This window comes from Tinamus guttatus, unplaced genomic scaffold (assembly GCF_059628265.1).
Source record: "Tinamus guttatus ecotype Peru unplaced genomic scaffold, ASM5962826v1 Tinamus_guttatus_pri_ptg000048l, whole genome shotgun sequence".
NCBI lineage: Eukaryota > Metazoa > Chordata > Aves > Tinamiformes > Tinamidae > Tinamus > Tinamus guttatus.
The window spans coordinates 5,172,488-5,243,713 of record NW_028288582.1 but is presented as its reverse complement, the minus strand read 5'-3'; the positions used below and the strand labels follow the sequence as shown (position 1 = coordinate 5,243,713).

Here is a 71,226-nt window from a genome sequence, read left to right as displayed (position 1 = left end):
CTGACTGTAACTCTTGACCATATGCAGATATGTGGAAATGTAGCACAGGATGGGGGATTTCTGCTCCCTTTTCTGGACGGAGGATTGACTGTTTGCTCATCCGTAGCTCCTGCTGGCCCTGCGTGGAATTTTGCGAGCTGGAGAGACGTCACGGTATGGTCTGGACCTCATCCTCATGAGGATGAAGGCGTCAAACTGCCAGGAGGACTTCAGGTGTTCACCTCGGAGGGGCAGCCCCACTGCCTACGTTCCGCAGCCCTTCCCAGGCTTGGCAGGGAGCTGTGGGGAAGTCGGCAGCCGGGGAGGATTGCACAGGAGGCCACGGGCAACCTTCTACCCTCTTTGCCTGAGCAAAGTAAAACTGATCTTCAGCTTAGCCTGCATTTGGTCCTTATTCTAATGTACAAAGCACCACATCTAGATGCAAAGGGATTTAACCACAATGGCGTATTTGTGTCTCACCCCTACTGAGCCCAATGAGAATTAGGCATCTAAATGCATTTCTGGCTCTGTCCCTAACTCTGTAACGTGTCCGGTCCCCCACTAAGAAGACAAACTTATTAAATGTTGCAAAATCTCTGAAATGACGATGACTGATGTGTTGGTATATTGGAAATGCAATTCATTCCATCTTTAGTTAGAGAGCTGTGTCCTGTCTGACATTGGTTGCATTACATTAATGTTTTTCTTTTTTGGAGATCTTAGGGAATTTGAGCTGTATATAAATCAACCTAGCCTACATTTCGAGTTTTTTATTAAATTGAACAACTACTGGAAGTCAGAGTTTTAGGAGAGAGTTTTCAAATTAATGTGAAGCTTAAGTTATTCTTATACCGGATACCAGTGAGAAGGAATAAAGTTCCTACTGACTGGCAGCCAACAGCCACTTAAAATAAGGAAGAGTCGAAACTTTCTGCAGTTTCCAAAAAGTCAACACATCTGTCTGAGTTATGAATTATGACTGCAGAGCTTAGATCAATAGTATGGACAAAACCAGATTTGGATCTTCATTTTTGATGCAGAGGACTGAGCTCTGCTATATCTGCCTTTATATATTTACCAGAACAATACTGCAAAGCACCTCTGCTTACTCACTGGAATAATAACAATATGGAATCCCTTGATACTTTTTAATTTAGGCTTTCCTTTGTTAGCTTGCTTATACTAAAACTGCAGCTTGCAATTAATGGCAGTTTTGCTGTGTACTGAAAGTACCTGAAGATGCTGGACCTTCTGGGTTACTCTGAACTGTTGTGTACATTGTTTCAAGTCATGCAAAAATTAAATTTTAATGCCGATTTTAATTAAAATTTAATTATGATGAATATACAATTTATGTATATAATTTGATTTCAATTTAATTGTAATAGCCATTACCGGCCTGGTAGGTAACATTAACTATGAGTAGACTTCAAGGCATTTCACGAAGAGAATAAATATATGATTAGCACTGTTTTACAAGTGGGGAAACTGAGGCAGGAGCTGAGTTGTCCTAGTGTATTACGAATGGATGAAGAATAACAAATACAAGTGATGTAACTGCTGCGGAAACACAACGAATACACTTAGCTTTCTCTAAAAAGGCAAAATGTTAGCACCAAGCACAGCACCTGAGGCCTCTGAGTCCCACTCTGCAGACAGACCACGGGGTCATTTGGGTGCTCTCATGCCTTTCTGGACTGCATGTGCTAAGCTGCATATTTGGCATCTGCCTCCTTGTTTTCCAAACCCTTTTCTTCCTGCTTCTGCTCTGCAAAGCTCAGCCATCATCCATCCTAAAATGAAAACCATTAGGTAATGCATTTCTTGAAGTAATTCAGTTCTGCTTATTTGTCTGGTATGATGATCTGGCAAAAAAGAAAAGAAAAAAAAAAAAAAGAGCAGACCTGGATTGCTACAAGAAATGTGTGGGCGAAGAATTAATTCCTGTTTAATTTGCTACTAATAACCCACTAACTATGACTTAACTCCATACCAAGCTTTAGTATATGCCTTATCAGATCTTAGGAGAAATAGGAAGCTAACCCACAATGTGAACCAATAGGTATAAAAAGGTGAGTTATAAACATATAAAACTTCAAAAGGAAGGACATACAAGACTATATGAGGATATTAAAAACAAAATGAGAAAGCAGAGGTAAAGGATTTGACCATGGTAGTAACTAATCTGCCTGACTTGTGGGATGTTGATGATGATTTTTGCCATCAAAATTAAAAAAAGTTGAAATATGTATTTTTTCATTACTCTGTAACAAGCTCTCTGCAGTGGTGAAATTGCAGTGATTTCTCTGGAAAAGAGGAGACCAAGACATGGTTCAAACAAGTTTCTCTCCTGGGATAAACCAGGAAGCACAGTTATAGGTAGAGGGCCCGTTTTCCAGTGGTTGGCCAAGCAGGAGTCTGCTGAGGCTTCTGGAGATGGGTTGTGCCCTGAGGAGGGAGGATGGTGATAAAGAGCGAGGTTGTGGAACTGAAGGCAACATCTTGGCCTTCCCCATACAAAAACTGGTGATAACTGAGGATCTGCAGCTAAAATGAAGTAGAGAATGGAAGCTTCAGTCCTCCCTGAAGAGCACTAGGTGCAGCTCTCAGGATCAGGGCAGCAGGTCAGGAACCTTTTCCTATGGCTCAACCTCAACTTACTCTGTGACCAGGGTAAGATCCACAGACACTGTTCTGAGGAAAAGCCCCGAATGTAAGTGGCATAAATCCCCCAACTTTGAGTGTTGGAGATAATGCTTATCCGAACCAGCTGAGGATCTGACCCCATGATTTGTTTGAATCCAGAGTGCTTTGACTTGAGAATAAGATGCCACCCAGGAGTACACCAGGGTGAGCTGGAAAGCGTTAACTACCCTAATGAGCGAAGGCTGTCCTGAAAAAGCTGATGTTTCTGCAGCAGTTACATCACTTGCATTTGTTATTCTTCATCCATTCCTAACATCTCAGTTCCAGAATGTCTCTCTGCTGGTGTTAGCTAATGGGAAGCCTGTGTATCTCACTCAGATGTTATTAATTCCAAGCGAATGCACTTGTTAGCTTTCTCTCCTTACCCTCCTCATGTTCTCACATAAAAATGCCTCAAAAAAAAAAAGAAAAATGTATTTCCTGGAACAGTCTTGACAGCCTGTTTACCATCTTAAATTGATCACCCATCACAGACTCTTTCTCTGCCATAACCACTCAATATTTCAGGGCCAGGCCAAGAACTCACATTAAGAAGGGAAGATTTGCACACTGTGTCTCCAAGAAGCCCTTTGAAAGGTTAAACGCCAGGGTCTGCAGCACTCCCCGTCTTGGCTGGAGGCTGAAGCGCTGCAGGCAGAAGTGAAAGGCGAGTGCTCTGCAGCAGCACTCAGCAGGCATTGCTCTTTCCATCAGTTTGGGGCTGCCAGCCTAGCAAGAGCTTCCCTACCCGAAAGCTGATTAAAATGGGAATAATTCCAGATCTCAAGATAATTTGAACATTTATTTCCTCTTTTATTTTACTTTTTTTTTTTTCAAATCTGTAGTAAAATCATGTTTTCAGTTTGCTTCAGTTTGAGGGTTTTGGATTCCTTTATTTTTTTCTCCCCTACTTCCATTTTTATCAGATAATAGGACTGAGGGAGGAAAATCAGAGAGGAAGTAGAAACAGGCAAACAAAACCTAAATGAGTGATCAATATGAGTGAACTTGAATCACCCAGAAATGCTTCATTTTGAATCAAAACAAAGTTTTGCTTAAAAGATGAAGTGCTGAATAAGTAAATAGCCAGCACTCATGTTATTTTGTAAGTAGCCTTCACTTCAGAAGTGCCACTCACTGAATCCTACAGCTTCCACTCATCTATAATCCACATTATAATGTGGATCCTGACATCATGTAAGGTCTGAGGGTGGCTGACTCAAAGTCGGGGGACCAGGGGATGTCTGAAAACACCCACTGAATGGTTGCAGTGTTGTGCATGGCTCCGGCCCCATCTGGACACTAACTCTGGTGGCTCCAGCCAAGCCAGTGGTATCAGCAGCCAAGGTTGCACATTGGGTCTGCGTGTGGGTGCACTGGGACCCGACACGGAGACACGGATGTGTCCAGCTGGGCTGCCATGCAGTCACGCAGGGCAGGGTGAGGCTCTGGAGCTGCAGGGAACCAGTCTGAGGCTGGCGTGCAAGAGCTCACAGCTTATTATTTCATTAGAGTCACTTACTTTCATTAAAATAGGCTGGAGAGCAGCAGGGCTTTCAAAGCAGACCATTTCTGTATCGGCTTGGGAAATGCTTTGTTTCCATCAGCATTAATTAATGATGGCTAGCTGTGCCGGGGCGTTGCAGACACCCGACTTTGGAGGGGGGGATTGGTGCCGAGTCACTTTGAAGACAAGATTCGGGGCGTTGGTGTGCAGTGAGATGTAAGGGCTGGCAGCATGATACAGCACGGCACGTACTGAGCAGGGAGAGCAGCGCAGAGCCCTGACAGACCTGCCTCTAGAAGCTGTGCCTAAATAGCCCCTGTTAATAAGGAAATGTTCTACTCAATTATTACTGTGTTAGGACATAGCTTTATGGCTTCTTATTCTAGTGCTTGCAAAATGTGTGTTAATCCAGGGATTTGTTGCATGGATTAATCCCCTCTTGGTATCCCGCACCGTGCAGGTCTTGCCTGAAATATTCCTCTCCCTTGTGCTTCAGTTATTCTGTAATAAACTGCATACAGCAGGACATTTACCTCACAGAGGAGTTTTGAGGAAAAATCCACCAAAAGTCTGAGCACTGCTTAAATGAGGCCAAACAAAGCCCATCCCTAGTTCCTGAATTATGGCTAGCCCAGTTCAGACCTGGCTGAGTGACCCCTGAGATTTCATGCCATTTTTCTGCTAGATGCTCTGTACAGGAACATGGACTGGGGCTGAACTAGGCTCCCTGGTTGTTATCATTCACCTTCCTCACCTGAGAGTGAAATGACCATTTTGCCACAGTTTCCAGGTGAGCCCATCAGTGGTTTTAACCCCTTTTAGTGTGAATCCAGCATATTGGTGTCAGATTTACCTCCTGCTGGATTTGGCCTTAGATTTGCAGGATCCAGTCTCTGTGAGCATTAGCCCAGCTCCCCTAAAACTGCCCTCTCATCTTCACACAGAAAGTCAGGTTAACGCATCCCCCCCTTGAGCACTCATCTGCTCTCTGTTTTCCCACATTAATAGCTTCTGAGCAGCTGACTTTAGCATAATGCAGTGATCCAAATATAAGCAGACACAGCAGGGTTTACTGGAAGACACCGTCTCTCACAATTCATTATTTATAACACAGCATTTTACGATTAAACCTGCAGCCATTAGATTGGCCAAAGCTTAGACTCAGGCAACATCAGCTTGCTCAGAAACGTACAGGCCTGGCTGTCTCCAATTTTTTTTCCTGTGCCCTATCCACAGGCTATATAGCCAAAATTTGTGCAAGAAAAGAAGTTGAAAGTGTAAGACTGAAGAGGCTTCATCACTGATGTGTCTGGAGGGAGATCCTCACCAGACGTGCATCTGAGGAGGCTCCTGTGAGGCTGCTGGTAATTGCTGGCAATTACAGCTAATATTCAGACAACACCACAGCAATATTGAGAGCACCCAGAATGCGTGGAGGTTCTGACAGGTCTGAACACGCATCCCGCAGCTCTGTAAGCAGGCTGGGGACTGCTTGCACACTCGTGTCCCAAATGTGCTCACCAGCCTTCACAGCCGGGCCAGGTAACCTACATTGGGCATGATTACTGCTGAGAGACAGCAAGAGGAGGAGCCTTGTTCTGCCCTCAGAAGATGAAGCGCTCGTGTTTTCACAAGCATAGCCAGGCTATTGTGGTCTCCTGAAGTGTGTCCTAATGGTTGTCACCCTGCTACCCTCATGAGGCCCAGGCTTTGGCTCCCAGGTGGAGTATAGCTCTGGGCCAGCCTCAGCTTTCTTAGGTGAGAGCAGCAAAGGTCACAGAGGAGACTTAAAAAGGGTCTCTCAGCCTTTTGCTCCACATGAGGCCACACTGGCCCACCCAGCTCTGCCTGAGGCCCAGCACAAGCTCTCAGTGCAAGCTCCGTCTGGACACATATTGGAGACAAGGAGACCCCCAAAGGCGGGAGGAGGTTGGGGCTGTGGCAAGAGGAACTGCTGCTTTTTGCTCTCCCTCCTTCCCTATCCAGCACTTAATGAATGAGGAAAGACAGCCTAGGAGAATGGAAAGGAGGAGGAATAAAAGTAAAGATCCTTTTTTTTTTTTTTTTTTTTTTGAGAATACAAGGCCTTGGGTCTGTAGAGCAGAGTTATCTGTCAACTCCCTGGCATAACCCTACGTGCTATACACAGGGAACACATTTATCATCTGCTGTGATGTAGCAGAAACAATATTTCAGTGTCCTTTAAAAATGTCTGCAGTGATGCTGTCCAGAGCTATCCTTCTGAAATCCTTTCTTTTGACCCCTTTCTCACCTAGGATCTGGCTCTGAACTGTGCCATGCACAGGCAAGGCCAAAGGTCAGCAACTTCCTAAGTCAGAGAGGAAAATAAAATGTTTTCTCCTCCAAAGAAAGCACAGCAACACTCCCCCTCCCCCAAAATATAGCGCTTTTCCAGAACAGTGAAAGAAGGAAAGTCTCAATGGTGAGCGTTAACACCTCTTTCTCAGGATAGGTCAGGGGTAGGGATTGCAAGTCCATCACAGACCTCTGACAGTCACCCTGCATCATGGCTCAAGTCACAGAGTCACAGTTTTTATCTGCAGCATCACTAGTTTAGTCCTGAGCAGAGGTTATTTCAGCCATCCTTGCTTTTGTTCAATATGCTTTGTTTGACAGGCCTTTGTTCTGCTCCATTGACTTCACCAGGTACAAGCTGAGGATCAATATGCTCAGTTCCCAGAAATGAGTAGGGTCTGTTCTTGTGTTTTGGATAATCAAAGAACTTCCTGTTCCTCTGTTCAGAGCCACGGGTTAACAGTGCATAGAAACGCTCAGGGAGATGGAGAAAGTTGCAGAGATTGAAGTCGGGAAGCAGCTTGTTGCAGTCACCCTGGGGCGCCGCGAGCGTCTCCTCAGCAGCCGCGGGCTGAGCAGGAGAGGCGGGAGCCGCAGCCACGCGGCCCGCGCGTGCCCAGGCAGCTCATTGGGCGGCCTCGCGTGATCCCCTCGCTGATTGGCTGGTTGGTTGCTGGGCTTCGCGCGCTGCCGGGCAGGGCAGGGGCGGCTCCGGGCTCGGAGACTCCATGAGTTGTGTTGACCCCTAAGGAAAGGTCTTGGCTCACCATCACGGAGACCCTGCTCCACAGCGTGCCCACAGCAGCTGAGGGGAACAGTCTCACACTCATGTAGAAAAAGCAACCTAAATTCTACTCTTGGTCCCCTCTGTCACTCAATTTCCCTCTGGGGAGAAGGAAAACAAGGGATTTTAGTCTCCCCCCCCCCCCCTTTTTTTTTATTGAGATGCTCTAGTTGCCCTGTCACTGCAGGGAAATGACAGAAGATGTGCTTGGGCACCGCATTTACGTTCTGGCCCTGATGCTCAACCTCCGTCCTGGGGACCCGGGTGGTCAGGGCGCGTCTGGGCCTGTCAGCCCAGCATACACCCTCCAACCAGATAGATGAAGACCTCAATACAGGTAGACCTGGCAAAACTCACTCTATTTACACAACTACTCACTCAGCTCATGTTTGCTTTTGGTGTGTATTAGGACTAGCACCACTGTGGTCCAGTGACATAAATTTATGATGACTAATATATTAAGCTTGTATTTTATTATCACATTGCGATGACCTTGCTACTGAAGTGTAACCTCAATCCATCACTTCTGAAGAATAAATTCCTTATCAGACTTCAGGCCTGGAGTCTTTCAATCCCTGGTCATTGGGGTCAGGAGATTACTTTATGCTACCAGACTTCAGGCACAATTTTAAAGGCTCCTCTACAGCTGTTGGTATATGCTTGTTTTTGATATTTTCATAATGTTATACTTGTATACTTGCACCTTCATCTGCATAGCTATAATATTAATAGCTCTTAAAAAAAAAAAAACAGCTTTACTTAAATGACTGTAGGGATATCTCATATGTGAAACTCCAGGCCTGCTCACAGCCAACGCATTGCTTACTGGTTTTGCTCATGTAATGGCTACATGCAACCAACAGCTGCACAATTACTGATGCTGGGCCAATATCAAACAGATTTTGAGACCTACAAAATGCCTAAAACTCCATCTTTCTTTCTTTCCCCATTATTTTGAGAACACCTAGTTCACTTCTTTGTACTATCATACATGTGAGTCCATGTCTAGTCACATAGTTGTACCCTAGACAGCAAAACTCAGCCTCGGGGAATGAGCGTTACCACACAAGCATACCCTGAACCAACATAATAAAATGGTGGCAGGCCTTAGTGCCCAGGACAGGTTCCAACCTTCTGGATGGAACTTATTTTCTTCTACATGATTAAACCAAATTAAGCCATGTGCCCTAATGAGCCAACCCTTGGAGCACCATTTAAAAAAAAAGGCTATCCAGACTGAAGGTTGGATGCAAAGCTCAGTCATATTCCATCATATTAGACAAGTTACTGGAACAGGCTGCCCAGAGAGGTTGTGGAGTCTCCTTCTCTGGAGATCTTCAAAACCGGCTTGGACGCAGTCCTGTGCCACGTGCTCTAGGTGACCCTGCGTGTGCAGGGGGTTGGACTAGATCTCTAGAGGTCCCTTCCAACCTTAAGCGTTCTATGTTTCTATGACAAGAATGAAGAGGGCAGTACCTGCTGCATCCCAGATGTTTGTCACTCTTGACACTGGCATTGCTGATTGCTCAGGCATGGGAGCTTCTGCTTCACTCTTTTTGAGGTTCTATAGAGGGAGAGTACACTGACTTCATACAGAGTGTACATCTATGGACAGTGCAAATGGGCAGCAGAATGTCTCTTAACATGAATTCAGTCTCTTCTTTGTCTTCTTTTTTCTACACTTCTGTCATATTCTTTTAGTATTACCCTGATGGGGTCAAACCCATGACTCAAACTCATTTCAATTTGTGTTGTCAATGTGTTTTGGAAAAAAAAAATTTACAGCTTGTTAACCAGTCATGGGATACAAACAAACATGGCACTCATTTGCCTTTTTAATGAGGAAATCACCGTTCCATTTTGGATAGTTGGCTCATTATCTGTAGCCCTCAACAGTTTCTGGTATTGTTCGAGTTTTATTCTTTTCTTTTAGCAAAACCCTGAGTCAAAGAATGCTCCAGTTACAGCTCAAAGGGACGTGTGGTTTCAGTTGCATTTCCGCTTCTTAAAATTCCAAAATCATCTTCTTATGCAACCAAAAGAAATTTAAGTAGACTCATTTTTGTGATAAGAGTACAGTTGAATTCTATAGAGCTGTACTTTGGCCTAATTTATCTAAGAATTCATTGCTGAACAAAACAAAATCAAACCTGATACTGTTTTTTAACCAGGAGACAGTTCTGTCCACAGGGTTTAGATGGTTAGCTCTGCTGAGTTCAGTTCTGCTGTGGTTAAATGCCTTTTAGCAAAGCAGAGTACAAGAGCTGGTGAGTTTGCAGTTAGATGAGGCATGTCTGTGTGTTTCATCACACTGAACTAGCGTGCTTGGGGTTTTAAAAATCTTTCTGCATATTTTTACATTTCGGCATAAAATGATCAATCCACTTAATAAAAATTATTACTGGTTCAGGCATCTGTATATGCCCTCGAAGAACACAAGACTAGTAAGAACAGCTTACAGGTCTGATTGCATGTGCAGTCAGAAAGCTCACAGAGCAAGGTCTATTCTTTTTGGCAGTAAAAAAAGCATTGACCTCCTAACACAAGGGCACTCTCAAAGTCAAATAAATCCTCCGTTCAACTTCTTTGTCCCTAGAACAAGCACTGAGAACAAGCTCGTGTCTCATGATGTACCAGGCTAAGATATCTGCCACTATTTAATTCCAGGTATAATGGGTGACTATTCTGCCCCTTTGGGAATGCAAAAAATATTTTCCCTAGTTTGAGGTCACTAATCTTGTTCAAGTCATGGTACCATGAGGAAAGGAATAGAAATACATAGAAAAGATATGAGAAATTATTAAAGGAGAGGATAAATGATGTTTTTATAGCCGTAAGTGATATGAAAGAGGAGGCTGAGGAGCAACTGGACATTGTTTGCCACCTGAAAACTGAGGCGTATCCATTAAAAAGAGCAGGTAGCTTATTTATTTTAAAATAAACACCAGGAAGTACTTGCTCACACAGTGAATAACTGAATCATGACTCATTGATGCAGGATGTTGTGGAGGTCAAAAATGTACTCGTGTTCAGGCAAATCCAGGGAAAGGAAGCCCAGAGAGAGCTATCAGATCAGATAGTTCAGATTATTACCTGCGGTTTACATGCCCTTAGCCACTGTTTGCTGTGAATTATGCTGGGCTGGCATAAGCAGGGATTGGGCAACTTGCTTTGCTTCTTACCTCTTTCCCTAGGAACCCACGTGGTGTCAGTGTCAGAGAGAAGGCAGCTTTCAGTCTGACCTAGTAAGCAGTTATGTTTTGCAACACAAGCTTGTTTGTGAAACTGGTGCCAAACTGTGACCATACTGTCCATATGGTCATTTTGTGCCTCACTGGGCATGTCTATGGGGAAGAAGGCTTTGAGGGCTGTGCTGTTTCCATGGGATGCTTGCACGTCTCTGGTGCTGAATAAATCAGTGGTCAGTTATATACCTGAATTTGCGTCTGGGTCTGGGTTATTCACTTGATTTGCTTCCACAATTGGTGGTAGGCTGTCGTAAGCAAATTCACAACTCAGGAGTGCTGCTCTTACTGTATGTTTAGGGTTTTATGATGAAAATGAAGGACATAGGTCCTCAGCCAAGGACCAGGGTCCAGTTAGCTTTTCTTTATGACATTCTTGAGAGGTGAATGTAAGAAAATGCCACTTAAATGAGGCATTTTTGATTGTCTGTCTAAATACAAGGTCAGCTTCTCACTGTTGGAGAGTGATGGTTTGAAGCCCCAGTAGTAGATGTTTTGTGCTGTTCCCATGCATTCATCCATCCCTGACAGGGTGGGAAGCAGCCTAGAAGCAAACCTGAAGGTTTCTGTTCTCCAGTCTGTAGCAAAATGGGTAGTTCTTGCTATGTCTCTTACCGCTGAGCTCATTCTGCCTTTCTACTGACTTCAGAAATGTCTGAACACTGGGCAGAGCCCTCACCAGCCCGCTCATGGAAGCTTTGGGTAGGCTTGTTTTCCTTTGACATATCTGTCTGCTGGCTATGCCTCTAAAACAGAGAGAGGTTAAAAAGATTAGACCTCAAATCAGCAAGGAGGTTCTTGTTCTCATCCTCTACTCAGCCTTTCATGAACATCACTTTAAATTTCATCTTTCCATCCATTTAGTATACCTAATTAAATCCACAAGCCCCTGTAAAGCTTTTATGTCTGAAGATGGCTCTGCCTTCATGGAAGGAATAGAGATGTTTGTAACTAGGCTTGAGAAATAGTGAGAATAACAAAACTGCTGCTTTTATCCTCCTAAAGCTGCTTCATCCAAGTAGGTCCAAGTCCCCATAGCAAAGTGTGAGTACATAACACCGGGGAATGGTAGCAGGGTAAGTGTGGGGAAAAGATTTATATATCCACAGATGAGAACGAGTGCGTAACACTGCACAGACCACACAAGCTCCCACTCCTGGAGAGCAGACAGCTCCTCAGCTCTGAGAAGCGTTCTACTGAACCTCAAGTAGAGGGTGAGCTGTGCAGACCTGAATGTCAAGGAACAGGTGAACAGATAAATCCCAGGGCCATCTTTGATAAGATGAGCAAATACCACAGAGAGGTGGGTCGCTTCTGTCTCAGAAGTATGATGTTGCTTCTGTACTGGAGCATTACAACATCAGCTTTTCTCTCTTTGCTTTGGCTTATGAGATTGAGATTGGCTGAGCCATCCATTTCTAAAAACATGACAAATGCATGTTTTTCCTATTTAAAAAAAAATGCTTTTATATCTATATATATACTTCACTCTCACTTGGCCTTACGTGCAGGAAGAGGATATCCTCGTGTAGGATCTGGCTTGATTCTGATGTTGTTTCTCTGAAAATTTTACAGGAATCAGAGCTGGTTGTTTTCCTCATTCCTCATATGAAAGTTCCCAGATCATTCAGATGAAAGCAGCTGTACAAATTAGCTCTCAGCTCCTCAATGTTTGACAGCCTGGATGGTGCCAGTATCAATCAAATTAACAGTTTGGGATTTTGCTCCCTCTGCTAGATTAGTGAAAATTTAATTGTTCAGCTCATAAATAAAACCACCAGAAGTCATCTCGGTTGCTCCTTGCCCAAGGAGACCTTGGTAGCACTTTGTTTGCAAGTGCTGTGTTGTGCAAGCACAGCCAACCTGCTCGTGCTATTTGAGAGGATGGTTTGTTATGTAGTGTTTTGGTGAGATGAGACGATTTTCACAAATCCAAGCTGGGATGATGCTGGGATGATGATGGGATGAACTCTGCCTGATGTTGGGTGGCATTTGCCCATACTAAACCCCACTGATTTAAATTAAGGGACCTCTTTGCTTCTTGTTCAGTTTTCCTGCTTTGAACAATAGTAATTAACTGTCCTTGATGATGGAAAGATGAAGTGGAGAAACTCCACTGGTTTGTACTTTCCCTGCCCCGCCAGAGCTGACCTTCAAAAGGGGTCAAGGCTTTTGATGTTAGCAGTCCCCTTCTCCAGGAATCACAAATTGCTGGCTTAAGTCCTATCCTGTAAGTCCCGTGTTTAAAGAAAGAAATTGAAGAAAACAAGCATCACACACAAGACTGACTGCCTGGACCACACCAAGGACACCGTGACTATCAGCTCCATCAACATGCACAGGATGAGGAGAAACTAACATCCCTTTTAATATTTGCCCTCCTGTAGACAAACAAACAAAATCCTCCCTATGCACCAGTTTTACAAGTGTCCTTTTTATGTTGTTCCAACATGCAAGTCCACCAAAAGACCGTAGCAAAATATGTACATCCACAGTTCCCATCAGTTTTGTTAGAAGAGTTCTTGTGAAAAACGCAATTCCTTATTCCACAACCAGAAAGAGGTCTGAGTTAAGCATAGCTGCCTTAAGCCATGTGCGAAACACGTATGTGCTTTGCCCTCCTGTTGATCTGGCAGCCGCACTGCTGAGATGACAGGAGGGGGAGCTGTGAACTGCTCCCATCTCCCTCTCCAGACTTGCCAGCTCCAGAGCCTGCTGATTTCAACACCCTGAGCACACAAAAACCACAGACACAATTTCAGCGACTGGAATGCTAGCCACCAGGATGTGAGAACTATGCAAACCTCAAAGGACAGCCTCTCTAGCCACCTTGCATTGCATCCAACTGTCTTGTCATAGCTTTCCCTGTCCTGAATGCCTATTTTTGAAACATTAGTCTCTATGTGTTCTGTATGTTGCTGCTGTGTAAAACTCATATACTTCTGGCCCTGGAGCCGTGGGATGTGTTTCTTTATACAGTGACAGCAACTGCTTTGTTCTTGGAACTGTACTGTGTCATGTGCATAATATTTCATCCCATGAAGTCTTCATACTTGTTTCTTTAATCTGAAATAAGAGCAGTTTAGACTGGAGCTATGTGGCTGTCCTTTCTTAATGGAAAAAAAAAGTACTACATTTTTTATATAACTGTTTTCTCCAGGTTCACAGAAAGTATAATTTGTCCTCTTCCATCATGTAAAATTTCACCAACCTGAACTGGCCTGATTGCTTATCCAATTACATAATTGTCTCAACTACAGAATGCTAAATCAAGAGTTTCCAGCTTTTTTTTTAAAAAAAAAGGGCAAAAAAAAGCCTTATACTTTGGAAGATGTTAACTTTGGCTCCTAAAAGGGATTAGCTGTAATACTAAACACATGCTATCATAACTCAGAAAAACAGACACACACAGATTCTTTTTTTTTCAGTGATTTTGGACATTGTCTCTCTGTGTAACTTTATACATAAATAGAATTCTTTCTCTCTCACCCCACCCATGTATTTTTAATATTGTCTCTGGAAAGAGCTCACTTAAACACTTTAAGGAAGTTTCTTCTTTTCCAAAGAGTTTTTTCCTGCCTCCCTCCTTAAACCAAAAACTTGGGTGGCCTCTGTTCTGATAAAGGGCGTCAGCCCTGTGAGCTTTGGGCTTTCAGCTTTTTCCCTGAGCATCTGTCCTGGCCAATATCTGTACACGTGGTAAAGGAAACAGGTGCTGTAGAAAGACTGTAGCAGAAAGTGTTTTGCCAGCAATGTTCCCGTAGCAATAATTGCAATGAAGAGAAATTTAGAACTACCTTGGCAGTAACACTCATGAGCACTTTTGATCCAGAGATGAGTGCATTTTAAAGACTGCTGTTTCAAAAATGTTTTGAGTCCCAGTAGGCCTGACGCAGGCCTCAATACTTGTTTCTCCTTGGCAGTATGGCAGTATAGTTCTTTTCAGTAGTTCAATTTCTAGCATACGATCAGATATGAAGACACAGATCCTTGACCACTGCAATGCAGACCTGAGGAAGAACCTTTGTAGTTGTGAAGAGCCCAACAAACACAGACTGCCAGTGTTGTATCTAGCCAAGGAATGCCAAGCCTTTTCTGAAAAGAAACTACACAAGATTCAGTTATCTTTTCCCTTTCAGTGGTACAAAACAGCCAAATGTTCCTATTCTCTTTTCTGCATAGAGATTTCTACTGAACACAGGATTATACATAAGCATGAATTAGCCCCATGTTTGCCAAGAACTTTGATACCCTTGGAAGACAAATCTTAGGGGTTTTAGCCATTATTAATTAACATTAGTATTGGTTCTTTTAAAAATACCTTCTGCTTGAAATAGTGTAATGTGACTCTTCAAGTGCTGCAGTATTGCAGCATGTACTTGCAGTATAACCAAGATTATGGTCTGTGTTTGTCATCTTGAGCAGATATGCACAATACAGACACATACATACATATACAGGATAAGTGCTGCATATGCACCTGTCCTTCCTACACTTAGTGCAGGGGAACAAAGCGTGTTTAGTAGCTTCAGCTGGTTTTATCCAGCTGTTAACATCTCAATAACCAACGGAGGAACTGATTGGCCAAACAAACAAAATCAGCAGTAGCGTGGTTGCTCAATCCAGTGACTAATAACACCTTTTAATGCTCATATGGTGCTTTATGAGTAAATAATAAAATGCTTAATCATATAGTGCTTAATGAGTAAACAATATAATGTTTAATTAAGGTTGCACAACACTATTTGGCTGGAGACCTGTAGTGAGTTGGCCTCATCTCTCTGTTGCAGCAGTATCTCTGGAGTTGATGGTAGTATCTTATAATCGCACAGCAATATTCTTCCAAAGCTTATAGAGAAATCCATCATCAATCCATCCTGAATACCTTTCATGAGGAAGCTGGCAGAGGGTTTCTCATTAAGACTTGCAGGTTATGGTGGTGTCCTAAGGAGTGGGAATGTGGGTCCCTCTATGCAGAAGAGAGTAATAATATATATATATATTTTTAATCCTGATGAGCACTCTGTTGATGTGATCTTCGCTTTCAGGGAGACACTCCTGCATTCACTGCTGTCAAGCAGCCGCAGATGTATGTGCTTGATGTGGAGCCCACTTCTGCTGACATCTCCTCACTGTACTCTGAGAATGGCTCCTCAGCTGAGCTCCCTAGACGTACCTGGACAAGCACCTTGCTCACAGGTCTACAGGGTCATGCCCAGAGCATGGTGGTCAAAAATCACAGGATCTTCAAGGTCAGAAAATGAAGGACCTGTGATGTTTAGATACTCTGGACCTTCATGTCTACTGAAGTTTCTTTCTCAGAGCCAGGGTTATCCATCTAAATGCCTTATCAATCCTTAGTATCGGGTGACTAAGACCCACATCCTACATCTTATGAAGGCTTCTCTGTTTCACTGGTATCTTTGGCCTAATACGTTGAGCATGTGACTGCTGCTGGTGTCTGCTCTGTGTCCCAGATGGTACCCAATAAGTAGGACAAGGACAAGTCACAGGTCTCCGTTTGAGAGCTACAGAGCTATAGGTTTCTGGTTCCATCCAAGCTAGAAGATAAATGGGCCAGGGCCTGTTCTCTGATCTTTTCATGGCATAGTTTCTATCAGGACAGCTCGTGTTTCTCACTCCCCAAGATGTGGTCTGAGGAGCTTACGGGAACAATCCTTGGCCCCAAGAACCTTGACCTGCTCCCAGGCTCAGGCCAGGAAATTTCTAGTGCTTGTGGGACAAAACTAACATGGCACTCACCAGCAGTTCAGCAATGTGGATGATCATGGAGTGTGCTCAAGCCCAGACCTCGGCCTGTTTACTAGCAGAGAATGTGTTTTCAGCTGAAATTGCAGGGACCCACACTTTTATTCATGGAAGTTTGCAATGTTCTAATGTCTCTTGGGTGATTTTTTGTTTCTACTACTTGCGGAAAGCTACACTTTGATTAACAGGTAGTGTCCTTTTCTAATTTCTTCTTGGTATTTATACTTGATGGCAAATAACAGGTATACTGGCTGGCCCAGTTATGAGCAGAGATTATCACCCACACAAATGCAATCTGCATATCAGGTTATAAAGTTTTTGATGGCAGACAGTAACTTTCTTGTGGGTAGAAAGGTACCTTCTAGCCAAACCAGTGTGAAGTCTTGCCAATTAAGTGTCATCTATTTAATCTTTTAAGTTAGGGCTGCTCAGGAATGTATTCATGCTTGTGTTTCTGCCTCCATTGGCAAAAAGTGAGTGGTTTCAACAAATCCTTTATGCTTGAAATCCTGCTAAGGTACTTCTGAGACAAGAAAACAGATGAGTCACATAGATAATATCACATTTGGAAGTGAAGAAAATAAACGTTGTCTGTGAGTTTGAATAAATACATCTTATTGCAATTGAGAAGATGAGCATGTCTAAAAATAGTATTTAATAGCTTCACCTGGTGCAGATCATTATCATTCATTGTCAAAACTAAAATCATAGCATGATATATTTCATCATATGGTGACATACGTACATATATTCCACACTAGGGATGGAAAATACATTTTGCATTCACAGATTTTATTTGTAGAATGAAGACCACTCCTTTCCTCACAGTTTTGCAGGCAGAGAACAGCTCTCCTGGCATTCCTCTCTGTCCAGCTTCATCTGTGCAAATCCTGCAAAGCAAAACCTTCAGCTCCTGATCCATTCCAGTTGCTCAGAGGACAGTCTGCCGTCTCCAGAGGGCTCTTACCTGAGCACAGAACTGCCTCTGTGGCCTTAAGGGACATCAGGGTCTTGATCAGTGAGTGCTTGGAGCACAGGTGTCATCTGGAAATGCTCAGTCTGAACATCACTATAACTGTTTGGTAAACAATGATCATTAATGACTTCATTATAAAGATACAGCTATAGAAATACACCAAAATTGACTTTTGGCAGACTCTCTTGGTAGAGTGGATCTGAAATAACAGATCTCATGCTGGCTCTGGTTTCAGTGCTCAGCATTTACCCATTGACTCCTAGGGTCTGCATGGAGCACCAGGTCACTGCTCACTGACACAGCCAGCTGGTGCAGGACAAACCTGCTGTTTAGTCTTCCTCCTCCAAAAGGATTTAAGTTTTTTGCCATCCTACACAGGGCATGAGTCTCAGAGCTTTACCTACCCTCTCATGGCTGTAGGACTCAGACCTACTACATTGCAGAATGTGGTGAGCAATCTCTTATTCTCTACCCAGCCCCAAAGCATCCAAAAATTCAGGTCCTTTGTGAAGAACTGTTTTTGCGTGCTAAATCATTGGCCTTGCTATGCAGTGTGCACCAAATTGTAGGTCTCAGGCAGCATGCCATATCATAAAAAAAAAAAGAAAAAAGAAAAAAAGGGAAAATAGATGTCTTGTGTCTAAACAAGGAAATGACACACATCCGTCTCCTTTCTCAAGCAAGCAAACAGTCCAGGAGCAATTGCTTGAGTCACAGCTGCCCGAACATGGCCTTGAGTAGTGAGCTCCAGACTTGCTCACCCGCAACACCGGATTCTGCCCTTTCTCATAAATAGCAAGCAGAGCTGAACCAACAGCCAGTGACAACCGGACCACGCAAAGATACAAATCTGTCTGTCATGTTCTGTACAAACCACTCTCAAGTAACTATATGCGAAAGCCTTTGCAGTCATAGCAACATTTTTTTTAAACAAACTGTTGCCAACATAATTTTTATAAGTTGAAGTAACCCCTTCTTAGGCAAATGTGGCAAGCAGCTCACCCGACAGTATAGAGCAAAGCGAAAGTCATAAATGAGAGCTCTCTGCTGCTGTCTGATCCTCTGGACGATGAACCAAAGTGACACCAAATTGAATATTGATCCGCCTCAGGTGATAGCTGTATGAAATGGCAGAATTGGGAGATGCCAGTGCATAACAAACTAGATTCAACAATGTGAGCACTCAGGTTAAATACTATCGCAATCCTTTTCAGAGAAGAGGCAGTCACGATCTATATGAATGGTTAAAAACAAGTATATGGAGATAGTCTAGGGACAGACAGTTTGCATGTCTCTCGTATCTAAATATGCATACATATATATGCATATATGCATGTGTATGTGTACATATTTGTATACTTAGTGTAGAATAAGAGTGTTAGAGTGCTGAGAAGATGCTCAGGAATCCAAAGAACTGTTTAACACCTTGTAGAGGAGCCTTTACTCCTTAGGTCAGAACACATCTGTGTGTGAGGCCAGAGCACTCCGTGTGCTAGTTCAGCCACCAACCCGGCAGCAAACTAACTCGATGGAAAGAAAATGGCATCATTTTTCTTGTGAGAAGCAGAGCTAGCTCAAGGGAAGATGAGCAGAGGGAGGGAAGAAGGGACATCTGTCTTCCAGCATCTTTCCATGAGGTCAGCTCCATGGACCCTGCTAATCTTCTGGAATATTATCCAGAAGATTCTCTTCTGTGACTGTAGAGAGTCTAGGGAGACCACTCTTCCCTGTGTTAGCATATCCTTCATAGTGTCTGCACTGAGATTTACAACAGCTTAACACAACAGATCACAGAACTGATTAAAGTAAATCCGTGGAATTCAAGACAAATGGATTTCCGCACTCACACCACATCTGTCAGCTTTAGCTTCTCATCTTTTCTTGTCCACTTCTGCAACATTTCTAAAGCCAAATTGTAAGATTACTGGTTCTTTAAGTTCTTTCTGCTGTTTGAAGGCAACTTGGAATGGGAATGTTTCAATGGGGAGCAGTGGAACAGCTTTGAAAGAATACTAACATACTTCAAAGTGGTATTATGTAGTTATGACAATTATAACAGCTTGGACATTTCACCCATTCCTCTCACAAGTCAAAGATAAGAGCACAATCCCCCTAAGGCAAAATATTGTCATATTTCTTGCTTAACACTCTGTATCCATGAAAGATGCCTTTGAAAATTACTCAAATAATGGGAAAATAAGTATTAAGTGTTCTTCATACAATCATTTCCTTAGAAAGATTGTTTTGTAACTTTATATATACACTGTGAAACATTTAATCTGAGTATTTAAACTGCTGTACAAGCACTGACTCTTTTAGCACTATGGTTCAACCTCAGAATTGTAAAATTCGGTAGGAATCAATTGAAAAGTTCAGCTTGCAAGTCTGTAAAGAGATCTGACTCATTTTTATGTTAGCATAGCAATATATGTTACAGAAAATAGTTGTCAGTAATTCAAGAAAGCTGATGGATCAAGTGGAACAGTTAAAGCTTGGCATGAATTTATCAAATCATGCAGTTATTTCATATACGATGTTAGGGTAAATTATTCTTTGACAAGAGAGGAATCTTCTTGTATGAATTTTGCAAATCTGTTCTTTCTTCAGCTTAATTATTATTGTGATGAGGTTAATAGAAAAGCTGGGGAAATGAAGGAACAGCTGTTAGTGCAATCTGCGGGCAGGTTTATTCCTCTCAGAGACTCAGCAGCAGCCGAGGCCTAAGCGAGAGCAATGTGGGTGCAGAGTTACCTGGTACAAACAGGGCCTCGTGGCTGGGATGGGCAGGCCAACTCACACTGGAGAGGTGTGGACAAGCAACCCGAAGCTGTTAAGGTAACAGTCTCTCATGTGTTTTCCACCTGCTTCACCTGAGGAACAAAATACGATCGCTTAAGTCAGTAGGCGGTGTGGCCAGCTATCATGGTGGATGGGAGGCAGGTCCGCAGGCCGTGATCTCCCCTTGCTCGTGGAAAAGCTCCAGTAAAACTAATGCTTTTCATCACCATCCATTGATGGTTGAAGCTGTTAAATTACAACAGCAGTGACTGGTTAGAGTTCGTATGGTTTCATTCGCAGTGGTTCCTAGAGTATGTAAAAACGAGGAAGGTATCTGGTTATGGTGATTGCTTCCCAGAAAGGACGGCATAGTTGTAAGGAAGAAAACATAGGAAAAAAAAAATCTCCAGGTGCTCCCTGACACAGAGATGGCTGTTCCAGATAGACATCCTGTGTTAAAGTTTCTTGCTGAGCTTTGTTTCTTAGTGTTGAGGGCTTTAGGTCATCTATAGAAAGCGAGGTTGTAAAATCAAAGACTTAGCATTTTGTTGAAAAAAAAAGTTTCTTCAATTCCTGGGAAGTGTAGAGGTGGAAAGAGGTGCAGTGCTGGGACTAATCTGCACTTCTACTCACGTCAGTTCTGCTAGCTGGAATTGATTCAAGATGATACTCATGCATTTGAAATCAGTAATTTGGTCTGGCTGATTGAATGTTGAGATCCTTGCAGTAAACTAAACCAAATTAGCTAAGGCTCTGCAGATTTTGGGGACATGCAGCCAAAAAAAAAAAAGTCAAACCAAGCTTGAACAGGCAACTCTTGTCACGTGAAGAGTACTCTGAATTTCAGTCTGCTTTCAAGGCTGGCTGGGGAACGAGTGGTAGCTCTTCCCTTTAGTCCTGCCATCTCACAGCTAAGCTAGAGAAGGGGAGCAGGTCAAGGCTAATCATACATTTTTTTCTTCATGAAAAGAGAAAGGGAAGAACTTCAGTGTTGCCACTCTTCATCTACCAACATGTGAGAGATACCAGATATAGCCTAGGGCACATGGTATCCTCACACCGGGCTAGATGAAACTTAGGCAGCACATTCAAGCTGTACCCGCAAGGGGTGGTCCACCAGCAGCTCCTGAGCCACGTGTTGCCTCCAAAACTCCAGGCAGATGAAGCCTGATCCTGCATGAAGCCTATGGCTCATACCTGGCCAAGGGGCTGCACTGCCAGAGTGCTGCTGTGTTGTTGGCCCCAGCTTGGAAGGGGAATCCAACATGTATCCTCAGACTGATCCGACCAGGGTACCAGTAGGCTGGAAGGATGGCTGTGAAGTTGCTATCAGCTACTGCCTGTGGCATGAAACTGTCTCTCCCCAAACGTTTACATTTCGACTTGATGATCTTGACGGTCTTTTCCAACCGTAATGATTCTATGATTCTAAAATGTGGTGTCATGGGGGCCTGTTCCTCATCCGCACTGCCAGAACAGCACCTTGCAGCCCTCCCATCCACTTCCATGGCCATGAGCCAAAGCACTCGCAGCAGAGCCCTAATGCAGCCCCAGGGCTGCTGGATGGCTCGGGCACAGCTGGCGCCAGTCAGCTGGTTCCCACCACAGTCGTTCCAGCTAAGCTGACGTTCCTCTGGCCACCACTGTGTCTTAAGATCATTTTCAACCCGAGGAACCACTGCAGCTGCCTTTTCCTGTGTTATAGGCTCTACTTTGCTGCTTTTCTTTTGCACTTAACTGACAGCCTTTCAAACACTCAGTAGTCCCCAAAATGAGATGTTCTGGGCATAATTTGCCTGATCGGGGGCATATAGAAAACAAGACAGTGTAACATGTGCCCTAATACACCAGCAGGCTCTACTGGGAGCCTAGGAAAATTACACTGCTCTCCTCCACAAGAGAAGATTTCTGTCTGGAAAAGAGCAGCTTGGACCTGCCTGTGGCTTGGAAGGATTCCTTGCAGCTGGCAGTGGTGGGATGTGCTGATCCAGATGTCCTGACCATGTGTGTTTGTCATCTGATATCATTGACTTCTGACTCTCCCTTGGGGGCGCTCTGTAAGAAGATGCTTTGTGTTGTTACAGTTCTTCATAAAAACGTTGTCAAACACATTCATAGTCCTTACTGACCTAGTCAAGTTGCATCAACCAGAACTAAATTTAGGTCAGCAGTCCTGCTGGCCCATGTTCAAAAATGCTGCAAAGAAGTGAAAAATAAATACTTTGAAAATTAAAGATGTGGATAACTAAACTTACCTCGATATATTCAATCTTTTCTGTATTCATTTTTCACCCATCACTCTTTCCATATAAATCAATTTAAACATAGAAGTCTCGGTGTCGGTACTTCAAACGAGGGGACCTGATCTTTTTTCCTGTTACAGTTCATGGCCTGGTCCCACCAACTATCGGGAGAACAACATGCGGCTGTTAGCTATAAACACAAAAATGTTTTGCTTCCAGAAGGCTTCACGTCACATTATTCTGTAAAGTTCAACTTACAAGCAGTATATAAAGCATTAATAGAGTATTAGTAGAAGACACCTGAAGAATAATTAGATGATGAAGTATATTAGAAAATGTAATTGTTCAGTAAAATTATTTTTAAAGGCAGTTTTAGTTAACAAAGTACCTTTGACATGTTTATGCACATATAACTCATGTTTGTATTTAAGCTAATAATAAATCAATGCCCTTTTACACAATATTCACAGATGGAAACTGAATATGAAGTGTGACCAGACTTCTCAACAAGAGCTTTCTTTACAATAAACTCTTGATGTGTCTGTGCATCTACTTGTGATACTTTGTGGTATTATTAATTCACATGAACTGCTTGCTTTGATGTTGCCTGCATTGAACATTTGCCTTTTACTGCTGTTCTTTTAGTTAACGTAAAATGTGTGTGGCATAATTCTCATTGCTAATTGCAGCCTTATGATGATATTCTGTAGAGTACTACTAGCCTCTTTTACAATAGCATAAAAAGCTGTTAACAGATGTCTCATTTCTGTTTTCTTTGTTTTTTTTTCTTCATTTGTTTGTTCTTGCTTTATCATAAAGAGAAATGAACACGATCTAAATCTCAAAATCCAAGTGCTTGGGCATTTTGAGAGTGTTTGGATCTAGATCCAAACTTCAGAGTTCCAGGTCAGACCCAATCACAGCAGAGGTTCCCCGCATTTTGGCAGGTTTTGCTCTCACAACCATGACATCAGCAAGGGAGCAAATAAAGCATTACAGAAATGCCGTGCTGCCCTCTTCCAGCTCTAGCTGTGATAGCACTGTTAGCACGAGGGGAATTGCTCAGGTTCCCTCTCTCATCTTCTCTGTAAATTGTCTAGTCCCGCAATGACAGAGCTGCATCCATCAGACCAGAGAGGAGTCTCCTTTCCCATCTGATTTCTGACCAGTAGCTTTAAGCCTGTAGCTTTAAACATTTTTTTTCCAAAACTGTTATGTTGTTACATATTTAGCTGTTTTCCATTTATCACTTGCAATACAGGAAAAAAAAAAAAAGAGAGACTTGACTGCCTTTTTATTGACAACCTTGCTGCAAACACTATGTGGAGATACGACCCAAGGAGACAGTTGAATTAGGCTTAAATGCAGCCCGTATGCATCCTTCAAAATAAAAATAAATACATAAACAGAAAAAGAAAAGAAAATCTCTGTATTTGCATGGATGCAGCACATCCTGTATTTTTGGCTGGGTTGGGAAGGGAGAGCCAGGCTCGCGGCACATGGGCAACGTTCACGGTGAAGGCGGGAGCGACGTCTGTCCTGCCGCTCCGGGCTGGCCCGCGGGCGAAGGCGACTCGAGCTAGGGCAGCTTCACGAGCTGCCCTCTGTCCCCAGGGCTGCCACAGCCCGTGGGGTAAATGTTCTCAGCTCAACCCGGCCACGGGCCGCGCATCCCCAGTAGAGACACTAGGTTCTGGATAACATGTCCTCGCTTCCCGGGGGTGAACGTGGGCACGAGAGTTTGACAGTTCTGCTGCCTGTTTGCTGCGGTTAAACAAAAAAAAGCCCCTCTTTTATCTGGTGACTTAACCCTTCCTTGCAGTCTACACCAGGGTCATACTGCTGAAGCAGCCTGGTGGCACCATCTGGAATCAAGGGCAGATGACTGCCCTATACACATGTGCAAAACTCACACAAATTGTGCCTTTTTGCCATTCAATCCATGTTATTGTTTTCTTGCAATGATAGAATGTATTTGTAACCCATGCTCTGCTATGCTCTAAGCAGTAAATTAGCATCTTTACTGCTGATTAATTTCACACTGCAGAGTTTTGGGCATGCAGGCAACCACCAGGAACTTAGTGTCTACTTTTAGGGGCAAATAACTTCAATCTTCTGTAATTCAGCTTCTCCCTGTGCAATCCGTTAGTCATTATTCAGGTACCCTGGAGCCCTGGTGAGGCTCACTTGGGGAATGAAAAAGTGACATCCCTGTATTCTGGGAGCTACAAAGATGCTAATTATTATGATTCGATATTCTCTCAAATACTGCTTGAAGTGGGGCTTGAAGTTTTAAAAATATTTTTGTGCTCATAGTTTATTTGAACTTCTTCTTGAGGTTTCTTAAGTGTTAAGCGCTAAGGCTTAACACAGAAGCACAACACTTCTAATGGAGGGCCTGACCTTTCAGCAAGCCCTTTGAACAGCCCTGCTGAAATCTCCAGGCAAGCTAATTAATACCCTGCTGCAGCCCCATTGGGTGCAGCTCTAGCAACCAAGAGGGTAAAATCCTCCTCCCATCTCACTGGCAATAACGGATTTCGGGCCTAATCAGGCATTAAAACAGAGGATTAGAGCTGCAAACTGCAGAGATCTTAATTCCATTTATGGTGTATTCAGGAGACTGGCAAAAATGACCAGATGCACGTTCAATAAATTAATACCTATATACCTGAAAAACGCATGTGGGCAGTTGCGTTTGTGGGGCCACCAAATGCAATACATGACCACTTGGAAAGAGAGAGGCAGAGCAAGAAGCAGGTGTAAGTCACTGCAAAGCATCTAATATAACCTGACAGTGGTAGCACGGGCTACTGCTATATATATTAAATAATAATAATGATAATAATAACCCACCCTTTTGAAGATGTGGGTTATGTAGCATCTTTGCATGAGCTCTAGCGGGTCCAGGGCCTGTAGGGCCCATCCTCTGCTATGTCGAGAAGGGGTAAAATAAGCAGAAGGGATGTTCCTGGGGCTTTTTTCTGCTTTGGCCACACTGGGGACAAGCAGAGCAGAGCTGTAACTAGGAAAAGGACACAGCAATAAGAGAAGCAGAGCTCAAGGGATATGTAGTTATCCACCTTGGGGATCCCTTGCTTTGCAGAAAGGATCTTGAGCAAGATGTACTTCTAACTGTAAAAGCCTTTGGCTGTGTTTACAGTAGCAAATCATTTGGTGCAATAGGACTATTTCTTTGAGGACAGGAAATGCCCTCGAAGGGATCTTCTGGGGGACCCAGGATCTTCTGCAAGACCCAGGAATAGGGACTCTGGAGTCTTCTCTCAAACAAAGCACATGCACTGTATTAGATGCTGGAGAATCTTGGAGTAGTGCAGCCCAGATGCCAATTTGGAAGATGGTGTTTCCACTAAGGGTTGGAGCACTTCTGGAATGCTTCCGGGGGCGCTTTTTGTTTCCCCGAAAAGGCATTTAGCTCATGCTCTTCAAAGCAACTCTGAGAATAAGACCAGCAGTAGAAACAAATGGGAGTAACCCACACGACTGGACTGGACAGAACTGCTAACGTAGATGCAGCCATTGCAGCCGGGGCACATGCGTCTCTTGAACATCCAGCGTTTTTGAGAGATGGACTGAGGCTTCTTTATCTTCCACACATTAGAGAAGAGAAGGACTTAAAGTACATCATATATCTCCTGGCAGAGGAGTTTGTCTTTTTTGTAGGTACAGTCAGGGTCTGTCTGTGCTGATCTGGAACCAAGGAAGGGATCCTGTGGAATGCTTTTTCTGTGTCACCACACAAATCAGGTGGTGCCAGACTGTAACAAAAGACCGTGCAGGGCTGTATCATTAAATCTCAGATCCATGATCCATCCTGACAAAATCTCCACCTGTCTTGTCTGAGTCAAATCTGACAGCTCTTATATGGACCAACACGTTTTCTGTGGGGTGCGTAGAGGGGACGGATTGTCCCCTGCTCACAAGAGGAGTCCGATGGCTTCGTTGCATGCAAGCGCAAGAGACAAGGCAGAGCTGCCATCTGCCGTTGAAAAGACTCTGGCTGATCTTTTAGCACTATGTTTCTCATTAATGCCAGTTATTCCGGCATTCCTCAGGATTTTACTGATGTTTTGAAACATCCACGCTGGGACGCCAACAGCATCGCGAAGCTGGGAGGTATAGCAAGAAATGCTGCATCTCCAGGAGCGTGGACCATATTGATACATGTGGATTTATTCAGCCTGTAATTCCATACTAGTGGAATTATGACTCATATATTTAAATTTAAGATGTAATCGGTTGCTTAGATCAGCATTGAGAGATTATATTTGCAATGTTTTGCAAAAAAATGAGTATTTCCTATTACTATTGAAATGAAAGAACTGCTGAATTCTTACACTTCTCAAAGTCCAGATATTTATGATGAGAGAAAAAATTACTACTCATGTACTGAAAAGGCAGCTCATCTACTGAAAAGTTAGTTTTGAGTCAATCAAAATTATCTGACTTCTAAAAACATGTTTACTCTTACTTTCTAAATGACATTTTGAGCCAGTTTATCTAAGCGTAACATTGTTCTTATAAGAAAAAAAGCAATTTGTTTGAATTAAAGAAAAATATTTTAGTCATTTAAATAGCAAACTAATTTTGTTTAATGTTTCAATTAAAAAAACACTGAAAATTCTGTTCGCAAAGCTACAAAGCTTGTTTATAATTTTTGTACCTGCAAGAAAAAGAATGAAGAAAACAGTCATACATTTTACACTTGTCATTTTCAGGGGAGCCACACAATTCAAAAATTTAGGACCAGATCATTCTACAAATCAGTGAAAATTCATATTACAGCAGTGTGATGGTGTTTTGCTGTGAAAATAAGTACTTCCCAACTATTCAATTGAGTTTTTTCATTGCAAATTTGTATTTTCCAAAGGAAAAAATGAAAAAAGAAAAAAAAAACACTAATTCAAGAGATATGTACTAAACGCAAACATTTTTTCCAGTAAGGATGATGGCAGTAGCAGCAGCAATAGCAGCTTCAGGTAAGTGCTCAGCTAATTCGGTTGTTTTTGGTGGTGAGTTTCAGATTAGTGAGGTTCTGCTCTACTAGGCATACACCTGTAAGCACTTAAATACAGGCTCTATAGTTCTCATTTGAAGCTTTTGGCTTATTGAATCTTGGTAAAGACTGGATTTATTCTTTTTTTTAGGAGAAGTGATAGTTCAGAAAGAAATTATGGATTCAATGCAGGAATAAGAGGGCCGAAGTCTGCTATACGGCACACAAAATTGTAAGACTTATCCACCAAACAGATCACGACAGGTTTGTTCCTGATTCCGCTGTCGTTTGGAGGAAAAACTCCTAATCCAATTGTGATATCATTTTTAACTCAAATATGTCAGTCCACGAGGTGGTGTAATTTAAAACCCAAATTAGAAATCTTGACTATTGCACTAACACTTACAGCATCGTGTCTTAGCTGGACCAAGTCAAGAGAAGTGAATTCAGGTGCCAGAAGGTAGAATCCGCTTTGCAGGGCACCTCTGTCCCACGGGGCTCTCCTCTGATTGCAAAATCTCCACAAAACACCGCTGTGCAGGTTTTCCTCGGGGCGATTCTCCGGGTTTTTGGCTGCGTTTCGCGGAGAGGAGCAGCATCAGGTGTCTGGTGTCCAGCAGGTGGTGCAGCCCGCCCTGAGGCCGCTCTCCTGAGCACCATCCCACGCGTGCAGAGCAACTCCTGCTCCCACAGCGGGACACGGCGTCCTGGGGATAAACACTGAGTGCCTCACACGTCCTCAGGGAAGTCGTATGTTACTCTGGAAGAAGGCGCTACAGGGTTTTTTTATGCTCCTACCATAGGGTTTCTAAGATCATGTGTAACCTCTTCACACTGGCTACCTTGCCCACTGCTCCACTTGAACCCTGCACGGCGCTCTGGTTTGCAACGTCCCTTCGTGTCGAGGTTCAAAGTGTGGGATTGCAGAGGAGCCTTAAGGCAGCCTGCACGTAGCCTTTAGCTTTGGGAGGATGAACGTGAACGTGTTAAGCGCTGCAAAAAAATGAGACGCTTTGGGTCTTACTGAGCCGCTCAGATGTCCTAGGAGCTGCAAGCTGCCACAGGATGGCCACAGAGGGTAGGAAATGGCTCTGAAGGAGAAGGAAAACAAAAGGATTCTTTCAGAGAGCTGCCAATAAAGCTTCTTTGGCGCTGCGTCTAGGCGTTTTTCCCAAGTTCAGCCTCTGAGCCTCAGATAAAGCAGTACAGCCTAAAATGAGAGTCAGATGTGAGGGATGGGCGTGCGTGTATCTGTGCCTGGGCAGGAAAACATATGTACTGTAATGCCTCGAAAATGCTTTTTACGTTGGGCCGTGCTCCAGAAAACCTTTTTTCCCAGCTTTTACAACTGTCCCCCGTTGCTCGGGTCTGCACAGATTTTAAACCCAGCCCTGAGGACAGGGAACTGCTGCCAACACCCTGCGGAGAGGCCGGGAGAAGTGTTCTTTGTGCACTTCTTTCTGTCACGCATATGTGGGAGCAGCCAGCAAGGGATCAGCCCTGGGCACAGCACCTCCAGGCAGGGATTCAGCTTGGACACAGCAGCTCCAGGCAGGGATTCAGCTTGGACACAGCAGCTCCAGCCCCTGCTCTGGCTCCACGGTTTGGGCACAAGAGAGAGGCAAGAGGGGACAGTCACCCCTGGCTGTGGAAGGACCTCTTCACACCTTCCACCTTTCTCTCTGTGAGGAATCAAGCTCCCAGCCTCAGCAAAGAGAGGGACTGAGAGAGGAAAAGTGGGACAACCAAATATAGAAACCTCAGAGGGCAAAAGGAGGGAGAGAGGGAACAAGAAGATCCTGCAAGACTGCAGCTGCCTTATGCCTAGCATTCATCTTGAGGTTAAGTTACAGGGTGGGTTGATCGCTATTTTTTTCAACTCTGTATCATGGAATTTTGTAATTCTGTGAGAATTTCAACTATTCTCAAATTAAAACCAAACATGAGCTGTCACAATCAAGATGTATGTCCTTAGCCTGTCAGATTGCAGAAAGTCGGAAAATGTGAGCACATTATTTTTAGTGTTTGAAATCAGCCTCCTGATTCTTTCAGGAGGGTGGGTGTTGACTTATGGTTGTAAAATATAAAGGGGGTGGTGGTTCTAACTCAGGCAGGCAAAGGTGAAGAAAATCAGCATGGCAGTGAATCAGAGAAGTAGGTGTTAAGAACCAGAGAAAGGGGAGAGAATAGGGACACTCCAGAGCTGTCTGGTTGGAAAGGCCCCAGGGGAGCTGAGGAAACAACTGACCACCACTCTGCCTCTCGTGGCTACTCTGGAAGGTGTGGAGAAGGACCAGGAGCAGCAGGTTGGACAGGAGAAAGGGGAAGGAAGGGGCCATGCAGGAGGAGCAGGAGGAGGGCAGGCAAGAGAAGGAGAAACAGGCCAGGCAAGAGGAGGAGGAGGTCAGGCAGGAACAGGAGCAGGTCTGACCAGAGGAGAGGGAGGAGGTCAGGCAGGAGGAGGAGGAGCAGGAGGCCGGGCACGAGGAGGCACAGATCAGGCTGTGGGGGAGGCGGAGAACGGGCAGCAGGAGAAAGAGGAGGGCAGAGAGAAGAAAAAGGCAGGAAGAAAAGGAGGAAGTGTGATAGGAGGGGGAGATCTGACAGGAGGAGGACCAGGTCTGATGGGAGCAGGACCTGAGGCTGGAGGAGGACGTGGTCAGGCAGGAGGAGGTCAGGCAGGAGAAAGTCAGGGAGGAGAAGAAGGAGGAGACCAGGGAGGAGAAGAAGGAGGAGCCGCACGAGGCCGCGCCCCCGTGGACCCCCTCCTGCAGTGGGACCCCGCCCCCTCGCCCTGACCACGCCCCTAGCTGCTCCAGGCCCCGCCCCCTCACCTTTAAAGGTGCGGGGCCGGCGCGGGCGGGCCCCGCACACACCTCGGCGCCGCCCCTGACGAGTTGCCGCCTGTGGCCCCGGGCTCCTCGCTGCGCGGCGGCGGCGCGGGCGGGCGGGTAAGGCTGTTTGCTCCCTGCGCTGCGGCCCGGAGCGGAACCGAGGCGGGACCCGCTGGTGTCGGGGCTCGGAGCTGCCCCCGCGGGTCACCAGCGGGTCCCGCCTCCATGAGGGGGAAGCGGAGGCAGCGCCGCGGGGTCTGCTCTGGGTACTCGAGGTCGGGATCTGCCCTAGGTACCGAGGGCAGGAGGTGCCTCTTAGTGACCAGTCAGTAACAGCCGTTTTTCTCACCCCGTGTCCTCCCCCAAAAGCAGCTCCTCAGTCAGGAGGAGGCTCGCGGGGATGCAGTTGACCTAAAATTATGAATTCAGTCTTGCATGGAGTAGTTTAAAGATGTCAAAATGAATTTACTGAATGTGCCTTAGTTGCTAAAGCAGTGGGAGCACTACCCGTTCTGCAGAATTAAGGAGCCTGCTGCTGCCGTTGACTCCTTTCCCGTGGTCTCCCAGGAAAGCCCCTGCAGACCTTGAGCACAAACTCAGTGTTCAGGAAATAAGGTGAATTAACAGTAGAAAACACCTAGAACACTAGTTAAACACTTTGAGAACTGCCACACCGAGTGTGAGCAGGTAGCGAAATTACTCAACACACAGCCATAACTCTTGCATTTTTGAGTTGCATAATATTGGAATGTGTTTATCTTAACCTAAGCATTCTTTCTCCTGCCTTATCAGGCAGGATCCTTTCTTATTCCTATGTAGCTGTTATCACAGAGGTATTTATTTATAGTTCTTTCTTTGCAGGGTAATATTCTACACAGAACGCCTGAATAGCTTGCACTTTCTGATTACTGGAGGAGAGACTGAAGGACATCATGTTTTGGATTAGCACTGCTATAGCTCTTTGGGTGAAGTGAAGAATTGGATTATGTTTTGTAAATATTCAGATTTCTACCTCATTTGAACTTCACTGGTTCTTTCTGCAGGACAGATTTCAACAAAGTATTTCTGTCTGATTTTTTTTTCAATCAAAATGCAGAATCTGTCACTAGTAGAAAGTCTTAGTAATACAGACACATTACACTGCATGTCTCTGAAAGATCTAGTACCTGATGTAGGTGATATGTCTCTTCATGGAAGCAACCATAACTCAAATGAAAGGGGAAATAATGAAGAAATGACTAATCTTGAAGTAATGCAGCAAAGTCTCCCTATAGTGAACAGCAAAGGAAGTTGTAAGCAGGTTTCTGATAGCAGTCATAATACACTAGAAATCAGCGGTTCCTGGGGTGATTTTGAAGGCTTCAGGGAGTCCTTAGATAAAGCAGAGATTTTTGGTCATAATCCTGAAGTTTTGGGGAAGTCAATGACAACTTTTAAAGATGTTACGGACTTACGCAGAGGCTGCTGCGGTGCCTCAGCTGGTCGCTTTTCCTCTGAGCCATCTCCACACACCGGGAGACAGGAGGCCTCTAGCTCTCTAAATGAGGTATGTGCCAACAGTAAACCAAGAACTGAAAATATTTGTGCTCCTGCTTCCTGCGTCCAGAGATTTGTGTCTGAATGTCTCCTCTATGGAGGATAATGCTGTAGAGGGAGAGAAATTGCCAAGCTGCTTTGCTGTAAGTGGAACAAAAGCAGCTTCTTTGCTGTGTTTGATAAATGCTTAAGTTTTCCTGCTGGGGAGCTTTAAAGACTGTACTGCCTTGTTTTGCTTCTGGACCCTAGTGATACATAAGCCTTTAGAAACAACGAACCTTGACCCGAGGCACTCTGTGCGTTTCACAAGTTGCACAGAGTGGGCATAGGAAACAAAATTTGGGAAGATTGGTAACAAAAGGTGAACAAATTAGAGTTGTTTGCAAGCTTATTTAAATAAATCATTATTAAGTCAGGAACTGGTAATTTCTGTGTTTTTGGTACAGCCTGAATAATCACAACACAGGCATTTTAGATTAACTCCTACCCTTAATAAATCTGACACAAATAAGAGATGTAACTTGATAAATATATTGCATCCTGTCACCTAGGAAGTTGCATTCCCTCATACAAATCTAGGACTAAGAATTTGATTAAAGGCTAAGTTATATAATACAATTATATCAGAAAAAAAAATCAGTCTAGTGATTATATCTCATACCAATTGATGTGTTTTAATTCTTAATTTTAAAGTGAAACAAACTAGCAAAAAGAAAATTAAAATACCTGAACACAAAACAAAAATTCATACCACTTATTCATAGTATTTTTATCCTAAAGTAAAATATTTTTGTAGTAAAAAGAGCAATTGTTCTGAACTTTCACAGGGTTGATCAGTAGCAATAATTTACCACCTGTCTGTTAGTGAGGTTTGCTATAACAACTTAGCTGTGCCCTGGGTTTTGAGATTTCTTTCCTCAGGGTAGCGAAGCAGCAATAGGGCTGTTGGAGATATCTTCAGATGCATGTCGTACATAACATCCTCCATTGCTATGTTTTTTATTTTGTTTCCTTGGCTCAAACCTTTTGGGTCTGGGCTCTGTCTTCTGCATGGTCAATGCAGAAGAGTCTAGTTTGGAAGGGTTCTTCAAAACTCATCTCAATGTTAAGTGCCTCAATTAACTTAAAATATAGGACTCTGCCTCAAGTTATTAGAAGATTAAACCTTTTTGTTTGCAGTAGCGGGATATTCTGTGTATGTGACTGAACAACTTTAAGGGATTTTCACATCTTTAAATGCAGACCATTTTAAGAGAAACTCATGGATTTGCTTAAACACTGGAGTGTTGTGATATAATTGGATGTAGAGGTTTTATTTAAAAAGCACAGATCTGAAATTCATGCTTTCACGTACTACAGTTGCTACAAAGCTATAAAGTAGAGAAATACACCTCATTTTGTTTTAGAAATACCTAGCTAAGTGGAAAATAATAAATATAAAATGAATAAAAATGCAGTCTGTCAGTGTTGGTGTATGCTAAGCTTTTCATCCAGCATGGCTAAACTGCAAGCCAGTGAATAATGATTTGTGTCCTGTGCGCATGTCAAAGTAACATGAGACTCCAGGAAGATGCTGTGAACAAGACAGGCATGTGCGTCCCTCCACTCAAGCTGCTTAAATACTGTATTTTTTTCTCAAATGCCAGGAACAGCTGCCTAATGCTAGTTCTCCTCCCATTTGGGGTTTGGTAGCTAGTTAGAGGATTTTTATTTTCCTTGACCATGAATTTATGATTTAGTAAGTGTTCTTTCATAGAATTTTGCTTTCCACGTATTTCTTCCCTGACTAGTATCACTGTTGTAAGCTAAATCTATGGAAATACTTTACAAATCAATTTAATAGTATCTTCTAATTCCAGATAAATACTCAAAACACTGAACTACAGTCCCTCTGTTCTGTTTATATGCATACAGCTCTTAAATTTTAATACTAATAAAATCAGTGGGAGCGTTGTATTTTTTTACACCAACTCTTTGTGAACTGCTGGGTTGGCCCATGTAATGTCCTTAATAAAATTCTGCTTTTTCTAGGTAAACCACACCTATGGACATATATTTAAGCTGGGCTTTCCAGAAGTTGCTGTACCACAATCCAGAGAGAGCATAAGAAGTTTGGATGAAGTATTTGATACAAATAATGAAGATACTGGCATTGCTGATTTTACGAAGAATCAACTTTGGTAATGAGTTTATATTTAAAGAAATTGTTTGTTGAATGTGTTTTAAAAAACAAACAAGCAAAAAAACTAACCCCTCAGTAATTACACTAATAATTAAAAGCTAGCTTCAAACTGAAATTGTTTTCAATCACTATTCTCTTTAAGCATTTGGATCTTAGCATTTTTGTTGTGTTATTGAGGAAGTAGGTTGTTTTTTAGCCGTTTTAAAAACAGGTAGGAAATATATCAAAAGTATGAGTTCCTGCTTAGGTATTTTTTTCCTTCTCTGCTGTTGGTATGCGAGTTTATGACGAAGTTTCTGGAATGCCAGAACACCAGCAGGCAGCCTGTTCTTCCTGTTTGCTTGTTCTTCCTCCGCAGCACATCTGACTTATTTCTCTGTCATGTAAAGCATGAGCGTTGCTGCTGCCTCTGCTGACAACCTGCTCTCCTTCCCCTTCCCCAGTTTTCTCAGGTGGTAACTTCATGTTAAACAAGATTTGTTTCTGAATCTGTGGTGCATCTGGCTTCTTTCCTGGGGTTATGTTAACAGCAATTAGTATCATTGACTTAGCTCTCAAGACAGCTGGAATGCTTTTAGACTTGTTACATGTTTTTGAAGCATCAGCAGCGCCTGAAGAGTATTGTAGTTATTGTAGTTATTTTTGCATACATCTGAGCATTTGTATCCAGAAAATTGGGTCACTTATTTGGACCATACATTGGAAATGTTACAAGAATTGTAACAAAATACATTTAAAGTGGGCATCGTTTCAACAAGCTCCTTGCATGTGCTTTAAACTTTAATTAGGTAACAAGTTTAAACTTGTGGAGGAAAAAAAAATGGATATATGTATTATATATGTAGAAAGGACTTCAATATTAGAAGAGTACCTACTAAAGTCAGGGGAAAAAAATGATATACTGTGCGGAATAAAGTAAAGATAAATGATACTTGCTTCATATACTAAGCTAAAAGCACTTGCTTTTATCTAAGATGAATGCAGTATAAGAATGCAAAGCAGTGTGCAGAAGGAGCTCTTTAATTCTCACTACTTCAGTCGTGTTATGCCCCTGGCTTTGGGTCCCTGTTTTGTAGTACACACAACTAGACCAGATACCAGAAGTTGGCCTGCCTTAGTCTCAGATTGCTGAACTGGGGAGACACAGCTGAAATAAAGGAGGAAGGTCTGAAACACAAACAGGAGCTTCAGAATTGATAGCTGCTTACCTGCATCTCTCAGAACTGAGTGAACAGTGCAAGTTGTGGGCATAGAATGGTCTCTGAAATAGGCTTCTAATGCACTTTTTATCTGAGAAGCTCACATGTACAGTGATGTTGAGTAGTTGTTCCTGTTAATTGTTGTGAGAGGTTATTAGTACAAAGGGTTGATAGTTTGAACAAATGTAGAAATAACTTTAAGCTGCCTTTTATTCAAAGTAGGCTAGTGTGTAATTATCTGCTGAAAATAACTTTAGTTATATTTGACTGCTGGGAACTTTCTACATTTCACAACCTTAAATTGTGTTCCTTTCCTAGCACTGACTGTGGAAACATATGGAGAATTCTTAAAGACTTTGATAATACCTCCAGCTTAAGGCATCCTTGGAGTAAATCTCATTGCCAAGAAAACCTCTTGAGTGTTCTTGGAATAAATGCAAATCAAAAGGTAATTGAACAAAGGTTGCCTGGTGTGCCAGCATAAACACCTGGGTGTAAATCCTGCTTTGTGTAAGCTATACAGGCACATGCACAAGAAATGAACTATATGTGGATGAATCGTAGGTTTTCTTAAAGAGGGTCTTTTAATGCTGAGCAAACACTATGCTGTAATTTTTATCTCAGTTACTGTGGAAGTTGTGCAGGGATCAATTGTTGATTATCTTTGTATTGAAGCCTTCATTATATAGTGCTTATTGCATTAAATGGGGTGTTCAGCTTTGGCTGTAGAGTTAACTTTCAGATGTGTTCAGTCAGATGGCTTTATTTTTTCTGCTCAACGTATGAGAAAATTGTTAGCCTCTATTATCTCTTCATTAAGCGAAAATTGGATTTGAAACAGTGAGGCTGTTTAGGCAGTTAGTGAGTGTTTTAATTGTGTGCAAGTTGAAAGTGTGTTCCGTTTCCCCTTTTTCTCAGATTACTTTGTCTGCTTGGTCAAGAGAAAGAGGAGAGGAGTGTGTTTTAAATAAACAAAAGAGGAAAAAGGAAGTATTGAAAATCCCCAAAAGAAATGTCACTGTTTAATCTCTTATTTTGAATAGACATAGGTATCAAAAATGGTTTAGTATTCAACCTGACTCTTTAGTAGGCGTGAATTGGTAGTTTGTGCTTTTCAGAAGTAACCATTTTGATTAATAATTTGATTACTGAAGTGTGTGTACGAGGAAGGGAGTTTTCCTAATATGGTCATTTTGTATTTACTTCTAACTTGTATGAGAAGCAATTACTGTGCTGAAGGTGTGGACTTGTTCTGCACCTGAAATAACTCTTACCCACTCTCATTTGACTTCTCCGATGTAGCTAGTCCCTTATGCAGGTGCACATGGATTAAATTGATGTACAGGCAACTTCAAATTGTATCATTGCTTCTTTCTGCTTATTGGAAAATTGTATTTTTTTAACAGTGTTGCTGATGTGTTTCTCGGTTATATTCTAGTACAGAACAGCAATAACTTTATTTGGGAATAGCTTTTTTTTTTTTTTTTTTTTTAAGTCACACTTCAATTCATGTGTGTTGAACTTGCTTTGTCATAAAACTCGGTTAATGCTGAGGACCACATGACAAATCAAAATACTGCTTCAGGAAATAAGATTTGGTGATTATTGTTGTTATAAGGGAAAACTCCATAGGTTACAATATGTTAAGATCAGATAAAACATGAGTGGGTTTTTTTTTCTTTTTAATAAAAGTAAATTATGCCTTATTAGGACTTTCCAGAGAGCCAGGATATCATTGTTGATGAATCAAATGCTAAAGATGATGAGGACTTTGGATTTGATGGATTCAATATTAATAACTGCAAAGCACTGATCCAGACCAAGGTAAGAATTTTTCTGAAAGTAAAAGAGAACTGTGCAGTGCATTTTACATGTTTCTCTGCTCTAGTCTGGAATTTTCTGCTGAGTGTTCTGGGGCATCTGCTAAAGTTAGCTTGTTTCTGATAAGCCCATGTGAGTGTAGTTTTTTATTATGATTTTTTCTACTCCCCCTTTCTTTGAAACCTTCCTGGCAACTCCATAAAAGGTAAAACATAGCATACCTAATGCAAAGTGACATGATAGGGAATGTTGAAATGTGTGGTTATTTATGTAACTTGGCCTGTTGGTCAAGTTACAATAGAGACAGAGGGGAGATGGCTTGGGGGAGAGGGAGGCAAATAGGTAAATAGTGAGATGGGACAGGGAAGAAAGAGGCAGACACAGGATGGCGTCAGGATGCTCTGATAAGGGAAGTGAGAGTATCTCTAGAAACATCAACGTGTTGACCACTGAGAATAGTGATCATGACTGCTGAAATACACAGCAAAGGAGAAATTACAAGGCAACTTAGTGTAAAGAAGGATTTTCATTCAAACTTCCATTTCAGGTATGCAGAATGATTCAGATTTAGTTTGTTCACTCTAGAGAACAAAAGAGGATAAGAACTGCTTGAAGAGGTTCAGTAGCTAACCAAGTTAGAGGGAGGCAGAACTATTGCTAACTGGGCTGTATCTGAATATCTGACCTAGCTTGCAAGTAAGTTAAATCAGCTATTGGGATATATATCTTCCTGGTCCTATGTCCTTTGGGCTTTTTTATACCTTATTTTTTTTGCCTTGGGCTAGTTTTAATTTTATAAAATCTGTGTAAAAAATAGATTGAAATATGCTAAGTGACTAACTTACTGTAGCATGGGAGAAAATTAACTTTTTGGGTGTTTTTTGTTTGTTTTAACCCAGCTTGCTGTGTCACCAGATTCCAGAGATGGCCATCTTTTTACTTGCAACCTTCTTCTGAACAGAACAACATCAGGTGGAAATATGCAGTATATAACAATCCCAAGAAAGAAGCAAGTTTTCACTATGCACAACCTTAAAATGAAATTTTTCAGCAATGATGTTTGTTAAAACCAATGCACTTTTTAGTTTCTTTTCTTTTTGAACTGAGTGTGTTTTTACCTTTATTTTGTTACTGGCTTGGTACTAGAGACTTGGTAAGTTCTTAGGGAAGTAACATACTGCTATGTATGGGGTTCTTAAAGCCACCTTATTAAAAGGTACTTGCACTATGTAGTTTTGAGGTCAAAGATGCAATTTTGTCCTGGTAAGTTTTGTTGTTGAGTCGTGTCTTTTACTGTAAGTGCAGCTGTAATTAAACCTTAAAGATACTTTGAACAATTATTTTAACTACTGACTTTTCAGGCCTTAATATCTAATTGAGTAAAACCCTTGTTTTTCTGCCAAAACCTAAACACATCTTAGGTGTGTTGTGAAGAGTGCCTTGCCACTGTATCTTCTCATATTAATCCACCTTGGAACAGCAGAGGTCAGGTACTTTTCTACTGCTTAGCATAATGAAAAGAACTGTCTACATCCTGTGGCTTTTACTGGGGTTTAAAAAAATAACGACCTTATGGGTCTGATAGAGCCTACCCTGGTAATATGGGTAGAGCTGGTGGTGTGGTCAGATTCAAAACATTTTGTTCTGGTATTGATTTCTAGTTGAAATAAATCATATCTTTGAAGCTGACTCTAACATGACTTCTTGGATTCATTCAGCTGCCATTTAAACTGTGTATAATCAGGATGGTTAAAGCTTAACAGCAGTGTAGTTCAGGGCTTTCCCTGCACACTGCTGTAAATGGCTGCCCTGAATCTTTTGCATTTTTACAGTAATTATCAAATTACTGTATTTGATATTGTATATTGCTCCCCTTCCTGCATGCATTAGGTACCCACAGAGATGCACTTCATTAACAGTCAGAATCCATGGCTCATCCATGCCAGCTGCAGCAGCTTTATTTAATGGTAATAACTTATGCAAGTTACTAGGCATTTACTTTTTTAACTGTTCTGAACATGAACATTTTGTATGAGTGCTTATTTTAAAGAAGTTGCCAAGTTTTTTGGCTTGTTGAAGAGAATGTCACAGCACAGGGCAGACTTTTTGTGTTAAAAGCATGGAACAAATTTGAATTTTCCAAAATTAAATCAATGCATGATGTACATGGTCTGTTCTTAATTTTAAGAACTGTATAGGGCACTAGTAGAATCAAGCTCTTAATTTCACTGCCAGTTAGCAAATAATACCAATTTTAATCTAACTTCAGTAGTGTTTATGATGCTTCAGTGCTGTTAATGTAAGATTAACCGTATACTGGTTACTCTGTAAATAGAAGCAGAATAAGTGCTAGTTGAATAAGTGCTATTTGAAAGTGGCTCAGCAGTTTCCTTGTGTTCAAAGGAGTTCTTCACGGTTAGACTGAAAACTCTGTGGGTATAAATGTGGGGTTAACATCACTTAAAACTGGATTTCCTGTTTTCAGAAACTTTCCCCTAATAGTAATCTAAGAAGTGGGTTCTTTTTATTGTTGGGTTGTTTTGTTTTGTAAAAATAATTGTTGCATTAAAACACCAAACCGGGGTAAGCTCTAGCAGTAGCTACCTCCTGCTTTCGCATATTAGTACTTCCTGAACTGGGACTTGAAGTGAAAACAAAGCTAATGATGTTGCTTAGACTAGTAAAACTGCATTATGTGGAGGCTGCTGCTGTGGATTTCCTGCTGTGGGGAAGGTGGGAATAGCAACTGTACTGAGGCAAGTACCTGGATCTTTTGTGTAATTGAAGTTTTGAATATTCATTTTCAATTTCCCATAGAAGTCTTTCAGAGCACTTCAAGATGTATCAAAGAGAGGCTGGTCGTATTAAAGCAAAGCAATAAATTCCCAATAAGTGTTTGAAATTTAGAGTTGGAAATAAACATGAAATCTGCTGAAAATCAGCTACTAAAATAAAATATCACCCGTAGGCTTTTCCACAAACAGGGCCCCGTGGAGGGGCTGGAGGTTTGTTGCATGGGGAGCACTGGGGCACCAGGTTCCCCAACACCCTTTCTGGGCTGAAACGTTTCTCTTTCCTTTAGCTACTGTGTGGCAAGTGGAGCAGATCAGGTTTTGCACTGCTACCCAGGGGAGCAGTAACCAAGCAGTGTCTCTGTCATAGCAGCAGGTCTTAATCCCTGTTGGGGATTCAGGAGAAGTAGGAGAAAAAGTCTCTGGTCTTTATGATTTCAGTGGGGAAAATCTGCTCCCTGGTCCTGTTCCCCTGAGCTCCATGAGACGCTGCTGGTTGGGGGAACTTTGGCTTCTTCCTTTAGTCAGGAGTGAACAACTTCCATTCCAGCTCCAGCAGAACTGAAACTGCAACGTAATTCCCCACAGCTGAGCGTTTCTGGTAGCCCTCATCCGAATGCGGCCGCCATCAGCAAACAAAGACAAAATTCCCAAAGTGGTGAGCGACCGCACTGGGAGAGAAGCCTCTCCAAAGCGAACTGCGCCAGCCCCGTGTTGAGAGCTGGGGCGTAGCGTAGAAGTAGCCTTGGCCCTTGTTGCAAAGGGAGGCAGGGGAGACCTCCTGAACACGGAGTATTTGTGCAAAACGCATCCGTTCCTCTGCTCACTTCCTTGTTGCGCTTCTTCCCTGGCACGGAGCCAGCGGTGCTAAAACCAGCCACTTTGCTGCTGCAGTACAGCTCTGCTTTAAGGTTGAAAAGGGGTATTTATACTGTGAAAAAGGTGCATGAAGAAACAAAACTCTTTATCCTAGTATGATTTAAGCTATGAATTTAGCAATCATTGTTGTGAGCTTAGTTGCAAAATACTTAGTTTTAATGAACAGGTTCCTGTACTCTGTATTTCTGGAAAAGGTGTAAATACCATAGACTTGACATTTACTTAGTATTCTGAAAGGGTGAAAACCAAAACAAGTATGAGTTTTAGCCAGCAGAGCTGGACAGAAATGCTTTTTTCTTCAAAGTAAATTACACTGAGATTTTTGGGTTGGGAATGAGGTGAGGGCGGTAGATAGATGTAGATAAAAACCCTAAAATTCAGATCAGAGTGTGACTACTGAAATCTTCTGTTTATAGAAGGCACATTGCAAATAGAGTTGTGCTAAAAGAACACCTCCACGAGACTGAAAATGCTGCTTCAATAAAAGTCAAAGCTAGAGCAGAAGTAAAGCCTTAAGGCAAACCACATTTTTGACAATCGTTTAAAACTGAATAGACTAGAGAGGTGGTTTTAGAGTTTTGTCTTCAAAACAATGTGTTCCCAGTATTGGTGGACTTTACTTTTAAAAGTCAAATAAAAATAGCTAGAATTTGAAGGAAAAAAACCTAAGCAAAGCATGTTTTTTGACCCTAGTGTGAGCTTTAAGTATGCCATAGGCCCAGTGTTTGTTAAACCTATGCAAAATACTTAAAAGATTTTTTTAAACTTTATAATTAAGTGCCTGAACTTGATCTTAACAGTTTTCATAGATCAAAATAGGAAAAAGAAAACTCACCTTTTTAGGAGACTGGGGAACTGTAATGTTAAAGACTTAAGATCTGTGAATGAAAAACTAGAATTTTACTCTCTTCACTCCATTTTCTATATACTCATTTTTTTTCTCATTTTTTTGAATGACAATTTATATTAATGAGAACTAAGCCATACCTTGGTTTTTGCAAAACATTTAGCTTGGATCATTATTTATTTAAAAATATGCATAGTTTTTTTTTTTTTTTTTTTTTTTTTTTTAAGTATACAGGAATGACTAGAATGAGAAAAACTACATCTACTAATTTTCATGTTAGTAAAAATTCACTTAACAATTGCAGTGTACTTACATTCCAGCATGTTAAGGGATACTTTTACTCACCTCACTCTTTCATCCTCACTAGCATGCACACATCAATTCGTTATTTAAATAAAAACTTCCTTCGGAGCTTTGAACAAATTGTACTGTACCTGTTTAGCTTAAAGGCAGCCGTGGGCTCCTTAGGGTATTTAGGGCACTCCTCCGTCCATGGTACTGCGGCTGCTGCCCCCAGATCCGCACTGAGGGGCGGCTGCCCCATCCCCGGGCGGCCGTGGCTGCTCCGCGCTCTCGAGCTCGGCCCCGGGGCTGCCCTGTCCCACTGGGGCCGTGTGTGGGCAGCGCGCTGGGCCCTTCGGCAGCGTTCACTCCATGTGCAGGTTTCCATGCACCACCTCCACTTGTGGCTCTTCGATAGCACCTCTGAGGCGCTGCATCTGTTTTCGAGGTTCAGGGGAATTGCAGAGCTCCCAAGCAGCCCTGATCTTTTTAATGCTGTTAGAGCTTCCTGAAGGACTCGCACCAGGCCGGACTGCAGGGGCCCTTTGGCTAAAACGGAGCTGCCTGCAAGCTAAGGGTTAAAATGCAAACATCACTGGGGGGAAGCCGAGCTCAACCTCAACCTCGCTGTGACTCAAAGGAAGGGGGGGGAGTGAGTGAGTGAGTAAATAAATAAATAAATAAATAAATAAATGCCCTCAGCAAGTGGCTGTGACCAGTTTGTTTCAGTTGAATGGGGTAGTTCTCACTTCCTTCTGCTGAAATATGAAACAGAGCCTCAGAATTTGTCAGCCCAAAGGCCACCCAGTCTAGCACACTGCTTTGCTTGGATAAATGGAGATAATGAGGAAAAATATCAGGAATGATGTTTGCATCTCAAAGATTTTTTTCCCCCTTTTCTTATTCTAGTTACAGGCAAATACCTGTAAATGTTAGTACATACCTAACACAAAAAAATCAGCTTTCCTGAATGCCTGCTTTACTAATGCATACTTTTATAGCCACACCTCTACATCTTAGTTCTTGAATTCTGCTAATGATATTTTAATAGCTTAAAATTAAAGTTGGTTTTGCAACTAATTATAGCTCATTTTCCTCCCAGGACTAGTGCACAGGCTGGTTATTTTCTCATGAGTATGTATTTTACTCCTGCTTGAGCTGGAGTATCAGTCCTTTTAAGACTCACTCCTGCTACAGAGGGTGCTGGGCCAGGCCGTATTCCGAATATGACATTGAGCTACCCCCATCATTCAACCCATAACTGCACTGTGCTGCTTAGTGTGTGTCTGATGTTCAAAGCCTTCAGGGGGACGTTGGCTAAAATTGAGAAAAGTGCAAGAACCTTCCAGCACAGTCATCTAAAAGACTATATATATACATATACACACACATATATATGAGGAAAAAAAAAATCTGAAAAAAAATTATCATGTGGCAACTTGGACTGTGGAGATGCAGAGAGAGGGAGCTTCACACAGAAAAGAAAAAAAAGGAAAGCTTGGATGGTGATTATTTAATATTTCCATGAAAAATATCCGCTTTATGAAGGCAACTATTTAGGGAAAAGTGTTACATCTTCATGAGTAGAAGGAAGAAGGTTGACACAGTACTTTTTTTTATTTTTAAGAACACACAAATACTGAAGGCTTCAAAATATAAGTGGTTAAAATGCAAAACTGTGGCTTTTATTTCCAAACATACAATAAATAGGTCCACCACGACTAGCCTCTAGCTTCATTTTACATGGAAGGAGTTCAAAATTAGTTTGTGCATATTTAAAAATTTCCCTTTGCACATAATTCCATAAATAACCAAACTGCATTACATACCAGCTCATGGTCTTGGCACTGTGATGCAAGCAACCAGTTCGAAATAGAGATTTGCGGCAAGCACGTGAACAAAAACTGCATTTTAACTACTTGTTGCTAGAACGTCCACTAACACTTTTGATCCGTTTCTGAAGTATACAAAAACCACTTTTGCATGTTAATGCTGTAAAGCACATTTTCTTCTTATATTTCTGTAGGGCTGCAAGGTATGTAATTTTGTTAGGTATTTACTATTTGCTACATGATACAAGTTTCATACCAAAATATCTTTGCTGCATAGTAACATTCCATATTTGCAAATGTAAAAAAAAAAAAAAAAAAAAAAAAAAAATTAGATGCAGTCTTTTCATTTTATTCCCTATCACTGAATTTAAAGACATTTTTAGCCACAACTCTGCTTCATCACAGTGCAGAAGGCCCTTAATATTTTCAAGGATTTATTCAGGCATATCTTTAATACAAAAGTAGAGGCTGAGGAAAAGCCAGAGTAGTCTATACACAAAGCACAATCTGTGTACATTCTGAAGCTGTACCTCTTCAATAACTATTTATACACTCTTCAGACAAATCCCTTTATCCAGCAATTCAAAATACTTTAGATCAGAAGTTTTATATTAGAATCAATATGTTATATGCATATAAATACATTTATACCCTTCGGTTGCTGAACAACCCAAATGGCTGTGAGGATGTAACCTGAACTGGTACTCCACTGGTTTGGGATACCAAATTGTATTGGCAGCTAACTGTTAACCAAAACAGTCACAGTAAAAAATAAAATTAAAAAAAAAAAAAGAGAGATATCTTTGCACAAGGTAAGTGTGCTACAGCATCTGGTAAGACTAGAAATAGTAGGTGACATCCTGGCCCCTGCAACAGGCCTGGGATTGCGACTCTTGTGAGATGCACCACGTGGACAACATTTTCTTCTTCTGCAGATGCCCCATTCATGAAAAGTCTCAGCAGAACAAAAGCAAAAAGAAAAACAACAACAAACCCACAAAGCAAAGCTTTTGCAAAGTTTTTCCATGAGACAGGTGCTGCAGCGCTCAAGAACAAAATAAAAAGTTTTATAGTTTGAAACAAAAGTGTGCAAGTGTATAGTTTAGAAGACAAAAGCAAGGGTCAATACAGACCTCAGTTCAAGCTGAAACACAGTATCCCAATCGTCGTATGGAAAAATAGTTCTCGCTGCAAATGTCATCTTCAGTTAATGACCGCGCTTAAAATATATTTATACACACACCTGCACGTACACCCCGACTCCCTCCTCTCGCGGTTGTTCAGCACTGTGTGCAGCACAATCCTCAGCAACCACCGCGATGCTTCCAGAACAGGCGTCGGGCCCAGAGCGGCCGCTGCGCCCGGAGCTTCCCCAGGAACAGCTGCAGGATGGTGCTTAGTCATCAGGACTGACTCACCGCGTGTGAATGAGCATTTCGGGAGGATTCCAAACAGAGAGCAGTGCTGCAGCAAGGGGGTTCGCAGCTTTGCTTCTTGAGGGATACACAAATGCTGACTCTTCAGGTATCCTCCAAAGGTGCTAGAAGTTCCAAGTTCAAAGCATTTCTTTCTATAATGCCAGGTATACAAGTGTGTATCTTTTTAAATAATATTGCACATAAAAATCATCTTAAACTTTGTAGTGAAAGCAGGGTTGAAGGACAGTGTTTTCCAAAACAGATTAAAAAGCTATCTGTACACAGTAATTTTTAATTTAAAGAATGCCAAGATTACTTAAAATCTAAGCACATAATACTGACAGAAAAAATGTTAAATTGCACAACCTACATATAAATTACATTTGTAAATACTTAGTTTTTAAACATTGAATACCCTTGATTTCACAAATCAGCTAGGTCACTGTCAAAGAATCAGCTTAATGAGTTATAAGTATTTCTCCCCAGAGGGGAAAAAAAAAAGAACAAAAAGAAACAAAAAGATTTGCAGTCTTAGACGAAGCACTGGAAAGAGTTAAAGCATTTCAGCTCAGAGGTAGTGCTAAACACATCCAACTAGAAGTCCATTATATTTGAACTATGATGAAATAACATAGTAAAATGTAGAAAGACTATAAAATTTACAAAAATAAATAGTTCTGAATGCTTTAGAAAATGCAAGAGACTTTGTTGACAAGTGTCTTGATCTGCTTTTCTGACCAAAAGAAACTAAAATGTGTCTCATTTTTAAAATATACCCATCTCTAGTAATGTGGCTGGATCCATGCAATCCAACTATGCAACTTGACGTATGCCAACTTGGCATAGACTCTGATATTAAAAATAAAGTGGAGGCTTTGTAAAAGATCATCTCATATGAATTTTGTTTTGCATGTAAATTCTTCTGACAAATTAAAAATTGCACATAAAAAAGTTTATTGAAAGAGGCATGAGGGGTGATATGGGTATGTGCCTACTGTTCCACATACACCCTGGAAGGAAAAAGATGATTGCACAGTTCTGATAAATAAATATTTCTTTAAAAAATCTGCCACTTTTTGGTTTATAAGTTTTGGAAATATTTAGAAGATTTCCCTATAGACAAATTACTTTTAGGTTTTAAGGAATTCTTTACAACTTTTCCAGTGGCTTTTATCCTTAAACCAACTGAAAGTGGCAGTTGGGAAAGTATCTTTGGGCAAAACAAGCATCAGGATCCAACGAGAATTTCCATTATGTGGTCCAACTCACTTAAATCTGTTCTACATATCTGAATGTTGCTTGCTGAAGAAGAATTACAAGATGGAAAGGTTTTCAATGGTTCTTCTGTAGCAACAGGCGGTGGTCTGGGCGGCATTAGTGGAGGGCAACAAAAGTCTGAATCATACATTGAAGTATCAATATCTTCGAAAATGTCATCTATTGCCAAATCCTTCAAGTAACTAGTTGAATTTGAAATCTCAAAGGAACCAAAAACGCACTCAGCTCCCTTCAAATCCTGTCTATCGTCTTCTAGTTTTAGACCAGTATTTTCTGGAAACTTTGGCTGGTCATCTCCAGTAGGAACCAGACATGTAGGTGGGCTTATGTCTTCTACAAAGTCTAAATCCTTCAGAATAGATGAAATAGCAGATGACATATCATCATCTGAAACTATCAGCAGGCTATTTTCAATGGGGTCCTCTGCAGATCGCAAGTCACAACAGTTAGACTCTTGCTGACTAATACCTGAAGGCAACTGAAGAGAAATTCCAGATGACTCCATCCCTGTGTAGCTGGGAGAACTAGGAGTAATGCCAGTGCAGACGTTAATTGGCTGGCCACTCTCTTGTCTCATTTCCTCTTGAATTTGCCGTACGGTGTTGGCTATGAGGACAGAACGATGCAAGTTCGGTTCCACCAGCATTTTGTAAGTCTGTAACTTGGTGAGGCACATATTGAGCACCAACTGCCTCTTAAGTGGGTATGGCAGGTTTCGACTGGAGTCAAAGGCACTAGAGAGACCAGCCACATTCTCCTCATAGTCACTCAGCTTGCGTTTTAGGCCTCTCCCCAACATGAACCTGGAAGACGAAAATTCTAAATTAACTATGGACAAGAATATTGCTTCTTTTCCAAACTTTCAATACACACTTTGGAAAATAGGCAGCATAAAATGCATTGGTTAATGTAAATAGGTTCTGATGCTCTAAACCAGTAAAAAGCAAAATGAAATCATGCAAATGATTGTTTTCATCACGAAGATGCACTTTCCAGACACATTACTTTGCAGCAGAATTTTAGTGAAATAACAAAATACAGTAATTTTTATGAAAAGCTTTTATATACTTCTACGTTGATCTGTTTAAAGTCTATTTTTAACTCTACTAATAGGAAATAAATTTAATTATTTAAAAATTATTAGGCTGAGTATGTTTTTAGGCTCATCCTTTAAAATGAAATGGCATGCAAAAATAACTAGAGAAACGTTCTTAAGTCTTATATCCATATGAAATGAAGGTGTATATTATGGATTAACACTGCACAGATGTTATTTTGTTACCAGGTACAGTAATTAAAATTTTAAAACTATTTCAACCGCTCTTTTCATCTCATTGACATTTTAACATCTTGCTCAATTTACCATCCCTCTCCCTGCTGATGACTTAAATTATTTAACTCTGGTTGAACTGTCCAGCTATCATAAGAGTTGACTTGTTCACCACATGCCCTGTGAATCCCATCTAGTTAGAAGATGAGACTAGTCAAGACAGCACTAGCTTTTTCTGACTACACTATTCACAGTAGTAAAAAATAACCTCGCAAACAATAAAAAAGGACTTTTTGTTCACACGCAAAAAAAGGCTGCCCAGGTGTAATCAGAACTACCTCATTTACACATTCAGGAAGTACACATTGCTAATGGGGCATCAGTAAATGCAAGTCAGCCTTTGGCCTGCGTAAAACACACATTCTTCACTATGAGCATTTACACTGTCATTCAGACATAACCCTCCTGAATGTTTATATTGACATAAGCAGATTAAAGAGTCAAAAAGCACACAGAATGAGAGGTAGCTTGTTAGACTTAGTTGCTTACATTACAATCAATTTTAATTGCTGCCCAAATTTCATGCCGACAAAAGAAGCACTGAATAGTGAAATACTGCAATTTACAGGCTTAAGAAAAATAAAAACACTTTTTTTTTCCCCCCTCCAGGAACATGAGCAGCATTACTCCCAACTTTCCCAGTTCCCAGAAAACATAAAAGACAAAAGTTAGCTGACATAAAGACTTTCCATTAGTTCAGCCTAACCACAAGCCCCGAGAAGATTACAGAGATCTTCTCCAGAAAGCCATTTCCAAGCATATGAAAAAAGGGGTGACTGGGAATAGCAAGCACGGATTTACCAAAGGCAAATCAGGCCTGACCAACCTGACTACTTTCTATGTGGTTCTGTGAATGAGGGGGAGCAGTTAATACTTGTCTTGACTTCAGAACGGCCACAACAGCAACTTTCATAGCACCCTTGTATCAGGTCCGTAGTTACTAATTTAGTAAAGTGTACTATAACTTGGGAGAAAATTTGTCTAGGCCACACAGCTCGAAGGATTATGATCATTGCTCAAAGGCAGAATTTCACAATGTGCTACTGATTTAACACTGAGGATATCCAGCTGCAGGTTAGCAAATGCAGTTTTTAAGATGACCTATTCTAGTACAAAAATAAAAGAAAATGTAGTTGTTTTCTGACAGCTTTTTTTTTTCTTTTGCATAGAAACAGAGGTAGCTCTTTAACACATGCTAAAACCAAAGATTGTATGCACCTCTAAAATACAGGAGATCAAACCAAATACATGCTTGCATACTGAGTAATCACCTATTCAAATTTACACTGTATTTTAGAGGCAGCTTCAGGGAAAAGAGCATCTTATAAGCACTTGTACATACACCAAGTAACTCCTTTTCTGTGTATGCACAAGTGCTTATATCATCAGCAGCAAACACTAGTAGGATCTTGATTACATGCAGCATCTTAACGTGTTCATAGAACACAGACAAATCCCTTCCAAACAACAACAACAAAAATCATAAATTAGACACCCAGTGGCAGATTAGGGGCAGATCCTTCATGCACAATGATCCAGACTCCGCACACTGCACAGGCCTCCCAGCTTCCTTTTCATGTGAGCCCTGGATACTGCCAGCAACTGCTCAGCTGATGGTTGCAGCTGCCAGCTGCTAGCCTGTTGCTAGACTTTTGGGGACAAGGAGATGGCACAGGGATAAAGCCTCTGTTACTTTTGGGATTTCTCCAGATTTGTTGGAGGCACTGAAGGGCTCCATGGCTACATCCATCTGCCTGGACTAGACTCTTAGAGAACCCCTACTCCTCTGAAGAGGAAGAAAGCAAGCAGCCCATATTTCTCAGTAAGACACATCAGAAAGACAGGCCAATGGGTTTGTCTTAGACTTAGATTGGTTTCCTCACATTCGTTTTAGGACAGATAGAACCAGGTAGTATTGAAGACTCAGCTGCAAACAGAGTCAGCAGAAATTATAATTGGGACATGAAGTTCAAGCACTATGTATAATTACGCAAAGTACCTGGCTGGGGCAAGCAGCAGGAAAATCGGGTATCCCCAATCAAGCTATGAACAATACTGTTATTTTTTACTGGTAATTTCACATACAGTCTAAGGAAAACAAGAATTATGCTGGCCTTCAGATTAAAAATAATACTAAATCTATTAACAACTAAACATACCAGTGACACCTAAATAGCGTCTGCAAATTCTCACAATTATTGGTTATTCTTTCTAAGCAGTGCTTAAGTGTGTACTACTTAAGGCATAACCACATAAAGAGTCAAAAATACACACCAAAACAGGTTTGCAAAGCACCATTGTTTCCATGCACTGCACACTATGATTCTCCCCACGCTAACATAATTAAAGCACATAATAATTAAACCAAAATTCATACTTGAAAAGGAGCTAAATTAAGATCAGACAGGGAACAAGTCTCACATCGCATAAACTGAGAAAGTTTGATTTTGCCACTTCACTAGTTTTTATTATACCTTTTAAAATACACTTACGCTTCGTTATACACATGAAATATTATACACAGAAAATATTAGACTTTTATCCATTTAAATATGAATAATGTCAATTGACAGTATGTCAAAAGATACGCTGGTATAAATTCTGTAAATAGACTTAAAAAGGATGGAGAACACATATTTTGAAAAAAAAAAAAAAACCTTATAGTGAAATGATTAACTTTTAAACCTGCATTGTAGTCCAATTACACTAAATATTTCATATTCATATACGCAGACACCCTTCCCTTTCTTCCCCAAACTTAAAATTAAAAATTGTCCCAAAGAATTCTAGCAATATGTAACAAAGCTTTAATGCGACCCTATTCTGAACCATGAAGTTTAAGAAACCTTATTCATTCTGACTTCAAATGATTCTAATTAATGGATTTTCCACTCTCTATTTTTTTTTAAAACATTTGCTTGATATTTGAAAGATCCTTAATTCTGCCTGTTAAGTGAGATTTTTGCCTAACTGTAAGTATCCTTAAATCTCCCTGTGAGAAATAATGATTTCAGACATTATTAAAAAAAATCTGGAAAAAGATTTGGTACCAGAATATCACTGCTACAGTGCATTTAAAAATGACTAGTGTCATGGTTGCTACAGGAGACATTAAATTTCGGTTGTGTCAAACACTCTCAGCTGCTGACCTACAAAAGATACAAAGCCCCTTTGTTACCAGCTAATCTACATTTTATCAGGCCTTTTGATTTATTTTCTAGTGTAAGAATTTTTGACAGGGTCATATCCTTAACAAGCTACTCCATATTTCCCCAAGTAACTTGCCCTTTAATAGTATGTGTGTTAAAAAAAAAAAAATCACAACTAATCAAATATTCTTCTTTTGACTATATTGCTTTAGAATATAAAATACTGATCATACTGTTTAAATATGTAACATTTTCTCCGCTTTAGTTTTTGGTACTAGTGAAAACAAACAAGCAAACAAACAAACAAAAAAAATCAAAACACACACACAGACACGCACACACAAAAACATGTTTCCATACCCAAGTAATTCTGCATTGTTGACTGCTGTACAGTTGTTGGTCCATTCAGTTAGCTGACAACCGCACAACCAGTTCAGATAAGCACAGGTTAGACTTACTAAAATATAAGAAGTATTCAGAAAATGTAGTCTTTTTGCTACAGGCTAATTGCAGGAATTTGCCCAGATCCCAAAACATATTGATCAGTAACAGGATTCTGGAATATGCTATTCTGATAACTCTGTAATTTGTAAATAATACAATTAACAAAAAGTTTATGCCAAGTTCAGATGCTAGATATAAACGTATCTTTATTAAAACAAGATGTTAGCTATGCTTCTCTTGAACTAAAAAAGTCCAGCAACCAAATTAAAGAGAAAAATAAAGTCCCTCTATTTATATATCTTTTTGTCATTAAAAAAAAAAAAAGAACAATGAGGAATACCACATCTCAGTATTTTTTCCCGGCTTTCTCTCACCTCTCCTTGTTATATAAACACAAACCTAGTTACAGGTGTTTTACAGTAGAATGGTTTTTAATGCTTAATTATTTTTCATACGTGCAGAAAAGGAAGCAATGTGAACCGCTGAGGTTAAGGAGTGTCAAACTCTCCATCCATGTCGCTAAAACACCAAGGAGCCTAAAACCAGAGACTCTGTCCCTGAAGCACGCTCCACAGCTCCTTTAAGTTCCGTGGAGGACATTTCATAGCAACTTCTCCCTGCTAGGCTGGGAAGAAGCATCTGTGCTCTGTAACCCTAGACTGTATCCAAGTTTGAAAATACTTGGAGAGAAGAGGCACGTCACTTGTTGGAAAAATCAGCACAGAATACCAAACAAACAGGCCTCGTCAGAGCTTGCAGCTACTCAGAAGCAACGTTCCAGGCTACCAAGAAACATTCACATTGCAAAGTGTTGTGGACAATACAGGACTCGCGCCACCATTTCAGAGGAAAAACACAGCTCCATCTGTCACAGGGTCTGATACTGCAGCACAGCTGCCACTGACACATGGTTAGGAAGTGCAGCTGGAAATGGTCACAAAGAATGCAGCAAGTGAAAACCCTTAATTACTTCTGTTTGGCAAAACTACTTACTAGTTTCCTCTTCCTCACCTTGTACAAAATGTTTCAAGAGCAGGATAAAACATTTTTTATCTCAGTAATGCATACAGCTTCATTTTCACTAAAGTTTCAAACATATAAAGCATGAGTGCCACAGTTAAACTGTCTGGAATACTTTTCATGCACAAAGCAAGCATCACAGCCAACTACAAGAGTTATTTATCTACCATTACTACCACACCATCTACCATTAAAGAATAAATTTAAATAGCAAGATCACCAGTAAAGTACTTGGCTGCAGTATGTGCAGGAGGTCAAAATCATATGATCAACAGTGCTCTCCTCTGGCTTTCCTTCTTATGATATTATTAAATTCAAGCTTGCTTGACTCTTCATAAAGGCAGAGTGTCCAAGACTGTCTCAGGTGATAAATGACTGTTTATCAACAGATAGGATGCCAGATTTGAACACGTATAAGCATCTCCTGAGTGAAAGCTGCTCATCCAGTTTCCAGTAATGCAACTATACTAACTTTATTAACACTGCAATTAGAGATACCTTGCTATTATAATTTGACTCGTTTCCTTTCAGAGTCTCCTACAGCTCATAGCAGTTATAAAGTACATAACAGGTAAGACAGCTAGAAGTCTCTTTGGATTACTGTAGACTTCTGATATTGACTGACAAGCTAATTCATAACTTGATTTCCCGCTTTCCTTTCCTTTTTATAAGCACACACCTATCTACAAGAATCACAAAGGTCTATAGACATCCTCACAGGTAATGGATTATTTAATGTATACTACATAATATTTAATGATAGTCTTTCCCCTCCCCCTCAAAGAATCAGCATAGGCAATATATTAGGCAACAAGATTTAATTAATGATTCTAATTAAATGGTGGACTGGGTCTTGATTAGTACTCCAAGTACAGGAAGCTGCACAGAAAAAGGTAAACCTAAAGATACGAGTAACATACACAGTATAAATCCTTTCTTCCCATCTGGACTTATCACTGATCACTTAAACATGACTTACGTAACACAGTAAGCTGTCAACAGACTACACAGAACAGTGTATTTGATCTGGTGTCCTCAGCAAATGTTGGAGATCCCCACAACATCACATCTTGGCTGTTAGTAAAAATTAAGAGGAAGTGAGGGAAGGAAAATTAAACACATTAAAAGGATACCAAACTACAAAGCAACGCACATCTAAACACATTTTAAAATACAGAAAAATTGAATTAATCTTTTCGCACTGCCTCCTGCACCCAACTTTGCAGAGATGAGTAACTGACTGAGAAGGCACATGTGGCTATAAGTGTGCATATAGGGAGGAGTTCTGTCCTACCAGCTTACTCCCAATACCTAAGCTCCTCTGTAACAACTTTGTTACAGGAGTCAGAAATGGCCAGGAAATGTTAGCTTTTTGGTCACTAAAACCTGACACACAATGCACATAAGTGTCTCTCTTCCTACCAATGCATCTGGAACAGAGAAGCAAGACTACTATTTAGGTATCTACTATTTAGAAAGAGGAAAAAAAGAAGTGGGGACAAAAACAAAACCCTCACATACTTAAGGATAACATTATTTCCCACATCTGAAAATTAAAAATAGGCTGAGGAGTACTCATTAATTAAGTAGAGGAAAGGAATGAGGGGAAGACTAACGTTAACATAGAATGAAGTCTGGAATTCATAACCTTGCCACTGTCATTTCACTATTTGCAGAAGCAGAGAACAAATATATACCCTACAGTAATACTTCAGGGCTGAATTGTTGTTTACAAAGCACTTAAGAAAAAGTTTTGCCTCTGTTAAAACCTTAGGTAGGAAAAGAACCAACTACTCTTACCAGGTCTAACTGGATCTGAACTGAAGACAATTCAGAAAGTCCCCTACCCACTTTTTATTTTATGAAACAAAGCTGTTACCAATACTTTATAGACCACCACAGCTGAATCCTCCGTTTCAGGATATGTACTTTCCACAGGTTAAAACAAGTGGCTCTGGGCCATTTACAACAGTAAATGACATATTCTTGAGGCTGATATCTATCACTAGAAGCTTATATGAGAAAAGGTGCTGAGTAACACAGTCAGAAAAAAAGATGTATCTTAAAAAGCTCTGTCACTCCTCTCTTGCATCACCCCCTCAAGTTGGATATGGTTGACGTTGGCAAATAAAGCTTTTAATGCAAGTGTGTTTAGCAGGTATTTTCAGGGATTTATGATAGATGTCTTTAGCAAGAAGAACAACCTGAAATCATTTAAGCTAAGGAAGAACAGTACTGAGAAAAAGCAGGCACATGATCAAAAGTTACTAAATCTAGAAACCCGTATAGTAGAACTGAACTGTAACTAAATTAGAACATTATAAAAATAAAAATAAAGAAAACAGAACAAGATGTGACAATGAGTATCCAAACACGAATTATGTTCATAAGACATGATTTTATAAAACAAACAAGTAGTTACCCTTAAAATATGAGAAGGAGTCCAGGCAGGAAGATTCCAGATTTTGCATAAAGTGTGATCATCCAAGACTCTTGAACTATTCAAGAGCCCAAGCCATCCACCGAGGTAGGATGATGGGACTTTGGGGAATAAAAAAAAAAAAAAAAAAAAGAGAGAGAAACATTTAATTACTATTAAATTTCTCTAGAAAGAGTATTAAGCACGTAGTCCAACATAACTAAATGATTAGTGGTAAGTCCTATTAAAACAGTTAAACCAAAATAAAAAAACTTAAGTTCATAAATGCACTGAAATACCATGAGGTAATAATTTTACATGTGAAAGGTGGAAATGATCTTTCATAAACAAACACTACAGAAGGGAACACTGATCTTCCAAGTGTAAGTCTGAGCATAAGAATTTGCATCGATACTTCTTCACGTTACTATACACCAATTTATGCTTTGCTCATGCAGCAGGAGAGCCAATATCATGAACAGTAACGAAACAGATTTCAAAGTAATCTCCCAATAATTACACAAGGCAAAGGGAATTCAATTTTTAAATCTGGCTTTCATGGGGAATTATTCCTCATTTTCATCAACACAGTCAAAATCACTATGAGAAAATAGCAGGCACGATGCCTTAGGATAGCATATAATATTCAACATAGTATCACTTTCATCAGGAACCTGATAAAGAAACATCTGTAGTTTGCCAACAGCTCGAGATTAAATCGTGGATTAGATCAAGGCATTGGAAACCCAGGGATACTGAAAAAGGTTAAAGTGACAGTAAACTATGGGACAGGTTAGGAGATACAAAAGGAATTGTGTGATCCACGCTCTGCCTGTAGAAAGTACATTTTCTAACTCCATGAATTAAAGCCCTTAAACAACCTAGCAGCCTACCTTCTGAATTGTATATTGCATTTGTGTCAATACACATACATATACGCCTTGCTACTGCAGTCCTAGTACTCTATGAATTCAACACGAGAGTAAAGATCAATACTACACAGATACATTCTTACATCATCAGGAACAAAGCACTTCAAAATTATTTTAAAAATAACACATGATAAAAGCCAGCCTTACATTTAGAAGGCTGCAGAAATAAATGAATACAGTTCATTTAACACAGTAACTCAAAGCCTCATGTTAGCAAAAGGCTCCTCTGTTTATAGAATCTTGGAACAGAAGAGCAATAACGCAGCAGTAAAATGCCCATGACCTAATAATGCCAAATCTAACCCACAGTAATACAACTACAGTAATATCTTCCTCCTCCTTCTAGAAGCTGGCTTCTTTCCTAGCATAAGATACATGCCATTTGTGATTAATAAAATAAAAATCACTAGACAAATGAAGATTCACAACCTTTTTGGTTCACAACAGCAAGGCTTCACAAGTGCACTACTGAAGCTTTTTAAAGTGTGCTTGGGAGGTTACAGTGGAAGGAATAAAACTATTCTATTTTCTATGTAATATAAAAGAACAAATATTTGAAGTATGAAGTCTTTTTAGCATTGAGGAATCCCTAAAAGAAAAAAAAAAAAAGCTAACAAGCACAATGAAACATTAAGTTTTAGATTGCAGTAGCTAAGGTGGGGGGTGGAATCCCAAGTCATAAAAAGACACTGTTTATTGTATTTTAAAAGTCTGACCTCTTGCTAGAGAAAGTTGAAATTCAAAGAGTTTTTGCCTTAAATTATTATATACTTCAAGGGATTGCTACAAAATTGACTGGTGGGGTTCTCCTTTCTCCCCTACGCAATTTCACATGGAGTGACAATAGGAAGTACAGAGGTGTAGTTGCTAGGTTTCATGTGTATATATTTTTTTTAATTATATGACACATAGTTGCTATGAGCAAAGATTAATTTACATGTGAGGAAGAAAACATATATATATATTATATATATATATATATATATATATATATATATATATCTTTCCTCCCCTCTTCCTCTGCTTCACCCTGCAGTTTTCTACTATGCAGTTATGGGTCACTTTAGAAATGAGGCAAAACAATGTTTCAGTGTTCACGGTATTTTCTGCAGGGTGGTTAACTTAAGAACTGCTGAAAGACCACATCTGAAAATATATATATATATATATATACACACACATATATGTAAGGGTGAGAACTACCACACAGGGTTTCTACCTACAGCTTTGGAAATAAACTGCTCCAACACGGGGTGGGGGGTGGTGAGAGGCCTATCTAGAGCATAATTATTACCTGCATCTATTACTGAGGTGAATTTAGAATACACATAGGGGAGAAAAAAAAAAAAATCTAGGCTTGTGCTCCAGCTTTACCCGTTTACTAGCAACGCCGAGGAACACACGCACTAAGTGAGGCAGAGAGGAGAAGCAGCTACTAAAAACGCCAGGAGCGGCCACCACAGGAGCCCGCTCGCTCCGAGGGGGCGGCCACCAGGCCCCGCGCTCCGGCTCGCGCTGCGCCCGCAGGAGCCGCCACCATTTGGCCTTTGTGGAAGGCGCCCGGTTGGTACTTCCTGCCCGCGCCTCCCCCCGCGGCGGCGGTAACCGGAGACACCCTCGGGCTTCCCGAGCTGCTAAAAGTTACACTCCGCCCCCTTCCTCGCGCCCGCCTCGGCGGAGACCCCGGCCGAGCTAATTATAACTGCGCCAACAACTTCCCCGCGCTGCGCGCCCGCGGCCCCTCCGCGCACGGCCCCCCGCCCCGCACCGCGGAGCTTTCTGCCCCCCTCCCGGCACCCCCCCAGCCGCCCTGCCCAACGGTCGCGCGGCGGCCGTTACTGGCCGCTCCCCCCACACACACACACTCCTCGCGTGCTCCCCCCTTCGCTCCCTCCCGCCGCCCCCGTGTCCCCGCTGCGCGGCGCACCTGGGAGCGCAGGGACGCCGCGTTCCCTCGCCGCCTGCCGTGCCCTCCCCAGGCAGCCGGCCGGGCTCCCGTCGGCGGGGCTGGCGCTGGGAGCGGGAGGAGGCGGAGGCGAGCGCCACCCCCGCCGGGCCCCGGCAGCCTCCGCTCCGCCCTCCCCTGCCCTCCGCCCGCGGCACCCACAGCAGCGGCGCGGGGCGGAGGGGGGCGCTGCGTGCGCCGCGCCCGCCAGCTGGCCGCCTCCCCATTGGCCAGCGGCCGCCCCAACCTGCCCGGCAACCATTTTCTTACTGGCCGGCGAGCCCGTGGGTTGGGCTCCGGCTAGCCCCGCGGCGCCAGCCAATGAGAAAGCCGGGAGCACCGGAGAGGGCGTGGCCGTCCCGCCGGTTTCGCCCAATGGGAAGGCGGGCGCCGCCGAGTCCGCCGTCCCCCCGCCGCGGCGCTCCGGGAGGCGGCCCCGCCCGCACGGCGCGGGGCGCGGGCGGAGGGGGCGGGCGGCTCCGCACGCGGCGGGGCCCGAGTTGGGGCGCCAACCCCCCCCCCCCCCCGCCCAACTGCTTCCCGACCCCCCTTCCCACCGCCCGTCGGGATCGCTCTCAGGAACCGGATCACCCAGGACACGTTTAAGCGAGGGGAGCGGCGCGGGCCTCCCTGCAGAACGGCGCCTGCCGCTCTCGCTCCTGGCGGCGTTGGGAAAGAAGGCACATACGTTGCTTGCGCTACATCAAACATTGCAAAATTCTTCCCTAAATGTTCACTTTAAAAAATATGAGGTTTTTTGCCATGCCCAACCTCTTTTTGTATTTGCTGTCTGCAACACATTTGCGTTGCGTAATCGCATTGGCGCAAGTGTTTATGCAAGCCAGGTTTCAACATCTGATGGCCAAGTGTTTGCAAAGATTGGAGTCCTTTCACCAATCAATAGTGTGTCCCCCCACAAACCTGTTCAGGCTTCTTCAGTCAAGTTGTGTTGGGAATTACAGACAAGAAAACCCTGTTGGTTTCCCTTGTGCACAGTGGGCTTTTCCTCAGAGCCCGGGCTGGCTGGAGCGCTCCGGGAAGACGCGGCTGCCACGGCTGCAGCAAAGCGGCCGCCGTGATGGTCACCAGCACCAGGGGTGGCTCCCTGACACCGTCCCTGGGGGAAGGCGCAGAGGGGACCCCAGCGAGGCAGGCAGGGCCTGCGAGCAGCAGGACAGGGCTCCGCCACAGACTGGAGATTATCACAAGAAGCAGATCCAGCACAGGGGTACGAGAACAGTAGTTGCACAAGGGACATTTTAGGAGCAGTTACGCACAATGGTGGCATAGAAAGAGGTGATTTAGCCCATGGTGAAACCAGCAGCATCACAGAAATATTTTAGTATCCTCAGCAAAAGTGAGGTTTTTCTAGACTGGGCCCTGGCTGGCCAAAACTACCCATCCTCCAGGTGCTCCTGGGCACGAGTTCATTCCTCTCCAGACCTTGAGCCAGATAACGCAGTCCCCGCGCCGCCCTGCAGCATTGCAGCCCTGTCAGCTCCAGCTCCTCACACTTTCCAGCTCCTGCTGCCAGGAGCCTACATGACTAAAGGGCATTTGCTCCCTCTCTCAGCAGCCTTCCGGGCAGACACCATCACTGATAACCCCACTTTAAGTTATTAACCTAATGAACTCAATTGTTTTGTAACTGATTTTTTTTCCTTCCGTTTGACAGAAAGAAAAGAGTACCTGCATCTTCTACAGCTAGATAGTTCTAGAAAGGTGAGATCCATTTCACAGACACTCCAAGATCTATGAAAATAATATGGAGTTGTTAAAAGCTTTGGATTTAATTTATAGCCTCCTGAAGCTAATATAAATTAACATGGCAAACATTTCACTGATCATTTGCAAAGGTTTTTGTCACTTTTTCCACTTCTGCCAAACACCAATGATAGCAGGATACACATAGGAGAACTGGAATCCACTTTAAACAGTCTGTCCAGTATTTGTCAGCACTAAATAAAAAGTGCTTTTCTCTTCAACACGTACCTTTCAGACCAATGTGGAAAGTAGAAAAACAGTATTCTGTCTTAGACAGGACAGATCATTAGACTTTGATAAAAGAAAAAAAAGCAGCAATTTAAAATCAGTCAGCTCACTGGACTAAAAGATACTGATGCTTTAGATGTCTAACACTTTTTCTGTCATTTAAGGATCCCAGACCTACAAAAGTGAATGTCATAGACTCACAGGCAGGAAATACCATTATTTTAGAACTGGTAAAGATATCTTTAAGCTAAAGGAACTCTCAGTGAAAATAAAAATCATAATCAACACGGACAGTATTTAAAGCTAACATCATCGGTCCTCTGCTTTCAGTCCAAGATCTATTGTACTTCCACTAATTAAAGCTAGTAATATTACAGAGCTAGTTCAGAAAGCAGGAATAATACTACTGCAATCAGAAATACTGCAATATATCTTGGCTATAGCTATATTAGAATATAAACAATGCATCTTCTGCATCAAAATGGAAAATTTTCACTGTTAATTGTAGATGGGAGAGCCCCTGACAAGAGGCTGCTGCAGCAGCAGCAGCTGCCCTTGCTTCCACTGATACCATCCATGTTCATTGGGGGCTTCCAAAGACAGCAGACATAGGTAAGGTCTAGATTTAATACTGTCTTTGCAAGAAATCATGTAATCCCATGTATATTCCATTATTCGTCTCTAAAACCATGACATGTGAAACTACTGGACATGTGAAATTACTGAACATTTACAATTGACCTTAAATTTTGTATTTTCTGCTATTAAGCTGGTCATGCATCAGCATTTACATGTCCCCTTACAAACATTAAGGGTTACACAGTTGTTTACACAATTGTTCAGGTCCTAAAATACTCATTTTAGAGGTACCTTGGGAAAGCAAAGAAGTACTCTCACTATATATATATATAAAAAAAGGCGCTACCAGGCAAAATTATGAAAATGACTTCAGATAATGAAATTGTAGTATTTTTTCACTACTTTTAAAAGTCAGGTTACCGTAGACAAGTGTGTCTTTCTTGACAGCCAGAATTATTTGGTAGGATTTGTTTATCTGAAGGGGGAGCTTCTTGGAAAAATAGCAAAATTGTTTTCATCTATCAATATTGCAAGAGACACCAAAAGGATGAGACAAGTCTTGTGAAATCTTATAACTGAATTAACCAAATCGACAAAATTTTCTTTTTGAAGATATGCATTTCATTTCCTCTGCTTTGAAGTCGGAAAGCTAGCTTGGTACTTTTTTTTTTGTGCTTTTCAATATTAGTGTAGTGCGAAGTCATATTCATTTAAGGATTGATGAGCAACGAGTATCTGTCTTGATTTCTGCATAGGGGACATTCATCCTAAACCTGCTACAGTAACGTACTTTCACTCTGAATAGCACTTTGACAGAAGTTTTTTCTTATGCTCAGTATCAGCAAGTAAGTGATACCATTTTGTATCCTATCTTTTGATCAAGTCTGTACACTCACAGGGGAATGTGGTATAATTAAGTTGCTGAATTTTAAGACAGCCATACTTTCAGAACCACAATGAACCCACAGTGGCCTGGTAATTATAAAACTTTAATATCAGTCAGCTTACAATAATGCTTTTTAAAATGTCTTCTTTTGTTATGGAGAAGTTAAATTTTACCTACATTTGCCAAACCAGTTCAGACATACTTGAAACTTCAAAAAAAAAAAAAAAAAAAATTCTAGCCTGTCCCCATGGTGAATTCCTCACAAGTGACTCCCATGCAAAACCATAGCCTGATAAAGAACAAAAGGCACAGCTGTAATGCCCTCTTTGCTGTACCTCTGAGGCAATGTGGAAGAAGAATCATTCCAAGAAAAAAATTCATTTCCCCACTTGTCTTTTGTGCAAACAGCTCTACATTTGTACAGGCAACATCTTGTTGGATCAACTCCGAGCCAGGGAAGAGAGACAGGAGGGGAAAAAAGGGAAGTGGGGAGGAGGAAGAGAAACAGAGACAAGCAGGCATCAGACAAGCTCTCAGACACGCAGCCACATTCAACTCAGCCTGGATTTTCACTTTTGCTTCTGGTGAATACTCAGACTCCAGAAGCTCCATGTGCTCTGGGCTTTCTTGCGAGGCAGAAGAAATAGAACCACAGGCAGAAGGGGACATACATTCAAGGTGACCTAAGGAGGAAGCAGATTTGGTGTTAGCTATTTGCTTGAAAGTGTTTTCTTTCATGCAAGACTAAAGCTGAGTTCTCATTCAGACCCAAAGCCTACTTTTTTAAGAGTCGATTGTCATGCAGTCTTATGACTATTTTCCCTGGGAACACACCAAAAGGATGGCAGAAAAAAGCCTACTAGAAGTAGCCCCATAATTTAGCAGAGGTTCTTTTCCATTCACATATAGGAAACTGAGAAAAATCTCCTTCAGCAAGTATCAGCTGTCCCCCATTTGTAACAACAGTTCACAAAATAACTAGTTCTTGCTACCTTATAGCCACTCTGTCATTTCTGAACTCTATGCCTTAGAGAAATACCTAAAGGTTAATACAATATACTTCCATACAGGTCATGAGTATTTAACTATGACAACATGAACTGGAAAATAAACTTGTTATTCATAGGTGAGGCGAAGCTATCCCAAATGAGCAGCTGAATAGACAGACAAGCTGATTTTATCAGTATAAAATAACCGGAATATATATATATATATATATATAAAAAAAACAACACACACACACTAGACCCTTTCAAATTCCAAGTACACATCCATCAAGTACCTGTGCAAGTTTCAGCAGCGTGAATGCTCATACCTGCTAAAGACTTGAGCCAAGACATCAGGCATGTAACAGAACACACGAGAACATCTGGAGTAAGTTTAAGGGACATAATAAAAACATTTCTTTTAAAATGCTTAACTACATAAACACATAGTTACCCAATATCTTTCCTTTTAAACTAAGTAGTCTCTTGGTTTGGCAACTACTGTAGCCAGGTATAGTTTCCCTAGTAAAATAGGAGACATGACAAGATGCTTGATGAAGAAATATATGGGAACTGGTTTATACAGATAAAGAGTTACTATTAACTATTTATACTAAATCCTACCTAATGACATGAAGCTTGAGGAATGCTGGCAGGGAAAGGGGAAAAATGGTTTTAAGTAAGTATACCTGCAATGTCCCTGCAATGAAAATGGGGGGAGGTGCCAGGAAGAAACATCCACAGTTATTAAATACCTTAAAAAAAGCTTAAATATAAAATCAGTCTTAAGGAACTTTCTCAGGCAGACAGAAGGTACTTTGTTATTCAATTCACTGTTGCTCCCTTTATAAATCTTTACAGCTGCCTGGCCTTCTGCTTTATGCTAGGGCATATGCTGTCCCATTCAGTGATCCATCCACACAATGAAGCAAATTTTCCTGAGGATTTATAATTTTGGAAGGAATCTCTGATGCTGCAAAAACTGCCAAGTAAAACACTTATTTCACAATGATTTTGCGATACATATAAAAAAACCTCACATCAATATTTGCAACCTCATGAAGCAGGCTTTACTACAACATTAGCTTTTGAATTCTCGTATTAGATGACTTCAAATATGAGTGATGTATCTATTAAGACATCTAATACTGTTTTTGTGTTTCTTTGGTCCAGCTATATTATATGGAGGGAACTTTTAAGTGTCTGCATGGTATTTCATAATTTAAAGTTATTATCAAACTTTAATTAGGAACTAATGTTTAACTACTACAGCAAATAAAGATCACCAACGTCATGTGTATGTTTTATACAAAAAGCACTTCGAAATTCACTAGAGACTCACCAACTGCATGGCTTCACACAGCTGAGTTATCATAAATTCAAAAAGCCAGCTTGAAAAATTTAGCAAAACAATGTTATCCCCCACCCCAGGAGGGAGCTGCCTCTTGAGCTCCTGTTGAAATTATAAGCTCTGGGTTCCTTTGTGGAAGTGAAACTGGAACATACTTAGCTTGCTGCTTCATAGTGTTTCAGGGATTTGAGAATCTAGAAGAGAGCCCACAGTGGAGAAAGTCACTTGTGCAAAGACAGCATCTAACAGAGAAATGTTCTCTCTCTGTATTCACTGGTCCAGTGGACACAAGTCTATAAAAACTATGAATATAGCCAATTGAATATAGCCAATGCCAAAGCATTCCAGAAACCAAGGATTTTTTTCTGCCTTTTCTACATCCCTGCCAGTTGAGATCTTTTCCCACTACTGTTTTGTGGATAAATATTTGCCATTTTTAACAAAATCTTTTGATGCTCAATCCATCCCTTCCCAAAAAGAGACTCATAGGAATAAGATTAGTTAAATGCCCTTTAAAACAAGTGCACAACTACTTAAGGAAAAGAGACCATCCCACACTTCTTATTCTTTGTTATTTAAAAAAAGGCAAGAGGAAAACCTTGCTAAGATTGGAGTATATCAATTACAACAAAACAAAAACATACCAGTTGAAATTTAAAGGCCACTAGTAATACTTTTTGTAGTAATTAGTGCAAGATAGTTACCCCATATAAACAAATATTTGATGGCAGACTTCAGTGATAAACAATTCACTTGATGACATTTACATATAAATACACATAAATAAAGACCTATGTAATTTAGGTTTGCAGTTAACAAAAAATATGGTCTGAACTGAATTAAATGTAATTGTATTTAGCTGGATCAGAGCTCTTCCTCTCTAATGACACTCAACTATACGTGGCATAAAAAGCATAATTGTACAAATCTCAATTTAGTAAAGTACTACTCTATAAAACAGAATCATGAAAACAGCTCTTACATTTTAATGTAAAGTATAAAATCATATATTTACACTTACAAACACTTTACTGAACTACATTGGGTAGCTCATGGTAAAAAAACATCCCTTTTTGAAAAATCTTTCAAAAAATACATCAACTGCAGATATGATCAAAAGTTACTAAGTTAGCAGCTGACATAGCATTTGTAGTAAAAAAATATCTTAGGAAAATACCTGGAAAAAATCTAAACACCAATAAACGCTTTAAAACTATTTTTAAAGGAAAAAATAGTAGCAAAACCCAGAATAAGCTAGCTAAGATAATGGGAGCTATTGCATACTGCTCTTTAAGAGCCATATAGCGACCTAAAACAGAGGCAGCAGATATGGTAGGGGTTGTGGTTTAACAAAGTTTTGGCCTGGAAAAATAGAAAACCAGTTATCCAACTTATGCTTATTACTTTTTTTTTTTTTGAAAAAAAAAAAAGGGGGGAGGAAGAGCAAGAAAAACAAAAGACGAGAGAATCCCTCTTGCAGAACATATCCTCCAAAGGTTAAAACAAATTGGCAAAAGGAACCCAATTTTGAAAGCCTAAGGCCCCTAACTTAAAAACTTTTACCATAGGGTTCTTACAGTTCAAGGACAATAAACTGGAATTATTACACTACAAGTTGCAGGTTAACTTTAAGAGTTAACATGATTTTGCAATATGAAGTGCTTTTTTTAATATATATATCTATATAATATATAGATATTTGTAAAATACACGTGCAGTTTTGATAGGAAAAAAAAACTATGTTGAAATAGTTTAAGTCTTTCATTTCCATTAACAGATTTTTATCTCCTAGACAAGCAGTCTCAAGATTCAACAAGAATTTCCACAATATGATCAAGCTCATTAAGATCAGATTTACAATTAGAGTTAGATGTTGCAGTTGTTGGAGAAGAAAAAGTTTCAAGCCCATCACAGTGTCCCATTTTTGTGTTGCTCATCATTCCTGTTAACATTGTATCAAGATCATAATAAGAATTGTCAACTTCTGAAAACAGATCTTCAACGGAATTAGGACTCTTATTCTCCAGTGTCTCAAATATTTGATCTAAAGATTTTTGAAAGTTTCCTCTGCTTTCTTGTGGATTCTCCATCTCCCACACGTTGCTTTGCATGTTTCTTGGAGCTTGCACTGAAGAAGATGTAGACATAGTTTCTGAACTGTCTTGCGTCTGGTCATCCTCAAAGTCTTTACTGAAAGAACCGTAACCTGGAACCTGCTTTCCCTCAGCTTGCTCCCTGGATGAGCGGCAGAGGATATCCGTTGAAACAAGGCGATCTAGGGAAGTTTGCCCCGTACTTTGTGTATTTATCATCTGCCAAGTCCCATCTTGGGTCATTTCCTCTTGAATCTGTCGTACTGTGTTGGCAATAAGTACCGAACGGCAAAGGTTAGGTTCAACCAGCATGTGGCACAGCTGGAGTTTAACCAAGGACATATCTAAAAGTGACTGTCGCTGAAGATTATATGAAGGAATAGCCTTAATACCAGCCAGAGTTCCTTCAATATCTTCTTCACCATCAAAACATTTTCTCTTTAATCCTCGTACAAACATTGTGTCCTGTTAAAAAACAAAACAAACAAACAAACAAAATGCACAATGTAAACAGACCAAGAGAAAGGAGGGGAAAGAAAAGACTAGTAAAAACAAACAGAAAACTGTAGAATCATAAATTTAAACAGCAAAAGTAATTATTTGAAGAGAGTAATGTCAGAATGATCATACCAGGTTATACAATGGCCACTGTAGTACAACAGGGGTCAGGAACATATGGACTGGGTCCCAAAGACGGCACTCGGGAACCAGGGGCGAGCAGGTCCACAACTCAAGGCATCGGAGAGAAGCATCGGAAAGGCTGGAGCTTCCGGCTCCTGCCTCCCATTAAGTTCCACACTTGATGGAAGTCAGGAGTCATTGCTTCACACAGAAGCAAGCGCCTCAATGGCTGCATTTCACCTACTGGAGAGGCAGTTTCTCCTCGCTCTTCCCAAGTTTCTACTTGCATGTTTAACCTCTAGTTTTGGAAATAAAAATACAGCCTGGCAAACCATCTTTAAAAGATTTTTGCCCGCTGCAGAACATCAACACACCTAACAACACAGTAAAATAAATTAAATAAAAAGAAAAAAATCCCATGGGCAGCACACTTGAAAGAGTAAGAGTACTTCAGGCAAAAGGAGGGTCAGATCTAAGATTTGTTCCATCTAACTTAAGACATCCAACAGAGGTGCCTACAAGCAGTCCCCTTCACCCCGCAGCCTGCCTCACTAGTGAAGAGCTGACCTGTGTAATTCCAATGTTCAATCCAAAAGTGAACTGGGCAAATCCAGCTCAGGCAGGCACAGACATCCTCTGCATGGGCAGTTCTTTCTTACTTGACTATCAGGAAGCAGAACTCTACTCCTGGTTTATGCTCACCAGCTACACATCTAAAAAGACATGAGATGCATCCAGGCTTCTAATTATTTGCATCTAAAAGAAGTCCTTTCCTGAATTAGCTAAGATGAATTTCAATTGCCAACTTCCAGATCACTACTTTAATTGTGCTCATTTTTATAACAGTCCCCCCTACACAAGTTAAGTATTGCAGCTAACCTCCCGAAATAGACAGTGACTTTTTGAGAGTGCTGGGAATCACTTCTTCTGGCCATATAGAGATTAAGCATCAGATGAAAGCAATTACTTGATCTTTAAGTTTATGCACTTCCATGACATCTTTAAGTCTTCTGTCTTTGAGTTCCTGTTTGCCTAATATTTGGGGAATTGTATATGAAATGACCTAAACCAAATGCTGTTTTTCAACAAAAATCATAACTCATTGTTGAGATGTCTTTTCTATATTGCTTACCACTACTTTTGGTAAGCCTTAGCCTCCAACTTGCTTTTTTGGTTACGATGCTAAATGTTATGATTTTTAGTGATATGTCTCATCTTTTTCAGAATCACTAAAAATACCAAGTAACTATGCTGCTCCTTTCAATATTAATTACATATCTACTCTGAAAACCTGAAGACTGGACGGCAGCTAACCAGATGCTTTATCTGACACTATGCAATAGTTCTTATACTGCTGTATATAATCAACAGAACAACTTTGTGTGTGTTTAGGAGTCCTTATAGACCTCTTTTTCCACTGAACCTACAAAACTCTTTAGGAGTTACAATATACAGAGATTGCAATACAGAATACAATAACTTGGTGTTAAGGTCATTTCCCCCCCCCCCCCAGACTTCAAAGCCATCCATGTATTATCAACATATTAAATTCTTTGGAAGGTCACTTCAAAATCTCTCCAGTAACTCAAAATATTTGTTATTCCCACTTAAAAACAAACAAAAAAGCACACCCTTAATTCTTGCTTGAGAGGAATATCTAAAACTCTGGAAAAGCCACTACAAACTTCACATCTGAGGATAACCCATTTAATTCATAAGAAGTATACACAGTAATTTCTAAACATATAGTCCCTGTATGAAACTGCCATCATCTAGAAACATCTTTTGAGACGAATAGCCACATATGATTATGTCATCAAACAGTAAGCAGTATACACAGTTTGAAGCTTCTTTTCATTCTAACCTACACTCACGTGAAGAATAATTAATGCCTCAATTAAGTGTTAACCTGATTTTCAGAACGTTACAAAAAAATGAAAACCTCAGTGTCTTGTGTGTGTGTGTGTAGAAGACAATGCAGAGACAAAAAAGGGTTTTTTTGAATCCTTAAACATAAACCTTGCATAGAATTTGCTAACACTTTTTTTCCTATCGTATGCATTTCAAGTCAATATCTCACAATTGCAAAAACAATCATTTATCATACAGCTTCAAAGATGCAAAATATTACAAAAATATTACAAGATTAATGTTTCACATCTACAAAAACTACATACCAGTAATGGTGTTTGATGTAGTCCTTCCTCTTCTCCCATGCTACTGAGCAAGAGTCCATACAGTAAAAGTTAGGCAGAGCACCACCTACCAAGCACCAGGAAGCAAGAAGTCAGGCAAGTGCAGGAGACACACAGCAAAACCATTTCCTATTTCAGAAACTTACATGCTTCTATTCCTCAGTTGCTTCACTATTTTTATCCTCACAATATTCCTATTAACTGGAATAATACTATGACACCTATTTACAGATATAACACAAAGATGATCTGCTCCAACACAAAAAAATTGACAGGAGAAGGAAACTGCCAGAGTAAGTCCAGGTCCTGGGCTATTATCCTGACCTTTGGACTAGCCTCTCCCTTATCCCTGTGCCTTCGCCATTAAAAAGTAAACAAAATCTTTAGCTCTCATCTGAAAATTTTTAAATGCACACACAAGCATACTGAAAGCAAACCTTCACAAAGATTTATCACACAAACCCACGTATTTTTCCCCTTTTGTTGTACAAAATCATATATGACTAAACTATCTAGAGAGAGGAACAGAAAAAAAGAAAGCATAAACAAATAGAAAATTGAAAGGTAGCAAAAACAGGAATATTTTTTCCCTGAGCAGCAGCACAGAAACTTCATGACTAAGGTTTACTTTGCAAGATGACGGTAATGAAAATAAAATTGTTTTAACTATGAAAATGATGTTTTTGAAGCACACTCAAGACAAAATATGATTTGATTTACCAAAATAATTTTTCATTACTGAAACAAAAAGAATGCTCAGTGGACAAGAGTTAAAAAAAGTTTTTGACAACAGCTTGCTCTTCAAAATTGTGGGGAGGGAGATGGTCGATAAAGTTTTTTTTTTTTTTTTACCCGCCACCTTCTTTGGTAAGAAGAGATCTGCTTCAATCAAAATGCTTTACATGTCAAAAATAAAAACAGTCACCTTAAACATGGCCAAGCCATTTTTTTTTGACCAAATTCCAAGATAGGCAGACTAAACGCTGTGATTTCATGGGAACTGTATTTCACCCCATTCAGTGTCATTCTCTTACAGGCTGGGCTCACAGTAACATTCGAGACAGGCCATGAAGCATCTGAACTACAACTCAAGTAAGACACCACAGTATGAATTGAATTAAAAAGCTTCTTGTTTGTATCAAAAAATTCATGATGATATAAAAGTTCAGAAGTTTTTGCTCTACCGAATATTTTCAACCCAATATATAAATCAAGGTCACTCTGAGAGACTGTATATAGTAACTATTAGCACACCTAAACCCTGACCTGACCCACTTTTTTTTGCTCCAGACCACTAGAGATAAAGATGATGCAGTCACGAAAACAATAAATAAGAAGATTTTCTGGTGCTATTTTGCATATCTGACAGTTTCAGAGGGAAAGGCCTCTGTTTGTCTCCCAAAACAGCAGACGGATACAGTAGGGGATTACTGATGGGAACACATGGGTTTTATATTATCAGGACCTTAAAGTAAGCCAGAGAGGACGGCAGTGGACAAGTCCAATCTACATCGCTAACATACTGAAGAAGGAAACGGTTATCCCATGCAATACAACAGCATGTAAGACCTGCTCCATCCCCATCCCCCAAAGGGATGAAGGACAAATGTGTGACCTCTGTTGGCACAAATTTATGAGAGAGTAAGCCCATCAGAGCAACTATTTCTTCAGTTTCTACTAACAGACAGGATCTATTACCTAAGTATGCCTTAGTATCTAAATTCTCATTTAAAGTATTAACTTCATAGCCGTTGTTGGACTTGAAGCCCTGCAAATACTCAACATCCCTGGGGCTTTGACACCACCTCTAGGAAGCATTCATCTCAAAAGAGCAATAACTTTAAAGTCTAATTAATTAGAAACTAAGTATGTTTCTCTATTGATTTATGTGCTAATCTAACCAAAAAAGGTATTGGCCATCTGTAAAAAAAAAACTCCTAGCAGATTAAGCCAAAATTGTTGTAGTTCTATAAAAAAGTCATTCAAAAACCTCCCAGCAGTTTTGATCAGTATTTTCTTCCATCCAAAGTAGGCGACCAGCTGTATCTTCTACCTTCTACTACTACTACCACCCTGCAAGAACCCAAATGACTTGAGTCTACGTATGCCAAAAGCACAACTGTTGCTCAAGATTGCCACGATCGTGACAACTTCTACCATACAGATACATGTTGGATACTACAGCTGAAAACACACACACACCCTTGTTCACCAAGAGTAGTACAGGGAACGCCAGTATTACATAATTCGTTAAAAGTTTGTTTATTCCTGAGACTGTGATAAATCCCCAGCCTGTTTTACAGATAAAATGCTTGAAAACCGACCGAGTCCTTACTCGAGTATCAACTTACACATTCCAGCTCGCTCGGTTCAGATCCCGCAGCACTGCGCCGCACAGACGTATGTGCCAAGGAATGAGGGCAGAAGTCACCCCCGGCGAGTTGGGGGCAACAGAGAGGCCAGGACAGGAGATTCTAGCATTACTCATCTTTAGGAGCAAGTGTCCAGGAACTACCTAAGCCAGCACTGGAGTTTCCTACCTAAGCCAGCACTGGAGCCAGCACTTAACGAGAGCTTTTTCTTCTTCTTTTTTTCTTTTTCGTACGGGCTCAGCGATGATAGCTGGCCAGGGCAGGTAAGAAGGCCCTGCACCTCCCCCCTTTCACCCTTTTCCCTTATCCTCCCCATTCCCCTCCGCCCCCACCCAAATCTGCCCTTTGTAATCGCCGCGGAAAGGCGCCGAGGGTGCAAAGGCGCCGAGAGCCCGCGGCTCGCGGCCAGCCCGCAGACGGGCGCCCGGCGGGTGTCCAGGCGGGGGCTCACAGCACAGCGGCACCCTGACAAAGGCGCGCACCGAGCACCGGGAGCCACCCCCGGCGGTCCCGAGGGGGCAGGTCCCGAGGCAGCCGGCGCCGCCGGAGAAGGGCAGGGGGCGGCGAGGGCGAAACGCGCCCGCCCGATGCACCCGCCCCGCTCGCCTCGCTCCCCGCCGCCCGGGGCGCGTACGCGGCCGCCAACGGTCCTGGCGGCGGTTACTGCTCGGTCCGCGCTCCCGACCCGCCGCCATTTTGAAACGGCTCCC

At 41.4% G+C, this 71,226-nt stretch overlaps 3 protein-coding genes across 8 annotated transcripts; 1 reads left to right on the top strand and 2 right to left on the bottom strand.

Moving 5' to 3' along the window:
* The first annotated feature begins 31,097 nt into the window (after positions 1-31,097).
* CLBA1 (clathrin binding box of aftiphilin containing 1) lies at positions 31,098-38,106 on the top strand. Its single transcript, XM_088538751.1, has 5 exons — positions 31,098-31,682; positions 33,704-33,852; positions 35,372-35,501; positions 36,764-36,877; positions 37,774-38,106. Exons 1-5 carry the CDS (start codon positions 31,227-31,229, stop codon positions 37,939-37,941), a joined length of 1,017 nt encoding a protein of 338 aa, XP_088394877.1. The 5' UTR covers positions 31,098-31,226; the 3' UTR covers positions 37,942-38,106.
* A 7,326-nt stretch (positions 38,107-45,432) lies between these two features.
* On the bottom strand, positions 45,433-57,529 carry LOC104580345 (SERTA domain-containing protein 2-like). Of its 3 annotated transcripts, XM_088539608.1 has the most exons (4): positions 57,424-57,529; positions 54,568-54,686; positions 51,042-51,138; positions 45,433-47,005 (listed from the first exon to the last, which is right to left on the bottom strand). In XM_088539608.1, exons 2-4 carry the CDS (start codon positions 54,614-54,616, stop codon positions 46,153-46,155), a joined length of 999 nt encoding a protein of 332 aa, XP_088395734.1. In that variant the 5' UTR covers positions 54,617-54,686; positions 57,424-57,529; the 3' UTR covers positions 45,433-46,152. The 3 variants fall into 3 exon arrangements, with proteins under 3 accessions (XP_088395734.1, XP_010226139.1, XP_010226138.1); XM_010227837.2 differs by lacking the exons at positions 51,042-51,138; positions 57,424-57,529 and adding an exon at positions 53,125-53,219 and having other exon boundaries at positions 54,568-54,702; XM_010227836.2 differs by lacking the exons at positions 51,042-51,138; positions 57,424-57,529 and having other exon boundaries at positions 54,568-54,702.
* Positions 57,530-64,830: 7,301 nt separating this feature from the next.
* On the bottom strand, positions 64,831-68,285 carry CDCA4 (cell division cycle associated 4). Of its 4 annotated transcripts, none has more exons than XM_010227838.2 (3): positions 68,127-68,285; positions 65,959-66,247; positions 64,831-65,793 (listed from the first exon to the last, which is right to left on the bottom strand). In XM_010227838.2, exons 2-3 carry the CDS (start codon positions 66,001-66,003, stop codon positions 65,038-65,040), a joined length of 801 nt encoding a protein of 266 aa, XP_010226140.1. In that variant the 5' UTR covers positions 66,004-66,247; positions 68,127-68,285; the 3' UTR covers positions 64,831-65,037. The 4 variants fall into 4 exon arrangements, with proteins under 4 accessions (XP_010226140.1, XP_088395733.1, XP_010226141.1 ...); XM_088539607.1 differs by lacking the exon at positions 68,127-68,285 and adding an exon at positions 66,517-66,735 and having other exon boundaries at positions 65,959-66,245; XM_010227839.2 differs by lacking the exon at positions 65,959-66,247.
* Between the last annotated feature and the right edge of the window lie 2,941 nt (positions 68,286-71,226).

What these genes read in the sequence shown, in the direction of transcription:
- CLBA1 (XM_088538751.1), top strand. Translation starts at nt 31,227, where the DNA reads ATGCAGAATCTGTCACTAGTAGAAAGTCTTAGTAATACAGACACATTA. An exon ending in TTTACGAAGAATCAACTTTG is followed by an intron (nt 33,853 to 35,371) that starts GTAATGAGTTTA and finishes TTCCTTTCCTAG; the next exon opens with CACTGACTGTGGAAACATAT. An exon ending in AAGCACTGATCCAGACCAAG is followed by an intron (nt 36,878 to 37,773) that starts GTAAGAATTTTT and finishes GTTTTAACCCAG; the next exon opens with CTTGCTGTGTCACCAGATTC.
- LOC104580345 (XM_088539608.1), bottom strand. Translation starts at nt 54,616, where the DNA reads ATGCAAAATCTGGAATCTTCCTGCCTGGACTCCTTCTCATATTTTAAG. An exon ending in CTCCTTCTCATATTTTAAGG is followed by an intron (nt 51,139 to 54,567) that starts GTAACTACTTGT and finishes CTTATATTTTAG; the next exon opens with TAAGTCTAACCTGTGCTTAT. An exon ending in AACAATGCAGAATTACTTGG is followed by an intron (nt 47,006 to 51,041) that starts GTATGGAAACAT and finishes TTCGTCTTCCAG; the next exon opens with GTTCATGTTGGGGAGAGGCC.
- CDCA4 (XM_010227838.2), bottom strand. Translation starts at nt 66,003, where the DNA reads ATGTTCCTGACCCCTGTTGTACTACAGTGGCCATTGTATAACCTG. An exon ending in AGTGGCCATTGTATAACCTG is followed by an intron (nt 65,794 to 65,958) that starts GTATGATCATTC and finishes GTTTTTTAACAG; the next exon opens with GACACAATGTTTGTACGAGG.